Source organism: Meles meles, chromosome X (genome assembly GCF_922984935.1).
Source record: "Meles meles chromosome X, mMelMel3.1 paternal haplotype, whole genome shotgun sequence".
Taxonomy (NCBI): domain Eukaryota; kingdom Metazoa; phylum Chordata; class Mammalia; order Carnivora; family Mustelidae; genus Meles; species Meles meles.
Genome location: NC_060087.1, coordinates 46127968 through 46199386, shown reverse-complemented (window position 1 = coordinate 46199386; position 71419 = coordinate 46127968). Strand labels below are relative to the sequence as shown.

General features: G+C 49.6%; 1 protein-coding gene and 1 long non-coding RNA gene across 36 annotated transcripts; both read right to left on the bottom strand.

Annotated features, from left to right (window-relative positions):
* Positions 1 to 9742: 9742 nt before the first annotated feature.
* LOC123935265 lies at positions 9743 to 13438 on the bottom strand. The gene is made up of 3 exons (XR_006816887.1): positions 13146 to 13438; positions 12793 to 12917; positions 9743 to 10139 (listed from the first exon to the last, which is right to left on the bottom strand). It is a non-coding gene; the product is annotated as an uncharacterized LOC123935265 (long non-coding RNA).
* Positions 13439 to 24269: 10831 nt separating this feature from the next.
* Positions 24270 to 65528, bottom strand: FAM156B (family with sequence similarity 156 member B). Of its 35 annotated transcripts, none has more exons than XM_045995872.1 (9): positions 65364 to 65528; positions 58252 to 58505; positions 56900 to 57072; positions 56152 to 56331; positions 45105 to 45226; positions 44403 to 44588; positions 36469 to 36573; positions 32005 to 32109; positions 24270 to 25644 (listed from the first exon to the last, which is right to left on the bottom strand). In XM_045995872.1, exons 6-9 carry the CDS (start codon positions 44403 to 44405, stop codon positions 24961 to 24963), a joined length of 897 nt encoding a protein of 298 aa, XP_045851828.1. In that variant the 5' UTR covers positions 44406 to 44588; positions 45105 to 45226; positions 56152 to 56331; positions 56900 to 57072; positions 58252 to 58505; positions 65364 to 65528; the 3' UTR covers positions 24270 to 24960. The 35 variants fall into 35 exon arrangements, 34 of the variants coding, with proteins under 34 accessions (XP_045851828.1, XP_045851824.1, XP_045851836.1 ...); XM_045995877.1 differs by lacking the exons at positions 44403 to 44588; positions 45105 to 45226; positions 58252 to 58505 and adding exons at positions 31179 to 31552; positions 36044 to 36095; positions 51746 to 51850 and having other exon boundaries at positions 25602 to 25735; XM_045995868.1 differs by lacking the exon at positions 58252 to 58505.
* Between the last annotated feature and the right edge of the window lie 5891 nt (positions 65529 to 71419).

The following is a 71419-nucleotide window of genomic DNA, read 5'->3' as shown; positions in this document are numbered from 1 at the left end:
CTCACACCCACCGTTCTTCTTTCTGTCTCTATCAGCTTGAACACTCTAGGCATCTCATGGAAGTAGGACCATACTACATTTATCCTTTTGATGAGGGACCAGGAGGCTGGCTGAAGACAAAGCAAAAGCTGGCACCTTGCACCCCCTCTCCACCTGCTCCCCTCAGTAATATATGTGACATTCCTCAGGCACCTCTAACTGCCATAAAAGAAAAACAAACCGTTAACTTGCAGAGATAACAATCCTGCAAGGCAGGAGTCTCCCTTGGTTTACAAAAGTCCTTGAGATTTACAACAAAGAAGTTACCTTATCAATAGCCCAATTTCCAGAGGCACATAACTCAGTTCCTCAAGCCCTAACATCACCTTCCCCTCCATAAACAAAACTGAAGGAGGCTGAGGTAGAAGGATAAGTAAATAAAGTTAAATTTCTTCTAAACCTAAATCTCACTAACAAGGACGCTTGATAGCAGGAATGTGACATTCCACCAGGAGACTCCCAATTGTCTTTATGTTAGTGCCTCATTAGAGGGAAAACGGCCTTGGCTTGATAATAACCAGGGCTTCAATATCCTGACAGTCTTCTTGACCCAGATAGCCCTTCTGAACACCCTCTTTGTCCTCACCTACCCAACTCCTGTGTATATAACCAACCACTCCTCACATCCCCGGGGCAGCATCTCCGTCTGCCCACGGGTCCTGTCCCCGTGCTCTAATAAACCACCTTTTTTGCACCAAAGATGTCTTAAGAATTCTTTCTTAGCCGTTGGCTCCGAACCTCACCCCACAGAACCTCACCTAGGTTCGAGAACTTCATCAGTTTTGTGACTGGCTTATTTCACTAAGCATGACGTTTTCTTTTTTTCTTTCTTTTTTAAGATTTTATTTATTTGTCAGAGAGAGAGTGAGAGAGAGGGCGCCTGTGCATGCACAAGCAGGGGGAGGGGCAGAGGGAGAGGGAGAAGCAGGCTCTCTGAAGAGCAGGGAGCCTGATGCAGTTCTCAATCCCAGGACTCTGGGATCAGGACCTGAGCCGAAGGCAGATGCTTAACCGACTGAGCCACCAGGCGTGATGTTTTTAACATTCATCCATGTTGTAGCATGTGCCAGAATTTCCTTTCTTTCCATTGTCTGTATATACCACAATTTGTTTATCCATTCATCCATCCATGGACACTTGGTTTGTTTCCATGTTTATCTAGCTATTGTGAATCATGCTGCCATGAATATAGGGACACAATATCTGTTCAAGTCCATGCTTTCATTCTTCTGGATATGTATCCAGAAGTGGAACTGCTGGACCGTATGGTAATTTGATTTTTAGTAATTTTTTGAGGAACAACCATACACCCCCAATATCTTATCTTATCTTTTTTTTTTTTTTTTTTTTTAACAGAATCTCATGTTTGCAAGTGTGATTGTCTGAAGGTTTCATAGAAATGGTCTGGAGTAACCAGGCCATCTTTTATTTATGAACCTGGGAGAGAGCAAGCTCTTTCACATACTGGTCAGCCCAGGAATTTCCTTCTGTCTCATGGGTTTATTCCCCAGTACATGAGCTTCAGCTATGATCACAGCCAGTTCCTGGGGGGAGGAGCAAGCCTTCTGGCAAAGCTTGACCTTGCTCACCATGCTTAATGAGAGTACCAAAAGCACAGAGGGAACCCCATTGTTTTCATAGCATATGCTGAAATCATAAAGCACACCAAAGGTACATAGGTTGTCTATCCGTTTTGTATTTGTGGAGGACCTTTTGTTTCCTTCCAGTTGTTTAAGTTGTTTCCTATGTGTGTGTCTGTAGTTCTTTTTTAACCAGACTATTCACAAAATGCTGAGGTAATTGTTATAATGTATGGATGATGAGATTGGCCAGCCTATTTTCTGCTTCTGGCATCATTTTGTTTTCTGATTGAGCAGCTTGTTAGACTGCCCAGGTCCTGGCCAAAACAATGCAGTTCAGGCCCAGTGACTTCTTTCCCCCGGTATGTGCAAGTGTTTTTGTCTATCTGTGTTGTACTTGTGGAGGGCCTTTTGTTTCCCTCCAGTTGTTTAAGTTGTAAGATCATAAGTTTGTGTGTGTGTGGTTTTCTCTTTTTTAAAATCAGACTATGCACAAAATGCTGGGCTAATTGTTAAAACACACAGATGGCAAGGTTGGCCAGCCTATTTTCTGCTTCTGAACAACAACTGATATTTCAGGCCCAAGGCCATTAACAAAAAAGGGAGATCTCTAATGCCCAACCTCCAGCATTCCTGAAAGCAGTGTCTCATGAGTCTCTATAGTTGGAGATGGATTCATCCCACCCCTGTCAACAGGCTTGGACTGTTACTCAGGAAATGCCAAGGGATGGGAGGGAGCATCAAAGGATACCATTTAGAAGAAATGCTCATTTCTCTAGAGCTGTAACATGTGCTGCGGGGGGGGGGGGGGGTGTTAATCTGTCAGGGTTAGTTCAATTCTCCTTTATGGTTACCCATATGGCCTGTCAAAGTAGGCTCTGGCACCTCCTTGTTCTACTAAAAGTTGTGCTGCGAGGGGTCAGAGAGTCATTTCAGTCAGCCCTTTAGTAAGTGGGAAATCTCAGATTGTGCCAAGCAGCTGGGAGTAAATCCTAACTCTGTATTTACTGTCAAGTTTCATTTGAATTGCATCTTCAAGGAATTTTAGTGGGGAGTTTACCAGTCAGGGGACTGGAAGCACAAAGAGAGGCATGGGTAAAAGAGGGCAGGTGGTTCAAGAATGACCTTTTCTGGGGCGCCTGGGTGGCTCAGTGGATTAAGCCGCTGCCTTCGGCTCAGGTCATGATCCCAGGGTCCTGGGATCGAGCCCCACATCGGGCTCTCTGCTCAGCAGGGAGCCTGCTTCCCTTCCTCTCTCTGCCTGCCTCTCCACCTACTTGTGATCTCTGTCAAATAAATAAATAAAATCTTTAAAAAAAAAAAATGACCTTTTCTGCTTTGCACCAGTGGGTAAAGCTATGTGTGAAAGACTGATGGATTTAGCTACATAAAAATAAAATTATCCATGCATCTGAAAACCATGAATAATTAAAATGCAAAATCCAAGAAAAGTGCTTGTAATGTACGTGTCAAACTGTGGGCCAAGTTCTTCGCATATAACTCTTAAAATCAACAAGGTAATTTTATTTAAAACATGAATACTGGTGAGAGTACGAAAAACCAAGCGTTCTAACAGAATGTTGGTGGCAATACCAATGAGTATTGTATTTCTTTTTTTTTTTTTTAAGATCTTACTTATTTAATTGACAGACAGCTAGAGAGAATACAAGCAGGGGGAGTGGGAGAGGGATCATGACCTGAGCGGAAGGTAGACTCTTAAGGACTGAGCCACCCAGTCCCCCCTTTATTTCTTGCAATGTACACTGAGACTATTTAAAGTGTCCATGTTTCTTCATTTCAGTAAATCTACTCTTGGAAAACTATTTTAAAAATCAGAGATGGTGAAAATATGCACATACAAAAATATTCTTTTCGTTTTATGATGATATAATCTTTGAGGAATGTATCAACGTGTTTATCCTATGCATTTACTTGACTGAATGTCTTGAGAAATGCTAGTGTGAGTTTTCCACTGGAAAGCAGAAATGGGTAGTTGAAGAACAGATGTGTGCTATAAGTAAATTTTTTTTTTATTTTAAAGATTTTATTTATTTGACAGAGGGAGAGAGCACAAGCAGGGGGAGCAGCAGGCAGAAGCAGCCTCCCTGCTGAGCAGAGAGCCTGATGTGGGGCTCCATCCCAGGATCCGGGGATCATGACCTGAGCAGTAAGGCAGAGGCTTAACCACTGAGCTACTCAGGCCCCTCTGTATGTAAACTTAAAGTACATTTTATCACACCCAGTCTTGTGGCTTGAAGATCTGTACCCACTACACACATTACAGCGAATATTAGCAATAGCACCAACAATAATAATATGATCTCTACAAGTGCAGGTTCAAGCTAAGAACTTGTTGGGTTATTTATGCTGACCACCACCTCATACAGCAGATGCTGCCCTCATTTTATACCCATGGAAACTGTGGCACACAGAGGAGAAGTCAGTTTTTTTTTTTTTTTTAAAGATTTTATTTATTTATTTGACAGATAGAGATCACAAGTAGGGAGAGAGGCAGGCAGAGAGAGAGAGAGAGAGGAGGAAGCAGGCTCCCTGCCAAGCAGAGAGCCCGACGCGGGACTCGATCCCAGGACCCTGAGATCACGACCTGAGCCGAAGGCAGCAGCTTAAACCACTGAGCCACCCAGGCGCCCCGAAGTCAGTTTTCAAGGGTCTCAGGGCTCCTGAAAAAGGGCCCCAACATTCAGGTCTGAGGTCTGTCAGGCCTTAGATGGTACACTGGTTTGCAGGATGTTTTCCTGCCCCAATACAAGAACGAAATAAAAGACTCACTAGGGAAGAGGGTAAAACAGCCAGCAAAACTTTTTCAAACGGTAATAATATAGTTATTGTCCACAATAAAGTGCTAAATGGAAGAGGGGAAAAAAGCAATATAGGAAAAGGTTCATATCATACCATCTCAGTATTATGAAAAAATAAGTCATATTTACAAAAAAAGGATCCGAAAGAAATACCTGCTCAGTTATTCAACAAATATATATTGAGAATACACTGCTAAGTATCGTTTTGTTGGTGTGCTCAAAATACAGTGGTTAGCAAAACAAAGCAAAATGAGCATAACCCCTAACTTAGGAAGGTTCCATTATGATAATGGCCTTTGAGATGGAAACCACAAGTTATTTCTGCTTTCCATCTCAGATATTAACTTTTTTCACTCTTTTAAAAATTGTGTATTGTTTTAGGAAGACAAATGAGTAAGAAATTAGAGTGTCTTTTTCAAATGACTTTTACAATGGGGGTAACAGGGTAAAAAATTTGTTTAAAAAGTGAGATGTTTCTGGCGCCTGGGTGGCTCAGTGGGCTAGTCTCTGCCTTGGCTTAGGTCATGATCCCACAGTCTTGGGATCAACCGCGCATTGGGCTCTCTGCTCAGCCGGGAGCCTGCTTCCTCCTCTGTCTCGGCCTGCCTCTCTGCCTACTTGTGATCTCTGTCAAATAAATAAATAAAATCTTAAAAAAAAAAGTGAGATGTTCAAGTCATGATGCAATACAAATATGGTTAAATGCACTCTTATGAATGAAAAACCTCTAGGGAAATTTGTCACGTAATAGTATTAATGTTCATCGCTTGAGTGGTGGGACTGTGGATACTATGGTTTCATTACATTTTATCTGTCCTACAAATAATCTGTACTGACTCTGGGTGACTTCTTTGAGAGAATGTAGTCTATCATATATAAAACCCAAGTCCAAAACCTCAGACTACGGTGGGGTAGCACCACGAAAAGAAACCTAATACCCAAACTGCAAGTTGCCGAGAAACCTTACAGGTCCTTAAAAAAAAGTCAGCATTAGAGGCACCTAGGTGGCTCAGTGGGTTGGAGCATCTGCCTTAGGTGCTGCGCTCCAGCCTGGCCTCCAGCTATCTGCTGGCTGGGAGCCTGTCCCCACACGCCCCGTCCTCCCCGCCTCTGACTCTCTCTGCCTGCCTCTCTGCCTACTTGTGATCTCTGTCAAATAAATAAAATCTTTAAAAAAATAAATAAATAAAATCTTTAAAAAAAAGAAAAGTCACCATTAGTGGGGAAAATGTTTTTTTCTTCAGCCTTTTGTTTCGGGAAAGTTCTCTCAGAAGGAAGCAAATCCAGTTCCAACCAGCGTTTCCCGCCCTTGGGAAGTAAAAGGCCATCTTTTTACCTGCTAAAGATTACGATGGATTTTTTTGAAGCAAGAAGGGCGGGGAAAGTGTGTTAAAAAAAATACATGGAACACTACTGCCACCTAGAGGCCAGAAAAACGTAGCGCCATTCGTTGCTAATGAAAATCCATCTATTTCGCGACTACACTATGAAAAGCCCTAGAGATCGTGACCAACGGACGAAAGAAGAATGCCTCTCTGCGGTAAAGGATGCGGAAGAACGGCCGAAAAGACCCTGCAGAACACTCTTCCGAACAAAAGTCTTCAGCCGTCCCGTCCCGGAACTATACTAACAGTGGCAGAAAATACAGCAACGGAGGTCCCCGGAAAAGGAAGGGAGAAGTGTCGGAGCTGCACTGCGATTGGCGGATTTTGAGTCTGCGCACAGGGTTTAAGTGAGGTCGGTGCCAAATTCTTCGAACAGGGTATTTGCTGGTTTCGGATCATGTCAGTGTGTTGAGAACACAGATTTACTGGTCTGTTCTCCGAAGCTCCCGTATTCGCACGGCCATACGGGCGACAACTGTACACAAACCTGGTCCTGGTCCTCCTGTCCACCCCTGCCAGAGAACATGCCAGTCTTGAAGCACACTGGCTCTCCTCCTATCAGTTCTCACTCCTCTGATGCCTTCGGTCCCCCTCAAGGCTCACGAAGATTACCGGCCGCTCCGGGGCCTCCTGGTCCTCAGGGATGTTCCCCTCTCCCCAAGCTCAGCGTCGCCTGCCCACGGACTTCCCCTGAGCATTAGGAACCCCCGCGCCCCTCACCGGTGTCCTGTGTAGCTTTCACTCTTCACTCCCAACACTCGTGCCCCGGTTCTCCAGCTCCCTCCCCCTAATGCCTCTGCATCCACAGCATTCAGCTTCTTGGGGGTCTCCAGTCCAGGGATCCCAGGGACACATCAGGGTCCACCATGCCGCTCCTTACCCCAGCTTACCCAAGGCTACGAATTTTCTCTCAAACACAGGTCATTTGCTCCTTACTCCCACCCACCTACTCTCCAGGGACACCCCCAATAAAGAACAAAGGGCGTCTTCCACACGTGTATCTTCTCTCTCCTCTGCCTGCAGGAGCCTTGCAGTGCTCCACCCCATGCTGATCAAGATGTTCCATGCTAATGTGTCGAGAGAGAGAGAGAGAGAGAGAGAGAGAGAAACAAAACAAAACAGAAGAGAGAAGCTATCAGACAGACCTTCTCACCACTTGCCAGCAACGCTGGATCTGCACCCATATTCCCTGCTGCCTCTGTGGAAGAAGGGACCTGATCCCACTTGAGGCCAGACCCTTCACCTGGATCCCACACCCGTCTCCTTCGCGGGGAGAAGGCCTTTGCTGTGCTCCTGAATGGCCACCCGTCCATCTATTTCTCCGTCATTCTGTTACTCCGAACATGCCCGTACTTCTCTCCCCTCACGCGAGATGAAGGAAAACATAAAGCCATCCCTTATCCCCTCTGTTTCTGAGATACTGCCACATTTCCCTGATGCTCCCAACAGCCAGTCTCCCCTTGTTCTGTCGCCCTTTTCCTTGCTACCCACTTCAATCGTGCTTCTATCAGCCTGCCCCCACCCCCAAAAGAAGACCGATTTTGTCAAGGGCAGCAGAGGCCTTCACCTATCACCAGCCCCTGTGATGATGTCCTCTCCTCGACTCACTGTACCTCTCAGATGCCTTTGGTGCTTTTCCCAATTGCCTCTCCTCGACTCACTGTACCTCTCAGATGCCTTTGGTGCTTTTCCCAATTGCCTCGTTTTTGACACTGTCCCTCCCCCACCCTTTCTTTGAATTTTTATTCTGGGATTTTTTTTTTAAAAGATTTTTATTTATTTATTTGACAGACAGAAATCACAAGTAGGCAGGGAGACAGTCAGAGAGAGAGGAGGAAGCAGGCTCTCCGCGGAGCAGAGAGCCCGATGCGGGGCTGGATCCCAGGGATCACGACCTGAGCCGAAGGCAGAGGCTTTAACCCACTGAGCCACCCAGGCGCCCCTTTATTCTGGGATTTTTAACAACTAACTGACTCTCTGGGTGTTGTTCCTCCAGCCCCGGTGGCCACTCTGCTTCTTGTCAGTATGTAGTGCTTCCTCCTTCCTTTCCACGGGGTTTTAGTTTTAGTTTTTTTTTTTTTTTTTAAGATTTTATTTATTTATTTGACAGAGAGAGAGATCACAAGTAGGCAGAGAGGCAGGCAGAGAGAGAGGAAGGGAAGCAGTCTCCCTGCAGAGCAGAGAGCCCGATGCGGGGCTCGATCCCTGGACCCTGAGATCATGACCCGAGCCGAAGGCAGCGGCTTAATCCACTGAGTCACCCAGGCGCCCCGGGGTTTTAGTTTTTAAACAGGGCCCTTCTCATGCTACACTCTCTCTGTGGGTTGTTTCATCCTTTTGGCCAGCAGAAAATAGAGCATGTACACGATGGGACCTCCCACATGCCTACCTCACGCATCAACCTGTGCCCTGAGATCCAGATGTGTCTGTGTGTTTGTTGGATGACCGGGAGGAAGCATATACCTCGCGTGCCCCAAGCACGCCTCTTCATGTCTTGCATCTTGTTGGGTCTCCCCAGCAGTGCCGCAACAAGTCCTCTAGATCCGATCTGCAGACTATATCGCGTATCCATCCCCTTCCGTGCTTATCTACTGCCACTGTTTCAACAGCCACACAATCCCACCAGCTCTTGCCTCCACGACAGCCACTCTGGCGGACTTCCGTTCCTGGAACATGCCAAGATTATTCCCTCGTCGGGACATCGGTCATCACGGCGCTCTTTGCCTGGGTGAGTCCAGCCCCGGATCTTTACGCGGTTGGTTCCTTCTCAAACGGTAAGGTTTCTGCTCCATCACTGCCTTCTCAGACAAACTCTGCCTGACCGCTCTGTGTAAGTAGATTGGTCCTGACCTAGGACCTGAGCTATTTTCTTCCTAACACTTCCCACACTAACTTCTTCATGCACGGGTTGGCTGGTGGGTATTGTCTCGCTCCCTAGGTAAGTGCTAAATGAGCAGCTTTTATAAGAGTACAAAACACCTTTTGAGAGGCTCTCCTTCAGTGTTGTTGGATACTGAATAGAAGGCTACCTGCGACCTGTTATTTTTTTTTGTCGGGTATGGAAGGGGTGGTGGGGAGTGGAGGAAGGTGACTGGAGAATCTCCCTTTACATCCACAGGAACACCCGTGTACCGCCCAATAGGTCCTGCAAGTTTTGATGGGTCTGCGTTAAAGGCACAAGGAATACCCTGCCCTGCCTCGATTTCTCCTAAGGGATTAAATCAGTTCGCTGCTACTTAAAATGACCTGCCCACAGTGAGCGAGAGGGGGAAAGAGAAGATGTTAGCATGTGACCCTAAGGTCACCCAGGGTGGGCAGCAGCACTGTTAGGACTTCATGTCGTGAGCTCTCTGGCTGCATGGCGGCAGCAGGCAAGACCCTTGGTCTCCCTGGGCCCCGGTTTCTCCATCTGCACACGGGGCAGGCAGGCAGGACATGAGCCCATAGGGTGGCTGAGATGGTCCATTCTCAGAACAGGGCAGGCACCGGGAGGTCTCAAAATGAGTTTGAGAGATCCTGCTCTTCCCCTGAGTCCCTGCCCCCTGGAGAGGTCAGGAGCCTGAGAAAAGCTGCTGAGGGCCAGAGCGCCGCCACGTGTCTGGGTCTCCGTGGGACCCGCGCCCATAAACACCCAGGGAAAACATGCTTTGTTGGGGACTGAGTAAGGAACCTGTATTTAAACGTCAGGCAGAAGGCCACTGAAGACCCTTTTCTGAAAATGGGAAGTTGTCCAGCAAACGTTTTCATTTAAGGGATTTTTAGAACGAGGACAGTTGTGGTTTCATGGTATTCTCCGGTAATGTCGACAGGGCTCTCCTGGTAATCAGAGTATTCCTTTTTTTTTTTTTTTAAAGATTTTTATTTATTTATTTGACAGAGATTACACGTAGGCAGAGGGGCAGGCAGAGAGAGAGGGGAAGCAGGCTCCCCGCTGAGCAGAGAGCTAGATCCCAGGACCCTGAGATCATGACCTGAGCCTAAGGCAGAGGCTCAACCCACTGAGCCACCCAGGCGCCCCAAAGTATTTCTTTTTAAAGGTGAAACTAGTGAGCCGGCGTCAGATGCTGCTCTCCTGGCGGTAACCAGGAGACCGGAAAAAAGTTTGGCGACTCTCCAGGATATTTCTGGACTAGACAGAGAACAGGCTCCCCAGCTTGCCCCGTAACTCCTGGCGGACATCACAAGCTCTGGGTAAGTTCATCTCTGCTGCCCAGCTCTCCTGCACGGTTACCAGGCGCTGGTGGGAACAGAGGACAGAGGAGCAAGGCTCTCTGGGCACCGCCATGAAAACTGCTGACACAGCATCTCCTAGGACCCTGTTAAAACATGGTGTCTGTCTTTGAACTCTTGAATTTACTTTTATAGATCTTGTCGTGCTGGTGAGGGCACAGGCATTCATGTTTGCTAACCCCTTCTATTTTGTGTTTCTTTATCAGTTAGCCAATCCCTTTTCTCAGAAAAAAAAAAGGGGGGCCAGCAAATCCTAAAGTTTCCCTTTGGGATCTGGACGTACTCTGGGGAGGCTTGTGAACATGAAGGTCAAGCAAGCTCTAGCTCTATACCCTTTCATTAAACACTTCCCAGTACAAGTTCCCCTGGGCGTCTTTTAACAGCTGGGGCTTAGGGAGAGCCACTGAGCAGGCGACTGGGACAGGAAGAAAAAGAAGCTGCTGAGGCACCCAGGCAGCAAGCAAAGAGAGGCCAAGTGGTGCCACAGAACGGTTTTGTCAGGAGAGCCCTGAGGCGGGGAACTGGACAAATCCAGTTCCAGGCGGCCAGGCAATTCCCAACGTTCCTCTTTGGGGTCCTGGATATACTGTGGGGGAGCCCTGTGAGCATGAAGGTCAAGCAAAAGAAGAATGTTCTGTCTAGCCTCAGAGAAGTACAAGACATACGGAGGAAGTGACAGATGGAGGGAAGGCGCTCGAGGCTCCGTCTCCCCTCTGTGGGAGGGGACAAGAGAGCGACAGCAGAGAAGTGGGAGACAGGATTTTGCCCCCACTCACGTTTGGGACTCAAGGGAATTCACTTTGCAGGATGACCCTCCTTGGGCACAGGGATGGCCGACCTCGAGGGACTTAGCTTTCTGGAGCTGATCTTGGGTCCTGCTGTGCTACAGGCCAGACCCCAGAGGCTGTATTCCCTGAGGGGGAAATGTGGAAAGTGACAAAATCCACAGCCAGGGGCTGCGGAAGTAAACGTAAGTAGAGAAGGGACTAGGGGACCCTGCTGCTGAGATGTGGGGTGACAGCCCTGCCCAGAGTGGGGATGGAGGCTGAGACCGAGATTCAGAGGGGTCTAGAGATGTCAGCAACGGTGAGCCGAGGCTGGGTCAGCCAGGAAGCACCAGGTCCCGACCCAGAGGAGAGAGAGGAAAATGCAAGTTTCACCAGCCACATGCATGGCTGATGCAGGTGTCTCATCAGCTGGACCCGGGAGACAAGAGTCCTCCCCTCAGAGGCCAGGGAGTGTTCCGTGAGCACCATAAGAATGTCCTAGGTGCCGCCCTTTCCAGCAGATCAGTAAACCACTCACGCTCCTTCCTCAGCTCGGGAAGAAGTAGGGAGGTGGGGAGGAAATCTGAGAGACTGAACATTTCTTGAACTAGACCATTCGATTATGAGACTGACACGTTGCGTACCGCGCTAAGGAGGGACCTGAGCTAGACCATTCCCATGACTGCATCTCCCTCCACCCCCCTCCCTGGACCAGATGAGAAATGATTTCACTGGGTGTTTTCCTCCTTCTCTAGCCGGTTCAGACAGTGAACAATCCTGAAGATCTCACCAGCCAGAGAAGAAATTACACAATATGGCCTTGAGGTCTGAGGAGCCCTAGTGTTTGTGTGAGGTCACCTCAGCACCCCTGGCAGCTCCCCCATCTGTGCACCCTCCAATCAGTCCACCTTAGAGGAGACTGGGGCATCTCTGCCTTGTCCTCTCCTTGAACCAGGATCATGGTTCCCATCCCGTACGTGGACCCCAACACGGAGCACAGAAGGAAGAGCAGACCAGACACACAAGTGCCGTTGTCACTCAGGAGAGCTGTCACCCAGGCGACCACCTTCTTCAGGCTGTCATTGCCCCCACAAGCCATGCCAGGCTCCATCCTCCTTTAACAACACAGGCCCCGATTTCCAGGGTCTGGGCCACGGAGCTTGGCTTCAGAAGTCGGTGCAGCACCGAGGACTGCTGGAGAAAATCTCAGAACCACGTTTAGAGCCACTATGGGTTCACAGTCTCCATGCTCTCCTGGGGCCTCAGTGTTGTACAGAACGCTTTCTCTGGGACTCTGGTCCCTTCAGGAGACAGCCCAGGATTATCCCTCTCCCCTGCACCCTGGACCACACAGGGAACCCCTCCCTGCTAGCCAAAGCACTTTCCCATTCTTAGTGGAGAGCCCAGCAGGCAGGCAGAGGGAGGGAGAGGGGCCCCTGTGCTGGAAGGGAGTGTGGGAGACTGCTGTCATGGCAACATCCTTCTGTTCCCCCTCCCTGGGTCGCTCAGCTGAGGCATCAGCCCAGCTGAAGGTCCAGGACTGAGAAAGCCCTTGTCTCCACCTGGCTCTCTTCTGGGAATAGATGTTGAGATGGGGGGGGGGGGGGGCGGCGGGAATAACCCTGTTACTAAGCAACTAAAGCTTCAGCCATTGGACTCAAGAGGAAAGAACCCGCCAAGAAGACAAAAGGGTTTCAACTAAAAGACAGGATGAATGGTGTGGGTGTGCACCCACAGACATGGCACTGTGGCTGTCAACACATGTGCCTGTCACAAGGGTCCTGGGCATGCACACACAGGTGCACCCGTGTGTACCCAGGGGTGCTCCTTCCAGCGTGGGACAGTACAGCACCTGGGGCCTGAGCGACCCCGGGGGGTGGGGGGCTTGGTCTGGGGCCCAGAGGAGGGGATGGAGGCAGAAACCAGATCAAGGGGCAGAGGGACCACATACCTTTTTACATGGGTTACCTACCTGCTCTTTCTGACACGTTTTTCTTTTCGCCCCGTTTGTGCCACTACTTCTTTCCAACGACTTCTAGGTTATGTCACCTTCAACAGAGAGAGGTTTTTCTCTCACTCTTCGGGGTGCTAACGTGTCTACAACACAAAATTTACCTCTTTTTTTTTTTAAGATTTTATTTATTCACTTGACAGAGAGAGAGATCACAAGTAGGCAGGGAGGCAGGCAGAGAGAGAGGAGGAAGCAGGCTCTCCGCAGAGCACAGAGCCCGACGCGGGGCTCGATCCCAGGACCCTGGGATCATGACCTGAGCGGAAGGCAGAGGCTTTAACTCACTGAGCCACCCAGGCGCCCCCCAAATTTACCATTTTTTAAGCACGTTGAAGTGAACAGACAGGAGCATCGGCAAGTTGACACCGTTGTGCCACCATCCCTGGCATCCCCCTCTCCAGAACTTTCCCTGACCCCGAACTCTAGCTTTACACCCTTTCATTAAACACTTCCCAGTACGGGTTCCCCTCGGCGTCTGGTATCGTCTGGGGCTTAGGGAGAGCCACTGGGCAGGGGACTCGCACACGAAGAAAGAAAGGCAGCAGATACCCAAGGAGTAATCAAACAGACGCCGAACCGCGCGGCGGAACGGTTTTTTTTCCAGGGCCGCACGTCTTCACAAAGGCCCTAGGACCGGGAACCGGAGAGATCCAGTTTTGGGCGGCGTGCTCGCGCAAGCGCAGAGAGCACTAACCACATTTTTTTTTTTTTAAGAAAACAGGCGGCGGCCGCTTTTTTCAAGCACAGCGGGCGGGGGAAGAGGCAGTGTGAAAGCCGCACGGTGCAACAGTGCCACCAAGCGGCCAGAGAAACTGAAAACCGAACTGAGCAAGAGAAAAGTTGCCTTTTACTACCATTCCCTGGGAGCGAGGTGCAGAGCCGGTCTGTGGGAGCCCTGTGGATTGCAGCCGAGGGGCAGAGGAAGGCAGAGACCGACTCCAGTGGCTAGACGGCCGCGTCCGCCGCACAAAAAGCTTTCCAGCGTCCCGTCCCGGAAGCATTCCAACAGCAGCCGGAAGTGCGTAGCCGGAAGTCCCGGCACCAGGGAGGGAGACTCGTCGGCGTTGCGACCCGATTGGTGCGTTCTGGGGACGCGCGTCGGCGTGGAATGACGTTGACGCCAGGTTCGGCCCCCGGTTCCTTCGGGGAGGCCCGGGAAGGTGATATTCGCGTATCGGTCGCCAGAGTCCCTAGCGCTCCGGTGCCCTCGTGCGGCAGTTGTACGGGGCCCCTGTTTATTGTTCTCCTCCCAACCCCTGCCTGTGAACACGCCAGTCCCGTGACAAATTCACTGCCCCCCTCCCTCACTTCTCTGATGCCTCCAGGGCCCCCGAAGGCTCAGGTAGACGACGTGGCCGTCCCGGGCCTCTCCGCCCCAGGGATGTCCTCCCTCTCCCCTAGGGGAGTATCGCCCCGCGCACGGACGCGTCCTGGGGCTCAAGAAACGCCGCGCCCCTCCCTGGTGCTCCCTGCAGCTTTCCTCTCATCACTCTGAACCGAAAGCCTGGTTCTCCAGCTCCCTCCGTCGAATGCATTCAGCCTTAGGTGGGTGGGGTCGGCGGGGGTGGGGTACGCAGGGCCACCTCAAGGTTCACCCCCAGTAACAAACACTCCCTGTTTCTATGTGAGCAGCAGAGCATTGATGAAGCGATTTAAAACTCTTACTGAATTCCTTTATGTTAATTCCATGGCCAGGAGAGAACTGTCTTTCATTTCCACTCATCCGTCCCACTCTACTACCTCACTCATTCGCAGCTGTCTTCCAGTCTGTTGCAACTGCCTACGAATTCATGGAGGACGTCCCAAGCTTTCCCAAACCCTGTCCTGGCATTCTCTGCTGCCCCTTTAGCATGCATACATGCTCTGCACTGCACCCAGCCCCTCACCTCTGCTCAGGATCCCTTGCCTTACACCTTCTCGGGGAATTTGCTCTTGAGATGATGTCTCTCCTCTCCTCTCTCTACATTGGAGCATTCCACAATAAAAGGGGGGGGGACCCCCACTGCCTTCCCCAAAGTCATCCTGCAGCTACTGGCACTGGATCTGTACCTTTCGAAGCAGAACTGCTTCAACTTCTCCTGCACCGCCCCCCTTCAGTAGAGCTTTTGTCCCTATCTCTCCACTGCGACCATGCTCCTCAAGGCCTCCATTAATATCCATATTGCCTCACACCACTCACACTCTGTGCACACCCTAGGGAACCTCTGAGGCGCCTTTGGCGGTGTGACCATTCATTTCTCCACCCACTTTTTTTTTTTTTTAATATATAGATTTGAGTTGGGAGGTGTATAGAAACTCAGTTTCTAATGTATCTGATAACATGCCAATTTCACGTTATACTCCTTTTGACCTGGATCTATGGGAATTCAGGTCAATAGGAAAGAGGAACCAAAGAATGAGTATCCTTTTCAGTCACAGAGGAGGTAAAGGCCCCCAGACAAAGTGGGGGCAGAGGCAAAACAGCTTGGACAAGGGACGGGTGGTCAAGAAGGGAGGAGGAGCTCCAGGCACAGGAGGGTTTCACCTCATTCACCCGTGGGACTCACAGACTACACTCTGCACCTCACGACCGAAGCGCTCTGCTCTCTGGGAGTAGAGGGATAGCTGGAGCTGAGATATGTAGCTTTCTGGAGCTGCTCTTAGCTCCTGCTGTGCTGTAGATGAGACGGGGTGGGGGGGCTGGAATCCGCCATGGGGGATGTAGAATGTGGCTGGTCCATAAGCAGAGGTTCGTGAAGGACGCTTTCACCTGGTGGAGGTTTCGAGGACTCTGCACTTGCACCCGTGGAGCGGACTGTCCTGCCCAGGCGTGGCCTGGAGGATGAGACCCAGAGGCAGAGGTATTTGCAGATGCCAGCTGAGTGAGGTAAGGCTGAGGCAGCCAGGGAGCACCAGGTCCAGTCCACGAGGAGGGAGACAGAAGTACAAGTTACGCCCGCCTCCGTGACCGGCATCGGCAGCTGGACCTGGGGGACAAGAGTCATCCCTCCCTCAGCGACCACCGAAGGCACTGTGAGCCACACAGGTGAGTCACAGGACCCCCTTTCCACATCATCAAACAGACCTGTAAGCCACAAAGACCCCTTCCTCATACTGGGGAGGAGTGAGGGGTCAGGGGTGGTGGAAACGTGGGACTGAGCATTTGTAGATGTGGCCCCTCAGCGACTGCATAGGACCACATTTATTTACCATATTCGATGTAAATGGATGGCTTCCTTTCCCCCCTTGCCTTCCAGTCTGGGGGGTGGGGGCGGGGGACACTCAGTCACTCAGGTCAGGAGACTAATGGAACCAAAGCGACCGGGTGGTCTGAGGAGCACCAGTGAGTCTGGGATCTGAGCTCACCACCCCCACTGGCTTTCCTTCTGCCCACAGTCTGTCCAAGCAGTCATGTTAAAGGAGATTCGGGGGTCCCTGTCTCATCCTCTCCTTGAACTCAGGAAGCTTTTCCCTCCACAGATGGACCCCCAGAACAGATGACAGAGAGAAGGGAGGCCCACACAGACACACACACAGTGGAGTAGTTGACACGGGTTGTCAGAGAGGTGAGCTGGGCCTCCTTGTGGCCACCCTGCCTCCACAGGCCATTTCTCCTTGAACAACACAGACACTCACTTCAGGGCCCGAGTTCTGGAGCTGAGCTTCAGAAAATGTGTCCAGAGCCAGGGCAGGATGCCTGGAGGAGCGTGCCTAAAGCCAGTGGTTTTCATTAGAAGGAGGAGAGATTTTCCCTTCGTAATTCTTTTGAAGGTAAATCATGTGAGTGTCCTCCAGAGAGTTGAGAGGCCTAGGTGAGGATCTCAGTAGTTGGCTGGCAGAGCCAGAACTAACCCCGAAGATCTCCCTCCCACCCCCCGCCACCTCTGCTGGGTGCTCTGAATATCCTTTTTTTTTTTTTTTTTTTAAAGATTTATTTATTTGTCAGAGAACACAAGGACGGGGAATGGCAGAGGGACAGGGAGAAGCAGGTTCCCCGCTGCAGCAGGGAGCCCGATGTGGGGCTAGATCCCAGGACCCTGGGATCATGCCCTGAGCCGAAGGCAGTTGTTTAACCAACTGAGCCACTCAAGTGTCCCCGGAATATCCATTCTTTGAGGGAGATCCACCCCAGGTCGCCTCAATCCGGCATGGCCCGAAGCAGGGTTGCGGGCTTTTGTCTGCGGGGACCAGCAATCAGGCTCCCAGTCAAGGCCACATTTCAGGTCTTCAGCTGCTGTCATTGGTCCCTTAGTGTGTTCTCCGTGGTGAGAGCCCATCAGGTTCTGGCCGCAACACAGTCAGGCAGCAGGAACAGTGTTGGACAGGCTTTCTTTATAGGAAGCTAGAGGACTTAGAAGGGACTAGCTTATGAACTTTGCCCCCCCGTGGTTCCTGTAGCTCGAAGGTCATGCTTTCTAGCCCCCTCCATCTTTTTTTTTTTTTTTTTAAGATATTATTTGACACAGAGACAGACAGCAAGAGAGGAAACACAAGCAGGGGGAGTGGGAGAGGGAGAAGCAGGCCTCCCGCAGAACAGGGAGCCCAACGCAGCAGATGCCTAACAACTGAGCCATCCAGGTGCCCCTACCCGCGCCCCCCCCCATGTTAATGAGACAGTGGTGCCCTGAGGCCCTGGAGTCTCTCAGATGGAAACCAGGGTCTAGTCCTGAAGACGCCACCGTGCTCTCGTGTCACTCTGGGGAAGGAAGGGGTCAACCAGGAGCAAGGGTTTGGTGTCTTTTTAGAGTCGGGTTTTGTCGGGCCTCCCTTCCTCATCTGGCCTCCTCACAGAGTATGACCTATTCCTCACTCCCTCATCCAGCACGGAGAAGGAGCTTTAGAAAGATGGGGTTTCCTTCACAAAACCCTGAACTCCATGGCCACAAAGCAATGGCCCAAGTGGCTTTCAGTTTGGAGCTTGTCCTTCTCCTGAGAGCATTCGCCTGAGTTCCTGCACCGTGGCCTGGCCAGGCACCCTCATGTAAGATCTTGGAACACCCCGGACCTGGGCCACCCCCAGTACTTGCAACAACCCGTGGGAACCTGGGCCCTGCATCCCCTTCAAGGTGATCTGAGGGCTGCACTCTGGGCCCAGCTTTGCAGGGGACAATCACATGGCGCTTCCGTTCTGGGGCTTGACGGCCCCGCCTCTCTGTTCCTCACTGGGAGGACCCGAAAGCCCGGCCTCCTCACCACCAGACAGGACACGTTGAGGCCGATCTCGTGGTCAGGCCTTAGTTTTACAGAGCGTTCTAGTCTAGCCAGGCCCCGGCCGCCGCCGAGGTTGCCCCGAGCCGAGAAACATCTTTGGCGCAGACCCTCGGTCTGAATGTCCTGGCCCAATGCCCATGCCCTAGACCTGCCATCGCCCCAACCCCAAGCCCGGGCCGTCCAGTGCCCTCAATGGCAGCACTGCTCTGAGCGTCCCTCCTGTCCTCGGATGTCACCTGTGCCACAATTCCCCAGTCCGTCCCCCTCCGTTTCCCTCTCGTCTGACAGCTCAGTGTGGGACTCTCCCCAGACACCATCCATTGTGGTGTTTACCTGGACAATGATGAATCTTGAAGCTGCTTCTCCGTGGGTCACAGGGGCAGGAGTGGGGCGGGAGAGACGTGACAGAGGACGGCTCAACCCCACTGCTGTGCTGATCCCACAGCTCTGCCTGCAGCTTAAAGAAACACTCACGAGGCTCGTCCCAGCTCTCTGCTCCTGTCATCGAGTCAGGAGTCCCCACCATCCACAGGGGTTTCTGGAACGTGCATCCAGCTGTGTTTCTGACTTGCTTTGGGACAGAAACTAACAGCCTCTGAAAGCACACAGCCACCTGCTTCTACTACCCTGTGTCTCTGATTCCTGTCAAGCCAGGTTTCTTGACAGCGTAGACCAAAGAGTAGACTTACTTGGCTCCTTCTGGATTCCTCCACGATGTCCCCCACCCGTGGGTCATCCCTTTGCTAAATTCTCCAAAGAGCTCCATGTTGCCAAACCACAGTACCCAGCGCCGTCTTGGCCACGGTCACATTGCTTGTTTGCAAAAATGCTGTGGTTCCTCGGCTTCCAGGACAGCAGCCCACCCTGGCTTTCCTCCTGCCTCGCAGATCATTACTTCCAAGTCTCTGTTGGCCCATTCCACTTGATCCCCTCCAAAATCTCGTTTTGTTTTTTCTCCCAGGGTTCCGACCTCTGCCTTGTGCTCCTCTCATTCCTTACATGATCCGTGGGTGACGACACCGCCACCTGACTTGTTTCCATCTGGATCCCCTTGTATGCCTATGGCTTTTCCCATCAACAAGTCTACCTGAGAAATGTCTGCTGGCTCCCAGAATCCCTGTGGGTTGAACCTATAGGGCATCTCCACTCAGAGGTCCCACAAGCCTTACCAACCTGCAGACGACACCAGAACTCGAGTCCCGTCTCACGGGTGGGCACGGCCATCCACCCACTGCCTTAAGGGAAAATCCTGGGGAGGCTGCTAGGTGTGCTCTCCATTGCCTCACGACTCTCTGGGACCTGCTCGGGAAAAGGCTATACCATGATCCTCATGCTGCCACAGGGGTCCCCAAAAGTCCCCTGTGAGGGCTGCTTCTCCACAGATACACTCTGAGCATGTCCTCAGAATGCTCCTGGTTTGGGTGGGTTCCCCACAGGAATTCCCAAGGAGAAGACCCGGGCCCTGTAACACATCCGGGAGATAGAAATCCTCATCTTCTGTAAGAACCCACCGTGTCAACTCGATGATGGAGGCATAGCAGGAAGCCCGGGATTTGCAATGTGGAGTTGAGTATCCGGAAGCAATCTCTCAAAGACAATGTATGGGGAGACTCATGTCCTTGGGTGAGCAAGAAACAAGGGATTGCTCAAATTTACTTTTCATCCTAAACACCTCAACCTGTTAGGGCTCTTATCGGAGCATGGGAATGAGTTTGAGAACACAAAGTATAAAAGAAAGTTAAAAACGCGACCCAGGAAACTTGGCAACTAAGCCTGACAGCTGAGCCATCTCCATCAACAGAAACAAATCTCAGCCAACGCACTTTCAAAGAATTACTGAGATCTGTCTGATGAAGTTATCTATACAATGTCTCCTCCCATTTTAAAGTAGCTAAGCACAAGGGATCCTGACAGGAAATGAAAAGTCTTGTATGTTTCATGAGCAAATCCAGGGTTTTAACTTCAAACTTTGGTTTTCCGGAACTTGGAGAGCAGCAAATACAATGACAGTTTTAAAGCCCACATTTACTTTGACGTGTTTCGCCTCTCCTCAGAGAGCCTGTGAGATCTGCCAACCCCAGCGGGTGAAGATGATGCTCGTACACGCAGGCAAGGGGACCATGCCTTTGAGGTGGAGATGGGGTGGCACCAGTGAGTCCCTCAGGTGCCCCCAGGTCTGTGGTTAGGAGCACCCTCAGCAAGACGAAAGAAGACGAAAACCTGCTTGCCTTGTAAGGGGAGTCTCCAATTTCCGACTTGAGGTTTTCACCTTAAAGATGGTTCTGTTTCCACAGCTGCAAACTAGGTTTTCATGGGAGTTTCCAAATCATGCTCTCGCTGAGGCCACATTCCGGACTCCCTTACTTCAGACTCCCTGGGGATGGAGCACCAGTGTCTGTCCCTCTTTTTTTTTTTTAATTATCAGTAATTTTAAAAATTTTACTTCCAGCATCACTAACATAGTGCTATATTAGTTTCAGGCGCAGAGTACAATGATTCAGCAATCCCGTACGTCACCCGGTCCTCATCAGGACAAGTGCACTCCTTAATCCCCGTCAGCTAGTTCACTGGGCCCCTCACCCCTCTCCTCTCCAGTTACCATCAGTTTGTTCTCTATAGCTATGAGTTTGTCTCTCTCTTTTTTGCTTGTTTTTTGTTGTTGTTAAATTCCACGAGTGAAATCATATGGAACTTGTCTTTCTTCTGACATATTTGTCTTAGCATCATACCCTCTAGCTCTGTGTTTTTGTGAGTGGGGAGATGTCATCTGTTCTATGGCTGAATAATACTCCATTGTATATATGCACACATCTTCTTTATCCATTCCCCTATCCGTGGACGCCTGGGCTGCTTCCATGCTTCGGTCATCGTAAACAATGCTGCTATAAACATAGGGGTGCATGTACCCCTCGAATTTGTGTCTTTCTATTTTTGGTCAAATGCCTGTAGCTGGACTGGAGGGCAGTTCTATTTTTAACTTTGGGAGGAAACCCCATACTGTCCTCCAGATTTGGCTGCACCAGGGAAATAAAGGCTAAGATTTACATACCACAAAGTTTACCCAGTTAAAGGTTCCCGTGCAGGGACTCGTAGTAGATTTACCGAGTTGTGCAGCCTTCACCACGATTCAGTTGTACAACATCTCTGCCCCTCCAGAAGGACCCTGTGTCCCCGTCAGCACTCAGGTCCCACTCCTGCCTCCAGGCCGAGGCAACATCTAAGGTAATTTCTATCTCTTGCAGGTCTGCCCTTTCTGGGCACTTCTTGTAAACGGACTCAAGCTTCAAGAGTGGGCTTGTGTGTCCGTGTTCTTTCACTTGGCCGGACACTATGGAGGCGCATCCACATTGCTGCAGACATCGGGGTCATCCGTCCTCACAGAGCAGTGGCATCTACTGCCAGGGTAGGCCACAGTCTGATTATCCTTTTACCAGTTGACAGACTTTTAGACTGTCTCCCCTTGGTTGCCGGGAACGTCTGAGTACAAGCCTGTGCTTGGACATACGTTCCGTTTCCAGTTTCTCCACGTCCTCATTCTTTGTCTCGCATGACTGCGCCGGCCGGAAACTTCAGTCCGTGTGGGAAGGAAACGACAGGACCCAGCCTCCTCGTCCTAGTCCGGATCTCAGAAGGAATGCATTCATTCTTTCACTCCTCAATACGGTATGTGACATGAGACTCATTTTTCTTCTACATACCCTCTACCAGAGTGAGGACGCGCCTTTCTAGCCCTAGTCGGCTGAGCGTTTTTATCACGAATGGATCTTGAGTTTTGTCAAATGTCTCTTCTATGAAGGATGGCTATGATCTCTTCCTACAGTGGAACAGAATTCACCAATGAGGCTATTGACAAAGAGCTGGTCTAGGGCTTTCGTCTGTGGGAAGTTTTGTTTGTTTGTTTGTTTTTAAGATTTTATTTATTTATTTGACAGAGAGAGAGAGAGAGATCACAAGTAGGCAGCGATGCAGGCAGAGACAGAGGCGGAAGCAGGCTCCCCGCCGAGCAAAGACTCCGATGCGGGGTCCGATCCCAGGACCCTGAGACCATGACCCAAGCCGAAGGCAGAGGCTCGACCCACTGAGCCACCCAGGCGGCCTGGGAAGGCTTTTAATTCCCAAATTCCATTTCTTTACTTGCAGTAGGTCCATTCAGATTTTCTCTTTGAGCCTTCTGTTTCACCTCCATTCTCTCCCTGTATTTTCTTGCCTCCCCATGGCTCTGCCTCTCTCTCTGGTCTGGAAGCTGGCATGCTGAACATTTCTAGATGTCGCTGGATCCTGGCTCCCAGTCAGGATCTTGGGGACCATATGCCGTGTCAGATGGGACCCTCAGATGATGCTCGTACACGCAGGCAAGGGGACCATGCCTTTGAGGTGGAGATGGGGTGGCACCAGTGAGTTCCTCAGGTGCCCCAGGGTCTCTGTGGTTAGGAGGACCCTCAGCAAGCCCCAGGTCCACAGGGCCCCAGCCCGATCCTTCCCGCTCCTCTCGTCTTGCGGCAAGACAGCGGCACAGGGGATCCAGGACGGCTCTCGCCACATGTCTGGGTGTCACAGCTCTCCCTGATTAAAGGCTCAAGTTCCCGAGGGCCGGGACCGTCTCGCCATGACTCCTGACTCCCCCGCCCCAGCAGGCAGCCTAGCACAGAGTCGGGGAGGCAAGGGAGATCAGGAAACCTTCACGAGTGGCTCTGCACCTGATGGTGGCTGGCACGGCTGCTGGGGTGAGGCCACCTCGTTCCTGTCTCTGTGAACTCTGCGGGGTCGGGGAAGACCAGCCCTGCCCCCGAGCATCCTGGAGAGGACTCAGAGATGCACCTTGTAAGACTTGGTGCTTGCAGCTGGGAAACGTCCAGCCAAGTCACCGGTTCTCCACACGTCACCCGCAGCCTTTATGGAGGTTACAGGTGGTGAGCGGGTGGAGAGTGCCCGCTCTGAACGCAGTTCGCCTTGGTTTGTGTGCCACTCCCCCTTGCGGTGCCTGCAGGACACCGAGTGAGTCACCTCACCTGTCCGTGCTCTGCTTCCCCACCCACCCACCAAGATTGAGGTCTTGCTCCACGAAGGGTCTTTGGCAGCGGATTACGTGAGCTGAGATATGGAAATATGTAGCATATTGTCTGATAGCCAGGACACCATCAATAAAGGGAAATGCCATGTTACTCCTGCTCACCACACCCCAAATGACCAGTCTGCACTGAGGCCTCAGAGATTCAGGAAAGAAAAGTCCTGCTTGAGGGCACCTGGGTGGCTCAGTCGGTTAAGCGTCTGCCTTTGCCTCAGGTCACGATCTCAGGGTCCTGGGATCGAGCCCCGTGGCAGGTTCCCTGTTCAGCAGGGAGTGGACTTCTCTCTCTCCTCGGCCCCTACCCTCCCCACTCATGTTCTTTCTCTCTCAAATAAATAAATCAATAATAATCTAAAAAAAAGAAAAAGAAAAAGAAAAGGCTTGCTTTATTTACCTTCTCCCTGCAAGTGGGAGACAACCCTGGCGGGGTCAGATGAGCTCCTAAGCTCTGGGACAAGATCCCAAGTTCAGAACATAAGAAACGTACCTGTGCTCAAGTCACCTCCCTCTGCAGGAGACTCACAGATGTTGGCAACAACCCAGCTCCGGGGACTACCTAAACACAGAGCCTGAAAGAAAGCAATTTACCGTCCATTCAGAGGAACTGCACGGGCACTTCTTGGGTACATAGCCCTGGATCGCGCGCGCGTGTGTGTTGTGTGTTGTGTGTTGTGTGTGTTGGGGAAGGAAGGCAGATGGATTCTTTTATGCCTCCTGAACTGAAAAGGCACATTGTCTAAATCCTAAAATGACTCTTCAGTAACTGAACGATGCTCTGGTTGTCCCGCAGCAGGCCCGGAACTGGTATTCCCACGCACCAACCCAGCGACACCAGGCAACGGAGGAGGAGTGGCACCTGAAGATCCTAAGGCCAGGGGAACCGGCACCATCCCGCGGGACCTCCTACCGTGGGCAGCGGACGCTGCCTCCTGCTCTCTGTGGGCAGGAAGGCTCTCTTCCCCTTGCTCCTGGATGATGTGAAGGCTGGTCCCACTGCAGGGCCGCAAACGGTGACGGGATGCTGTCCCCGGGTGCCCTCCCCAGCCCCTGCTGCGAAGCCGCACAGTTCAGAGCTCCTCCTCAGAAAGTGTGATCTGCTGCTCTAGGATTTAAATGTTGTGATCTCAGATCTAACAAAGAAGAAAGCAACAGGGATCAAGAAACCAGAACCCCAGAGCTATTTTCCATTCACACGTGTATTTATTTGGTGTGCGTGATGAGGGAAACCGTCAGAAATTCCGCATAGGGGAATACTATCAATGTCACGAAGCAGGGAAACGTGGACCTACAGTTAGCTCAGCACATTCACGATGGCTTACACAGAGAACACAATGGTGAACCACCACGTTCCAGTTCTACGTCCCTTTCCGCGCCTGGCTTAGCGCCAGATTCTTGGAAGTGGAGCCCAGCTGAGCGCACGGGCATCCCAGCAGACCTAGTGCTGCTTCTGGGAGGCAGTCGGTGACACGGCACAAAAGCACATGGCCGTCATCAGGGCATTCATGCTACAGAGAAACCCTACATCTTACTGACAACGAGGCAGGGAGGAGAGTCAGAGATCTGGGGTGGGAAAGGGACAACATGCATCATGGGAGCCGTGATACAGAAGTTAAGGGCCCCTGGTACGCAGCATCCCCTAGAAAGCCCCACGGTGATACAGAAATTCCAGGCAGGAAAGAGCAGGACCTTCCCGGGATTGGATCCATGCTCACACGGACAGAGTGTCCAGTCCTCACGCTGCTCTTGTTCCTCCTCTGACTTCTCTGAGTGCTCACTCTTTGGTCCCCAAAAGGATTCCACGCTCAGGATCTGGCCACGCCAGCCTCCACCTCTGAATCCCTTGCGATCTCTGTCACGCGAGGACGAGAGCCTCAGTTTTCTTTCAACCACTGCTTTAGGAGCCTCTGGAACATTCTTTTGCTTTCCTGCTGCACCTCCCGTTGGAGTTTCTCCTCTCTCTCCTGCTGCTGGAGCACCCCATCGGGCAGAAGGCCGGGCCGGCTGGTCCCCAGGCTGAGGGTCAAGCCACTGAGGCCCTGCACCAGTGTGTCCCAGGAGGAAGGATGCGGGGCCCCTTTCCTCTCTGCAGGCATCCCAGAGGCACTGGGCCTGTGGCTCTGGCAGTATCGACATTCACATCTGAATCTGTTCTGATCTCGGTCCCCCAAGGAGGAGATCCTGGCCTTCCTCTCGACCTGGTAAGGCGCCACGTGATCGAGGTGTCGCCGTCTCATGTGCCCCAGAAGGGTTCTCTTCCTCTGAGGGGACGCTGACCTTTCCCACCGCCTCTCTTGGAGGGTTTTCTCATCCCTGTAGCGCTGCTGGAGCAGCCCCTCTGGCAGAGGGGCAGGGTGTTTTGTGCCCGCACTGGTTTTGAAGTCACCGAGGCCCATCATCAGCAGTTCTGAGAAGGAAGGAGGGGAGGCTGCTGTGACTTCCCGGGAAGTCTCTTCAGAGATCATTGGGGAAGATTCAGGAGTCAACGTGGAGTTGTATTTCTGGACTGGATCCATGGAGGTGTAGTCGGTGCTCACAGCGCCACCTGGTCCTTGGGTCTAGACAGGAAGGAAGGAAGGAAGGAAGAAGATGAAGGTTCTCACAGAGATGGAAGGTAGCGAGGGATGCGCACAGCCGGAAGAACCCAGACTGCAGCACGTGGTGATAAAAGGAGAGAGGGAAAAAAAAAAAAAAAAAAGAAGAGAGAAAGTCCGTTATAATTCCCCTGACTTAACCTTTGTGTGCCTCTGTCTCCTATCTGTGAAATGGGGACAGTAATGAGCCCCGGTTGCGAGGGCTGTTCTGCGCTCTCAGTGAGATAATGCGGTTCCAAGAGCTCAGAATACTGACGGCACAGAATCAGAGTCTCAGAAGCGAGATCCGCTATCGCGTCCACGTGACCTGTCATGGCCAATGATGCCCTGCAGTCAACCACGCTAATCCCCTGCTGACGTTTTATGAACGTTCTCAAACATCGTTTTAACAACAATCCATGGGTGACCGGCATGTGCTCTCCTTCTAGGTGTTCGTGTACCTTCGAAAAGCAGACTTTTGCTAAAATCAAAGCATTTCCACCACAGGGAAGGACACATTCTTTTCCATTTTCACTGGCTTTCACCTACTTAAAAAGGACACTCAAGCCTGTGGAAACCATTTCAAAATCCATCCCCTGTAAGAATAAATAAGAATTTACCAAAGCCTAAGAACAGAAATCAATGGCATTTCTAACAAGGCACATTAGAGGGACTCACATCAGAAGTTGCCTCTTTGAAATAATCAATAAAACTGATACACTTCTCACAGGACTGATGAAAGAAAAGAAGAAAAACAGAGAGGAGAACAAAGCAAGATACATTCCACTTCCTGCTTTCTAGCCATATGGCAAAGCCAGAGAAATCAGAACAGTGTGGTCCTGGCATAAAAAGCGACACCCAGACCAACAGAACAGAACTGAGAGCCCAGAAATGACCCCAGGCGTATATGGTCAACCAATATTTGACGCAGGTGTCCAGAATACTCAATGGAGAAAAGACAGTCTCTTCAATAAATGGTGCTGTGAGAATGGAATATTCACACGTCAAAGAAGAAAGCTGGATTCCTGACTTAGACACACAACAATTTACCTGAAGTAGATTAAAGACTTCAACGGAAGACCAGAAACTATAAAACTCCTAGGAGGATACAGAACAAAAAAGCTCCTCGACATGGGTCTTGGCCATGAATTCTCGGCCCTGACCCCCAAAGCACAGAAAATAAAATCAAAAAGAAAGCAGCGGGATTACATGTAACTAAAAAGCTGCACATCAAAGAAACCACCACCGGTGAAAAGACAGCTTATGGAACGGGAAAAGGTATTGCAAACCATGTATCTGTCCAGGGGGTCAGATGCAAAATATACAAAGAACGCATACAACTCCACGGCAAAAAGGCTAGTAATCCGATTTAAAAACGGATAAAGGATGTGAACGGACATTCTTCTAAAGCAGATGTACAGATGGCCAGTAGGGACATGAAGAGCTGCTCCAAACCACTAATCGTCAGGGAAATGCAATTCAAAACCACAATGAGCTATCACTTCACGCCTGTTAGAATGGCTAGCAGCAAAAAGACAGGAGATAAAAACGCTGGCTCGGACGTGGAGAATAAAGAAATCATGGGGCGCCTGGATGGTGCAGCCGGTTGAGCGTCTGACTCTTGGTTTCGGCTCAGGTTGCGATCTCGGGGTTGTGCAGTCAAGCCCCGCATCGGGCTCCACGCTCAGCAGGGAGTCTGCTTAAGTCTCCCTCCCCCTCTGTCCCCCCACCCCAGTGCACTCTCCTCAAATAAATAAATCTTAAAAATAAAAGAAATCTTTTGCATTGTTGGCAGGACTGCAAACTGGCGCAGTCAGTATGGAAAACGGTATGGAGATTCCTCTAAAAATTAAAAACAGAACTACCATATGATGCAGACATTCCATTCCTGAGAATGTATCTGAAAGAAATGAAACTACTATGTCAAAGACATATCGGCATCCCATGTTCACAGCAGCATTATTTACAATAAGCAAGACTCGGGACCCAATCTAGGTGTTCTTGATGGGTAAATGGATCAAGAAAACACACACACACACACACACACACACACACACACACACAGGATTCAGCCATAAAAGAGGAGGAAATCCTGTCATTTGTGACAACAGAGATGGACCTTGAAAGCATTATGCTAAGTGAAGTAAGTCAGAGAAAGACAAATACGGTATGACCTCACTCATACAGAGGACTGGAAAAAACCTCCCACATTTATAGGAACAGGTATCAGATTTGTGGTTATCACAGGTGGCGATCTGGGGAGGGAGGAATAATTGGAGGATGGTGGTCAAAAGGAACAAACTTCCAGTTACAAGATAAATAAGTACTGGGGACATAATGTACAACAAGATGACTCTAGTTAACACCGCCATGTGGTATAGATGAAAGTTGTTAGACAGTAAATTCCAAGAGTTCTCTTCACAAGGAAAACACCGTTTTCTTTTTCTTCTTTTTCCATCTATAGGAGATGGTGGATGTCAATTAGGCTTACTGAGGTAATCCTTTCATGATATGTGTAAGTCACAATATTATGTTGTATCCCTTCTGCGCTGCTCTGTGTCAATTCTATCTCAAGAAAACTGGAGAAAGAGAGAGAAAAGAGGGAGAGAAAAAATAGGTTACCAATAGCAGGAATGAAAGAGGACATTTAGCTAGAGACCCAGCAAATATGAAAGAAATAAGAAGGCAGTGTTACATTCAAATCTGCATATATAAATGCGACAACTAGCAAACTGATAAACTATTAAAACTTACCTGAGGCAAAATAACGTGCACAATTCCGTACCGTTTACAGAAATTGAATCGGTTGTTTAAAACCTCTGACGACAATCCCAGACGGTATTGCCAGTGAACTCTCCCAAGTATCGACAGGAAAAACAGACACACGCAGAAATTCTGCACAATTTCCTCCAGAAAACGAAGTGAAGGAAACACTTGCAAGTGATTTCTGTGGCTAGAGTTTCACTGATACCAAGAAAGGAAAAACTACCAACCAACATTCTTTCTGAGCACAAGCACAAAATTCCTCAACAAAATGCCAGCAGTGGTATCCAGCAATCTGTTCAGAGAAAATACACCATGATCAAGTGGGTTAGCTCAGGAAAGCAAGGGAGGTTCAGTAAGTGAAAACCAACTAAGGCAATCCTCAGATCTGGCATATAACTGATTAGTCAATGTCAATTGACTAATTAGTCAATTACAGTTTAAGATGAAAGATTAGAAAGAAAAATGACAGACTCCATGCTATGCCTATCAAAACCCCAGTGGCATTTCTCAGTAATAGAAAAACAATCCCAAACGGCATCTGGAACAACACAAGACCCAGGACGGCCAAGGCCACCCTGAGGAAGAACACAGCTGGAGGTACCAAAGTTCTTCACTTCCAAACATAGTCTGAAGGCTGGAGCAAGTAAAGCAGTACGGTACTGGCAGAAAGACAGACACAGACCAATGGAACAGAACAGAACCCAGAAATAAACCCAAGGCATAGACAGTCAACGGACCTTGACGAGGACGCCAATAACACGCAACGGGGAAAGGACACTCTGTCAAACGGCGCTGGGAAAACTGGAGGCCCACGTGCAAAAGGATGACACTGAACCCTCTGTTACGCCACACACGAAGATCAACCCAAAGGGGACTGAAGATTAAATACAAGACCCCACACTGGAAACTCCTGAAAGAAAACACAGAGGAAAAAGCTGCAGGACATGGGTCTTGGTGACGATCTCGTGGAATCAACACCCACGGCACAGGCAAGAAAAGCAAAAACAGACAAGTGGGGCTACATGCAACTTCAAAGCTTCAGCACAGCAAAGGAAACCACCAACAAGGCGAAAAGGCAGTCTGCAAAATGGGCACAACATTTGCAAACTACGGTATCTGACAAGGAGCTGATTTTCCCCATGTATAACGAACTTTTCTAACTCAATAGCAAGAAAACAAGCAAACCAATGTAAAAACGGGCGAAATATCTGCATAGACGTTTCCCCAAAGAAGACACACAAGTGGCCAAAAGGCATGTGGAACGTGGCTCCACATCCCCAATCATCAGCGAAAGGCATGTGAACACCACAGTGAGATGTCGGGCTGCACACGTGAGGATGGGTCTCGTCAAACCAACTACCAAACACAGCAGATCACAAGTGTCACTGGGCAAGCAAGAACACGGGAACCCTTGTGCCTTGTGCCCCGTCGGTGGGATGCAAACTGGCACAGCCACGACAGAAAGTGGTATGGAGGTTCCTCACAAAGTTAAAAGTGAAACTGTCACAGGTGCTTGTTCACAGCAGGGTGCCCGCCTCCAAAGCAGCAAGAACTACAAAACCAAAACCCCTACCATGTGATGCAGCAATCCCACCCCTGGGTATATGTCCAAAAGAACGGAGATCGGCATCTCCAAGAGACGTCCGCAATCCCCGGGTGCACTGCAGCTTTCTCCAACCAGGAGCCAGGAGACTGGAAAGCACCCACCGTCAGCCAGCAGAGGAGCGGATACAGGAGGGGTGGCACACATACACGATGGGACGTGAGCAGCCGCCCGAGAGAGGAGGAGATCAGACCATTTGCAGGCCAGCTGCTATGGATTACAGAAGCAGGACAGATGATGCTGCCGCTTACTCAGTGCCTTCCACGTGCCAGGTAATGTCAGCTACATGGTTCCTATCTATTGTCTCCTGCGGGTCTCCCAACAAACCTCGGGGAGGCAGAGGGACCCGGAGCAATTTGAGGCTGAAGGAGAGAGACTGATGTGGCAGGGTCTGCCCTGCAATCGGGTGAGACTGTCAACCGAATGCCGGGGTACAGGGAGGGGAGTTGGAGATCAAGGCAGGCATCAGGACACAGAGCACTGCCGATGCCACGCGGCACTCCCAGAGCGTCCCATGCTCTGTTACCTGCCCTGCCCTACCCTTCCCCTTACCCACCCCCCACGGCGCCAGAAGCAGCCCCTAGCTATCTGAGGACGGGACGGGAGTGACCTGAATTCATACACATGATGGAACATGATGTATATTTGTGTTCCGCCAAACGGGAGACCCACAGTGGGAAGGCCAGCCTTCTGGTGAGGGGTCATCCGTGCGTGACACCAAGGATGAGAAGACAGTGGCACAGAAAGAGAGTCTCTGGGGCTGAAGAGACACGTCCGATGCCATCTCCATGTTCTTGGCCGTGGCTCATTCAGTGTGAAGCATCACCTGCAACCTACCCCGTGGCGGCCTCTGTGGTTGTAATGACAGGGGACGTGCCAGGCCCAATTCTGTGAACCATCTCTACATGACCTCATTATGTACTCAGAAATGCAACCTTCTCTGTCTGGTGGTGTTATTACAAAGAATAACAAACCCATTTCACAGGTGAGCAGAGTAAGGCACAGAGGGCCAAGTAAATTCCTCCAGAGGACGTGACACTGGCAGAACTGGGTTGGAAGGAAGGGTGTCTAGGGTCAGAGCTTGTGTCCTTACTCATTATATGGTGTGGGTTCCACAAAACAACAGAGAACCAGACCCCATGATGCTCACCGTATCAGGAAGTCAGCTTCGTGCTGTGAGTAAGGAGACCCCTCTGCAAACAGGCCTGAGCACAAAGGCAAGTCACAGTCCCACAAACGAAATCAGAAGGGTGGGTGCAGGTGGGCACACTCTGGGGTCCAGTGATGCCATCAAGGACGTAGGTTCTTTCCAGCTCTGATGTGGCCGTTTCTGGAACAGATGTTCCAAGACCAACATCCAGATACAGCAAGGTCCAGTGCAGAAAAGAGACTTCCCAGCCCTGTATCTTTTGTATGAACAACAGAGTTTCCCAGCAAACAGTCTCTTCCTTTCCCACTGGCCAGCACCGGCTCACACCCTCATTCCTCTCATTCAGCCAGGAGGACTGGAGGGTGATGCCACACCTGTCCTGCACGAAACGTTTGGGAAGGTAACGGCAGTGAGGAAGCCCTTCGCCTCTTACCCCCGTCTGGGGATTCAGGCAGCATTTCTATCAGCGAGCCGCCTTCTCCCTCTTTCCTACATCCCGGGCAGCAGACCTTCCGCTGAACTTCCACAACACCCTGCGTTTCCCCTTTCCCAGCCCCAAACCCCACCCAGCCGTCAGAGGCGGACTGTTTGGCTCGCTCACTAGCCCAGGCCCTGGCAGAGTCCAGGGACTTTGTCTTGTTCACCCATCAGAGCCTCAACCTCAGGGGGCACTCACGAATATCTACCAAAAGGAATAAAGGAGAATGTGAGGCCCTTTCTCAACATCTCACTTGATGTATCAACCCCGCAGAATCCGTGTATCTTCCATGGTCCCAAAGGAGAAAAGGCCCGTGCGGGGAGGGTAAGTGACATCTCAAGAGCTCACCTGCAGCAAGAGACGGAACTGCAGCCCAGGTGCATCCTGACTCCGGATGTAAGCGCCCCTGGTGGCGCTGCCTCTCCGGGTGATCTGTAAGCTCCAAAGCCTAACCTAGAAAGTAACCCCAGGGGAGTGAGATCAGTCAGGCTTGTCGAGGAGGCGACCTTCCACCAACAGTGTGAACAGGGAGAGGAGTCCGAGAGGCAGGTATCTGGGTCAGGACTTTCCAGACAAGAGGGAACACTGAGGAAGAAGTGTCTGGAGCAGAGGCTGCCGGGCCACAGGGCAGGTACTGTCGGGGGGCTGGACAGGGAATGAGAGCCTCACAGAAAGCGGGACAGCAGATCCTGCCGGGTGAGGAAGCTTCAACTCAGTCGGCTGGACCACAAAGGATACCGACAGATCCCAGATGCTGAGTGACAGCCTGCATCAGGCTGGAAGGTAGGCAGAGGAGGGCCACCGAGAAGACCATTCAGAGAAGAGGCACGTGTGGCCAAGAGCTGGAAGGACAGTGAGGAAGAGCACCTCCCTGAGAGGCTGACAGCACCCCCCCACCCCCGGACCGACACACCCTTCACCTGGGAGCCCGTGACCCTGTCCCCAAGGGCATTTGCGCTCTAGCCATAGCATCACACCCTTAATTAGCAGCCTGAATTCACTCAACAGTCCACCTGTTGGACACATCACTGTGGGCACCTGCTGTGTGCACCGGTCCCTTGGAAGACATCCTCTGAGCTCACTGGTCCTCCGAGGATCATGATCCAAGTCCCACTGTGAGATCAGAACTGTGGCTGATGGGGCGACAGAGTGTCCCACACAATTAAAAGATCTTTATAGCCCCGCAGTTTTTCTTTTAAGCATCTGCCATTAGAGGTGGTACAAAAGATGCAACCTTCCTCCTCCTCCCAAAGAGAATCTGACTACAGAGATGTCCCGTTTCCTCCATTTGTAATCCAGAAACAGCTGGTGCGATAGCTACCCTTTATGGTGAAGTCACAAGGTCTCCTTGGGTCAGGGTCCCTCATTCGCTGACGAAACGTGCTCTAAGCACCACCTGAACACCATGCGTCAGCTTCCTGGACACAGTCTGGGGATGCAGGGACGAGGTAGGCTGAATCTGCCAGCAGATGACCACCACATGTTATGGGAGAACACTGATGGTGGAATTTAAGTCTCAGTACCTTAGGAACACAAGAGGAGGGCGTCTTCCCCCTCTCCAAGTGTATGCGTGTGTGTGGTCAGGACCCACTTCTCAGGGGTGGAGGCTGATGAGGCAGGCACTCGGATCACCCACATTTCCCAGACCTGCCAGCTGAAAAAACCCAGAGATCCCCACAGGCAGAGCCAGATTTCCGGCCTCGGTCTACCGAGCTCCAACCAGCACTGCCCTCTGTCCAGCTCCGCGGCGGTGACGCAGCTGCCAAAAGCAGTTCCTCTGGCTCTGCTTGCCTCTCCATTCCTGGTCTCTGGGGAACAGAGTGGGACTGGTGGAGACCGAGTTTGGGGAGGCGGGTGGATCGCAGAAGTCCCTCTAACGTGGCAAAGGGCCTCTCTACAGGGGAACGCTGGAAGCTGAAGCCCTGCTCGGCTGTGGGCTCTGAGGCAAGAAGCCTCCCACGCCAAGGAACTCCAGGGCTGTTGCTTCGGGGCCGCTCCTCAGAGGGCAGACACAGAGTCTTAGAACCTTTCGGGGTTGCTTTACCCTGCCGGGGACCTGCGTTTCAAGGTGGACACCGTGTTGGGACCACGATGACTGTGCAGTGGTGGAACAGAATCTGCATTTCAGCAACTGAAACACAATCCAGGTTTGTCGTCGTGAGCGCCAAGACTGACTTTCGAGTCAGGCAAAACGGAGGTGGGATTTCCAGATCCCCCGTCTCCTGCATCAGCCACTGACCCCTTTTGGCTTGCTTCCCCGTCTAAGGACGCTGGGCTTTCAGACCTACCCGAGTCCCTGGGTAATCACACAGTATCTACCACGCACACCTTAGCTCCTCAAGACCTAGGCTGCGGGGAAGAGGTAATCACACCGCGCCCTGTGTTAGAGACACGTCAGCAATGGAGGAAAGTGGGCCAGGCCCCTGGGAGTCTAGTCCCACCCTCTGGCCGGGCCTGGGAGTTGCGGCGGTAGTGGTGGGACTGGTGGTTCCACGTTTTGTCTCGTCCAGGGCACACACTTCTTTTCATGCTGCGGTGGGCTGTGCTTACAGGGGTTGTAGTGAATGCGGGTAATCCTCATAGCTGAGTTGAGTCTATGGCAGGGAGAAACCAGTGGTGGGTTCATACTCTCCACTGGATGCTCGAGGGACCAACAGAGTTTCCTCTAGGGCTTGCGGGCACCCGGTGGGGGCCCCTAGGAACTCGTACAAAAGCACTGTCAGACTCCCTTGGAGAGTTCCCACAGGAGCAGGCAGCTAATCCTTGCTTCCTCCACGGCCACAGGGACAAATTAATCAAAACCCTTGTAAAGGAAAGACCAGTTCGTATACTTTCTCTTGTCCCACCAGAAAACTCAGACTGCAACTTCCACTGAAAAACTAGCGCATCAAAACAAAGTCCACGGGAGGTGGCTGCAGGCCTGCTCAATGTCCTGGGTCACAGGTGCCCTAATGACATATTCTTTCCATGTTTCTGCTTATCCCTCCTCGCCGGAAGGAAGGACCCCTTCACACTGGAAAATGTGGGCCACATTCCAAACTCCGAGTCACGTGGATCCAAGGCTCCATGTAAAATGAGGTGAGATCTTTGCCGAGTGTAATCCTATTCTAAGCAAGGAAGCCTTTTCCAGAAAGGCCAAATTGCTGTCAGATTGCATTTCCAATTAGCTCACTGTGGTCCAGAGTAAAACCTCTGTTCATTTGGGGGCATTTACAACAGAATCTCCATCACTTCTTTTCAGTACAAAGTTCTGTGAACAGTGCCTTTTATCCAGGTACTCCTCGCGTTAAGTGGAAATTGCCCTCTACTGAGCCTGCGAGCTGAACACAGGTAGGAATCAGGCAAATGAAGTGAATCCTCGATCCACAGGGGATGGCATGCGTGGGGCTGGGGAAATGAGAGGCAGAGAGAAGAGAGAGCGTCTGGGTTCACTGGCCACCCGCTGAACAGAAAGAGGCAGAAGGGGGCTGAAAATGTGGTGTGGGGTGGACCAGGAGGCGGTGTGCTGAAGACGAGGCATTTGAGGGTAGGCAAGGCCTGCTGTGTCGAGTCCAAGAGGCAGATGTGATCTTAAAAACAGGAGGATGCCCCTGCAGAGTTTTGAGCAGGGCAGACAAGACCAGATTAGGATTTAAGAAAGGTCCCTCAGACAGTGGGATGAAAACACTTGGGGCCAAGGGTCAAGATTGGTGGTGATTATCAAGCACAGAGGAGGGTCATCTGGACTAGGGATCGAACCGTAGTGAAGGAAGAAGTATCAAGATCTTATTTAGAAGGATGGAGGAAGTTGGAATGACAGGCCTTAGTAACTGAGGGGTGGTGAGAGAGGCAGCAAGGAAGGAGGGCTTTTTTTTTTTTAAGATTTTATTATTCATTTGACAGAGACAGAGATCACAAGTGGGCAGAGAGAGAGAGAGAGAGGAGGAGGAAGCAGGCTCCCTGCGAGCAGAGAACCCGATGTGGGGCTCGATCCCAGGACCCTGAGATCATGACCTGAGCAGAAGGCAGAGGCTTTAACCCACTGAGCCACCCAGGCGCCCCGAAGGATGACTTGATTTTGAGAGAAACAGTGTGAGAGAGAGAACGTGAGCAGGGGGAAGGGTAGTGGGAGAAGCAGACACCCCGCTGAGCAAGGAGCCCCATGCGGGACTCCCAGGACCCGGAGATCATGACCTGAGCCAAGGGCAGTGCTTAACTGACTGATCTACCCAGCTGCCCAAGGAAGGAGGGGTTTAAGGATCAACGGCCTAAGCAGCTGGGTAGAAGGTTGCTTTTCACTGAATTTGGCAACACCGGAGGAGATGCAGATGTATAGGGAGTGCGGGTGGACGCAGTCAGTTCTGGACACGTGGTGTGTTCTCTGCCTCTGCACTCAACCACTCAGTACCTCAAATACTTGGGGGAGCTGACCCAGCTTCTCTGTGCCTGAGATGGTTCACCTGGAAGGGAAGGATACTAAAAATTAGGAAGAAGAGCTAATTTGTTTCATTTAGTCTAGGAAAATATTCTTCCTTTGCACAGCACAGAGCTGTTTGGCAGTCAGGTACTCCTTGGGTCAAACGGGATTCTCTCTACTTATCCATATATTGGTGGGTTTTACTTAACTGCCTTGTGCGTTTTCAACACGCAGCATGGATTGTCAGTGCTAAAAGAAAAAAAAATTCAAAGCAACGTCCTGAAAATACACGAGCCATAGGTTAGCCCATCAGTCCGTCTCAGAAACACAGGCCCCTTTCAGGCCCTTCAGTCTTCCTCTGGGAGGCTCACTCCCTACGAAGAAAAGACAAAACCACCCCGCCGACACACACTGACCTTTAGATGGGGTGCTCTCCAGATTGCAAGAGCTTGAATAGACAAGTTCTCTGCTAGTTTTGTTTTTGCCTTTGCCAGCGTGCATGCGCAGCCTACGCAAAACCCCTAGTAAGAAAACAAAAATTTGTAACACAGATCTCACGCGTGGCCCCTGCAAGGGACCTACCCAGGCTGTCATGGAGAAGCCCCTCCCTAGTCAGCCCACCCAGCTGAGAACCACATGCGTCGTCGCGCGACGTGACCTGCAGCGCCCGGAAAGGCTCCCGGGGACCACAGGAAGTACTCGTCCTGTGCAGTCACTCTGATGCGTACTCGTCCTGTGCAGTCACTCTGATGCGCCGCCATGGGGGCAGGCACAACCCCCCCCCCCCCCCCCCCCCCCGCCCCGGCACTCTCATCAGGGTTTCCATGCACCCAAGCTGAGGTCCACGGAGATGCGCCCACTGTGCCCCCGGACACTCCCGGCTCCCTCCCCGCCTCGCGCCGCCCCGTACAGCCCGAGAAAGGCTAAAAAGCACCTGGCTTCGGGGGCCCCTGGGTCCATTGCTATGACGTCACGCAGCCTCTCCTCTTTTGGGGAGTGTGTACGCCCGCGTGGCTGGTCTGTCTAGGAAGCCGGGAGGACTTTTCCTCTCGGTGGTCTTAGTCTTAAGCCTTCCATTTTTGGGAGGCGCCCTTCACAGCCTGGGCTGAGGAACCGAGGGGGTGCGCTGGCCAGCGGGGTGGTGGGAACCTGATCCCAGGAAAGAACGAGCAAAAGCGAGGGCCTGAGCGAGAGATGGAGAATCTCCCTAAACAGGCCGTGCGCACATTAGTGTCTCAGGACTAGCGTTCTCCCTGAGCCATGCGCGACCGGTGCTGTCTGAAAGAAGAGCTGTTTTTCTCACAAGCCCTTGATCAGCTGTATCAGGACTGCGATTTGAGAATCTGCGTATGGCGTAGTTCTCTTTTCTCTAATTAGGTTGCCATTTTTAGCGGAGATGAGACTGAGACGTCTAATGGGCATTGCTAGAGCCCGGGACATCACTGGGCTCCAGTCAGCGTTCCACGGGGTCAGAAAGAGTCTGTTTCCTTGGCAGTGCCTCCTGTATTTCCTGAGAAATTCCATCTAGGAGGAGAGGTGGGGGGGGGGGGGTGCGAGGGAGAGACACACACAGAGAGGGAGGCAGAGGTGTCATGACGTGACACAGGAAAAGACATGCTTTTAATAGGCTCTGTGATTCCTACATTGTTTACAATTACTTAGACCGCAGTAATCAGATTATAAGATGCAGCCTATAAGATCTGGAGAAAGAAGGCATCTTTGGCTGTCTGGTCGGCTGGAATACAGCCAATCCTGACAGACATCTAATGTGATCAGAAATTTAGTTTTATAATTAGTCACAGGATTCCATTTACATTTCTAATACAATTTCCTTTTATTTACTACTGGGTGTACTGAGTGGTGTGTGTGTGTGTTTTAGGGTTGTTTTGCTTGTTTGGTCAAAAACAAAACATAACAAAAAACAAAAAACATAACATAACAAAACATAACAAAACATAACAAAAAAACAAAAACATAAAATTGAATGCCTTTCTTGCCTGAGCCTCTCAAGGTACCAGCAAGAGAAAGGATTTTAAAAAAAGATCCCGTATTTGAAGGAAATTTCCCACAACTCTCTATCAAAAGGCCGCAGGGTCTCTTACCTGGAACCTCTTGGGATTCAGTAAAATGTCTTGTGAATAGTATCTTTAGGGAAGCACTGGTTCTGGTGTTTTTAGTTGGATACTGACTACCAGTTTAAATATTTTATTTTATCTATTTGACAGAGATCACAGGTAGGCAGAGAGGTGGGGGTAAGAAGGCTCCCTGCTGAGCAGAGAGCCCGACGCGGGGTCTATCCCAGAACCCTGGGATCATGACCTGAGCCGAAGGCAGAGGCTTAACCCACTGAGCCACCCAGGCGCCCCACTGACTACCATTTTAAACTGTACTTGAGATTTGCATGAAATAGGTAAGTTACAGCTCTGGATTGGGAGAACCCAACTCTAGGGAAGGGTCTGAGGGAAGCACACCACAGAGAGTCAATGGTCGAGAAGCCAGGTTACTGGGAGCTGGAATGGATCAGTCCTGGCGGTTCATTCAGATCGAGCTCCGTCTTTCTGGGCAGCTGTCAGACTGAAACATTGGGCAGAGGTCACAAACACCTCAGGTCTGAACTCGGTATGTGACAACGTCTCTCAGTCAGGATATAAACAGACACATGGTCAGAAGTTTCAATGCCTGCAACACAGCACCACAGACACAGGAGACCTCACCCTGGGACCGGGATATCCCCCCCCGCTGGGAAGCATCACAACCTGGACACAGACTCCCAAATACCTCATGGACCTCACACTACAGCTAGCAAAACCCAAACGATCCCAATAACACACCGAGGGAAGCCAACCACACAGACTCACTGGCCTAGACAAGGAAGTCAGGTTGTTGGGAGCTGGAGTGAATGAGCTCCAGACCCAGGAATGGGCAGCAAGGAGACTGCAATGCACTGGACATACAAGATTAAACAAGGCACAGAATTCAAACTCCTGGAAACTCAAGAAATGAGGAGAGAGACAAGAAACAGCTCAAAGACAAATCAATTCTAAAATACAGACCCACATACATTTTAGGAACCTAACAACCTGTGACATAGAAAGTTAATAGCTCACAGACCACACACCCTGCGTGTCACACAACCACAGAGCTCACGACCCTGCACGGAGACGCACAAACAGCACAGAGCACCTGTACTGTGAACACAGAGCTTACTCGGACACCCCCGTCCTGTGACAAATAACCTTTGTGATCTCACAACCTAGAGTATGGACCCCCAAGCGCTCAAATATGCCAACCTCGACACACACTGTCAGGAGAGCTCAAACCCTAATTCCTAAAGTACTTCACGGCCACAGCCCCAGACACCTTCCATGCTGCACCCTGCACCCATAACAGGTCCAATACCTCACACGCTGGGAGGAAGCCCTAAACAGCCCAGAGAACTCTCACTTGGGACACACGGCACTCCACAGCTCAGTGATCTCACACGCCGGCACACCCTCACACAGCTCAGACATCTCAAATCCTGGACAGATCCCAAACCAGCTCAGAGGAATGACATCCTGCTTCTCAATACGAAAAGTCACCCCATACAAGACAGATGTCAACGAGAGCCACAGTGAGGTCTCACCCAGCCCCAGAAGTGAGATACAGAGACCGAAGGGCAGAATTACAGAGAGCCTTTCAGGAACACGGCTGTCTCCAGGGTATTAGCCCCTATCCTAGTGGGCCCGTCCAGGCACCCGAGGAACCTCCTTTTCCAGAGGATGGATGACTCACAGGTTTTGCCATTGCTGGCTGTTTCTGGACAAAGACAAGGCTGCACTAGGCCCAGGCCACGCCCAGGAGGGCAGCCCCCGCCCCCAGGCTTGACACACAGTGGAGCCCTCCGCCCATCAAAATAGGGATATCGTCTAGGCTGGCAGTGTTCATACCATCCTCAGGAGACTCACACTGTCCTTAAGGTCCCAGAGCCCACCTGCTGAGGAGCGAAAGCTGTGGAAGGTGGAGCAGGACAGTCCCATGCTGCTCAGGGTAGGTCCAGTCCCCGCCACCCTGCCTTCAGGAAGGTCTGGCCGGCGGCTCATTCACCCTGAACACAGTGCTCCCTTCACCCTTCTCAGCTCCTAAACCCTGCAGGCACTGCAGCCACCTGGTTTTCCCAGTGTCCACCGGAGCCCCGAACAGAAGGGACACCTTCAGCCAGCAGATCCTCTGCAAGCCAGTGAACACGAGTCGGGGAAGGAGATGGTGAAGGGGTTCACGTTGCCCTGCCAGGTACACATGCCACAGACCACGTACCTGACCGCTGAGGGGTGCCCCTGCTCCACCCACCCCTCCACCTTATCATCTCCCCAAAGAGGAAACCCGTCCCCTCCTCTCAATCCCTAATTCTGCTTTAAAGGGAAAGGTGGCACGAGGGTCTCCAGTTCCTGCCAGGCTTTGTGCAAACTGTGAGGCGCATGCATTTCCCCCCTCTTCTCGCCCCACGAGGCCAACACCAGAGCAGGGCTCTTTGCTCACACGCATGTATCTACTGTGAGGCTGTGGAACCTGGGGACAGAGGCTAATATGGGCCCAACTGGTGCACCCTGTCCTCCTCAGGGGACACACACACACTGGCCCAGCTCTGAGGCCACTCCCCAGGGAACCGGGGAGCACAGGAACCCAGTCTTGCATCTGCAGCCTTTCAGACTCAGGTGTGAATACAGTCAGGACTGGTGAGAAGTTCACTGACTTGAGAAGCCCCCTATGTCTTACTTACCTACTCTCACCCAAACATCTCCTGTCTAACGCTTAAAGGCCCATCATCTAAGTGTTCACTTCTTTGGGCTGAGTGGGTCACTGTCGGATTCCCTGGAGAAACCTGGTCTGGAGAATGTCATGAGTATGTCTCCGAACGATCTCTGCCCATCCAGGACCCACATGTAGTCTGCTGGGCACATAACGGGCCACTGGAGAAAGATTTCGTGATTGCTTATTGGGCGCTGATACCCATATTGTGGGATCCAGTATCCACTGTTTAAAAACCTAACTGGAAGACAGACCGGAGGACAGAATAAAAGCCAGTGATCCCACCGACCTGGCCAGTATCTTCAGCCTTTTTTTGTGAATGAGCAGCCTGAGGTTCCACAGCAGGTTTCCAAACTCTCCACTTCCACCTCCACTCTTCAAAGCCCCACCTATGCACCGTTAACCTCTCTAGGACACCCCGACCTGCAGCCATTGGGAGTTCTCTCCCCTGGAAGATCCTGGTAGGCAATCCCATCTAGACCAATCAGATCCACTGGTGTCCTTCATCTCCGCCCTGCTCGCCCATCAGGGAAGCATTCACGTGCCCCACTGTCACCTTCTCTGGTCCCCACTCGATTAGAATCTGTAGAGCTGACAGGTTGGGGTCAGAAGGGGGATGACGGTGACCTCGGGGGAGGCACAGGTCCTTGCATGGTAGTGAGCTCCCCTGCACCCTGCACACAATGGTTTCTCTGGGAACACGAGGCTCCCTCACTCCCAGTTGTCCCTCCCAAAGTGGACTGCTTCTTCTGGGTCTCTCAGTGGTACATCCCAGTACAGGCAGGTACTACCCACTGCTCCTCTACCAACCTCTCACCCTCTCCTGTCCCCGCACACTCTGGTAATTTGCCCAGACAGGGTCACATCACCCCCAGCTCCCCCCCTACCTGGGAATACACTTAAAATGGGTAGTGGATTGTTCCATCTCGGTCTCGCTGTTTGTTTGTTTGTTTGTTTGTTTATTTATTTATAAATCTGACACAGAGAGAGAGAGAGCATAAGTAGGCAGAGTGGCAGGCACAAGGAGAGGGAGAAGCAGGCTCTCTGCCGAGCAGTGAGCCCGATGCAGGGCTTGATTCCAGGACCCTGGCATCATGACCTGAGTCAAAGGCAGATGCTTAACCGACTGAGCCGTCCACGTGCCCCAATCAGTCTCACTACTCTTTAAAATCCCCACGGGCGGGGGTGGGGGGGCGGCTGGGTGGCTCAGTGGGTTAAGCCTCTGCCTTCGGCTCAGGTCATGAGTCAGGGTCCTGGGATCGAGCCCCACATCGGGCTCTCTGCTCGGCAGGGAGCCTGCTTCTCCCTCTCTCTCTGCCTGCCTCTCTGCCTACTTGTGATCTCAGTCTGTCAAATAAATAAATAAATAAATAAATAAATAAATAATCTTAAAAAAAAAAAAATCCCCACAGGGATCATTCGAGCTGCAGACTCCACGATCTTGTAGACAGCCTGGGAGAAAGCGCTCAGCCTCCTGTCAACAGCCCCTGCTTCACGAATGGGGTGCTGAGGATGCCAGCAAAGGGGCATATGTTACCCCAGCCACCCCGAGGGAAGCATGAATTGGTAAAAGAACTTCGCAGGGTTCTGCGGCAGCATCAATCAAAATCTGATTCCACCCTGTCCCCACCCTCAGTACGATTTCAGTTCATGAAACGAGGCGCACGTGTGGGTCTTCTGGGATGTCTCCCCAGCATTTAGAACAGTATCAGGTCCACAAGTAAGTACTTTGGAGACATTTCTGTACTGAAGGAACCTCTGATGCAGCAATCTCCACTGCTACCAACAGGTTTTAAATACTTACACAGGCACAGAGCTATGTGTATGATGACAAGAGCAAATTTCTGGGGGAAAGAAACTCTAAATGGCCCTTAGTAGTCAACACCCTTTGGAAGGGGAAATCAGAGATGGAAGTGTTCACATCACACCGTGGAGCACCCACTGGCCTTGGAACGGAATGAGAGGAGCAAATCTGTACTGGCCAGAGAGCTTTATTTTGCTTTTATTTTACTTTTATATATGTTTTTAAATGGGGAGTAGCATGTAAGAAGTACTCCCACGTCAACCAGGGTCTGTACGTGTATATGTGTGCGCACGTGCAGTTTGCCAATACGGATAACAGGGACAAGAAGGAAACACCTCATCCGGCTACAGTGATCACCTCTGATGACCGAACTGATGAAGGCAAGATTTGAACAGCTTACTATGACTTTTGGGTGCAGCCAACCGCATTTCTAAAAATGGCCAAAAACCTATTCAAAGGTACATACCTGCTTTCATTTAATTTTTTTTTCATTTTATTGAGCTGCAAGTCATGTACCATCAAATTCACCCTTTTTAGTTGTACAGGCACAAGGTTGTCACCTTTGTGACAAACTGTCACCAATATCTAATTCCAGAACAAACCCTATACCATTAGCAGTCCCTCCCCAATCCCCTCTCCCAGGAACTCTGGATATTCACTACTCGGCTTCAGGTCTCCACAGATTTGTCCATTCTGGCTATTTCAACTAAATAGGATCACACATTACACAGCCTTTGAGCATGGCTTCTTTCACTTAGCTTAACGTGTTCAGGATTCATCCATGTTGTGGCAAGTATCATGGCTCCATTCTTTTTTGCCTGAACATTATTCTACGATATGGTATCACCACACGTGATAGATTCATGACATGGCTGGCATTTGGGCTGTTTGCACTCTTCGACTGTTGTGATTAAGGTGGCTAGGAACACTCGTATACAAGTTTTTGTGAGAGCTTATGTCCTCACTTGTCTTCAATATACACCTAGGAGTGGGATAACTGGGTCAGACAGCAATTCTGTTTAACTTTTTGAGGAGCTGCCAAACTGTTTTCCACAGCAGATGTTCCATTTTGCATTCCCACCAGCAATGTACGGGGATTTCCGTTTCCGCACATCCTCCCCAACACTTCTTATTTTCATTTTTGAAATTCTATCCACACTAGTGGGTGGTAAGTTGTAATTCATTGTGCTTTCAGGTTTTGTTTCCCTAACGACTAACATTTTGGAACATCTTTTCATGTCCTTCTTGGATATTTGTGTATCTTTTTCACAGAAATGTCTACTCAAATGCTTAGCCCATTTTTAACTGGGTTGTCCTTTTACTGTTCATTGGTAAGAATTCTTTCTACATTCGGAACACTGGACCCTTATCGATACACAAATATTTCCTCCCATTCTTTGTATTTGTTTTTCCACATTCTTGTGGTGTCCTTTAAAGGAAAAATTTTTTCCTAATTTTGATGAAGTTCACTTTTATCCATTTGGCATTTATTATCTGTGCTTTGGCGTCATAGCTAAGAATCCGTCACCCAACCCAACGTCACAAAGATATACTCCTATGCTCTCTTACAGAAGCCTGATAATTTTAGCTCTTACATTTTTGGCTCCCTTTTGACTTAATTTTTGCCTAAGACTATGACGTTTGGATTCAAACTCATTTCTGTAAATGTGAGCACCTAGTTGTCCCAGCACCACTGGCTAACAAGGCTGTTCTTTCCCCATGTAACTGTCTCGGCACTGCTGCCAACAAGTAACTCACCATAGCTGTATGGGTTATTTCCGGACTCTCAATTCTATTCCGTTGATCTCTATGTCCATCCTTACATTAGTACGATATCATGTTGATTACTGGAGCTTTGAAATAATGTTTGAAATCGGAATGCGTGAGTCCTCCACTTTTGGTTGTCTTCTGCGAGATGGTTTAAGCTATTCTGGGTCCCTGCAACTTCCACATGAATCTCAGGATCAGCCTCTCAATTTCTAAAACACCGCAGTTAGACTATCAATAGGGATTACACTGAATGCTTCTTGGATCAATTTGGGGAATGTCGCAAACTTAACAACATCAAGTGCCCAATCCATGAACACAGGAGGTCTTTCCATTTATTTCAGTACGCTTTCCTCTCTTTCAACTGCGTTTTGTGATTTTCAGTGTGTGCCTCTCACACCTGTTTGGTTAAATTAGCTCCTAAATATGTCATTCTTTTGACTCGACTGTAAGTGAGATTGTTTTCTTACTTATTTGGATTATTCACTGCTAATGTATAGAAATAGAATTGATTTTTGTGTATCAATCTAGTATATGGTAGGGTTAAACCAACTACAGCAACAACAGAACTGAAGTCCAACTTGACTAGCAAAAAGACTGACTCAGACACCAACACTGACACCCTCTGATGGGAAAAGCAAAGAAGAGAGACACATTACATACACGGGAACAAACAGGATGGCGGCTACTTACTCATCAGCATCGCTGTGACCCAGAATTTTCAGATTCATGCAAATGCTTTTGAGAAATGAAGGTGAAACAAAAATTTCAAAACAAACAAAATGCTGAGGAGAGGCACAGCCAGCAGATCTGCCCTACAAAACATATGAAAGGAAGTTCTTCAGGAGAAGGTAAATGATAACCAAAGAAAATCAGGATCTATACAGACAACTGAACAGTGCTGGGCATGGTAAAGTCGTGGGTGAATACCAATTTTTTTCCTAGTAAATCATCCCTTTAGAAGAGAACTATCGAACGTAACAATAGGAACAATGTATTGAGGGGTTTAAGACACTGAAGGCAACCACAGCACCAAGGATGGGAGAAAGAAGGAGAGGTATACAGTCATATGATTCTTACAGTGTACATGAAGTGGCAGAATATCATTTGAAGGCATGGTGCGAGAAGCACCAATATACACTGTAAACCCTAGAGCAACCATCTAAAAAGACTGTTTAAAGGTGTTTAACTAGTAAGCCAACAGTGGAGATAAAATAGAATAACAGCAAATGTTCAACTGATTCAAAATTATGGCGGGAATAGGAAAAATCTAAATAAAAAATACATATGATAGAAATATACAGCCAGCCAGATGGCAGATGTTAACACACTCCATGTACACTGCCTGCACGTCAATTAAAAGACCTGATTTGTCACTTCAGATAAAAAAAGCAAGACCCAACTAGATACTGTCAAAAGAATTGCGCTTAAGCATAAATACATATATAAGTTAAAAGTAAGTGAATGGAAAATGTTACCTCCTCCAAAATGTTTGTCTCCTCCAAAATTCTTACATTAAATCCTCATCCCCCAAAGATGATACCGTTAGGAGGCTGGCCTCTGGGAGGGGTAGGTCCTAGGGCAGAGCCCGCATGAAGGGGCCCCGGAGAGATCCACTCACATTGTCTTTCCACTATGTGAGGGCACGACCACACATCTGTGACCTGGAAGAGGGCCTTCACTAGAACCCAACCATGTGGGCCCCTGATCCCGGACGTCCAACCTCCATAACAGTGAGAAATAAGTTTGTGTATAAGACACCCAGTCTGTGGTATTTTGTGCCTGCACCCCGAACACACGGAGACACATATACCCAGCAAACGTGAATCAAATGAGTAGCTAGAGGGGCTAAGTTACTATTACACCAAGTAAACTTCAGAATGAGGATCATCACAAGGAAAAAGACAGAGTGACGTCATGAAATGGAGGTCTCATCATCGAGAAGATGAAAAAATCATGAACGTGCTTGCGTTTTTTTTTTTTTTAAAGATTTATTTATTTATTTATTTGACAGACAGAGATCACAAGTAGGCAGAGAGGCAGACAGAGAGAGAAAGGAGGAAGCAGGCTCCCTGCTGAGAAGAGAGCCCGATGTGGGGCTCAATCCCAGGACCCTAGGATCATGACCTGAGCCGAAGGCAGAGGCTTTAACCCACTGAGCCACCCAGGTGCCCCCGTGCTTGCGTTTTTAAAGCACAAGAGGTAAAAACTGATAAAACCAAGAACAAAGACAAACTGGTTATAACGAGAGCCCTCAGCATTTTCCTGCCCACAAAAAAAAGTAAAATGAAAAGTAAAAATGAAAGTACCAGTGGACAATACAATCAGACACTCTACGCAACACCTGAGCAGGACTCCCCACAGACATGACCTAACTGATACTTACAGAAAGACAGTGGAATAGACATTCTTCTGAAGTCACAGGCAGTGCTCACCAAGACAGGCCATACGCTGTGCCATAAAGTAAATCTCAGCGTCTAAAGGACTGAAACACACACTAGGTTCTCTGACCACAAAGAATTAAAATAGAAATGGGATGCACCGAGCTATCCAGGAAACCACAAAATGTTTTGAAATTAAATGACATTTCTAAATCACGTGGGGATCAAGGAAGAAACCACAAGAAGCTGAAAAGGAAAACACGGTGTATCAAAATTTGTGAGGTGAATCTAAAACAATGCACCGAGGGAAACTTCTATCATTAAACAGTTATATTAGAAAAGAAGAATCGTCTCCAATCAATGATCTAAGCCGTCACCTTAAGAAATTACAAAAGCAAAATCAATTTAAACCTAAGGCAAGGAGAAAAAGAATTAATGGAGGTCTGAAAAGAAATCAACTCAGTAGAAATCATAGAATCGCTACAAAGGAATCAATGAAACTAAGAATTGGTTCTTTGACAAGATCAGTAAATCTCATGGGTTTAGCCAGACTGGTAAAAATGAATGGGTGGCTCAGCAGGTTAAGTATCTGCCTTCGGCTCAGGTCATGATCCCAGGGTCTGGATGGAGCCCTGGGTCGGGCTCTCAGCTCAGCGGGGAGTCTGCTTCTCCCTCTCCCCCTGCTTGTGGCTCGTGCTCTCTCTCAAAGGAATAAAATCTTAAAAAGAAAAAAAAGTCGTTAACCCAAATGGCCCTGCATCTGTCAAAGAGAATGAATTCAATAAATCAAACACAAAATAAAAACCATTCCCTCACAAAAAAAAATTAAGGCTTATGTGGCTTCATTGTTTACATTCTAGCTTCCAGGTAACTGAAGAAGAGGTTAAACTTCCTAAAGCACGTTACAGAGCCTGCCACATCCTGACATCAAAGCAAGACACAATCTCTTAAGAATACAAATTACAGAGTGTGAAAAAAAAAAATAAAGGGAAATATCAGTATAAAGTAGAGTCCAGAGCCTAGAAGGGAGAGCCATACTGCTCAACATCAATTACAGGAAGGGCTGTCCATTATAGAGCCAAGAGAAGAAAAACCAACATGAAAGAACCTCAATTATAGGCCCCAACAGGAAAACATGTACATGGCATCACCTACAAGATATGGACTACTCGTGCAACTCAGCCAACCAGCAACTGTCATCACTCTGAACTCTGGCTGTTTCTCCAATGGACTTTTGTTCCAAACAACCCCTCCCGACTTCCTCCTTCTCCATGAAATGACGTTCCTCTCCTTTGTTTGTTGGACTTGCCTAGGATTTTGCCTTAGGTTGCTTGCTCCAATTTTCTAATTCCCTGCTATTCCTGAATAAACCCATTTCTGCTGGTAACGTAACTGGCTGTTTTACTTTTCAGGCTAACAAGAGCAATGTAACTCATGAACACAGATGCAGTAATCCAAAATAAAATGTTAGCTGTTTGAAACCAGCAATACGTACAGAAGATAAAATACCATGGTGAAATGGCATTTGCTCTACGGCTTCAAGATGGGTTGAGCGCTTGATAATCAATCCCTCTAACTGACCATAAAAACAGACTAAAAATATATGAGCACCTCAACAGATGCATAAAAAGCACTTGATAAAATGTACTTGATAAAAACGCCTAGTAAATCAGCTACAGAGAGGGATTTCTACCTTCGTCTCTTAGGGTGGATGTAACAAAACTACCACAGACTGGATGACTTACAAAAGCAAGAGAAATGTATTTCTTAGACTTACGGATGCCGGGAAGCCCAAGATCAAGGTGCCAGCAGATTCAGGATCAGGTGAGGCCCTGCTTCCTGCCACACAGACTGCTGACTTCTTGTCCTCACATGGCAGGAGGGCTGAGGGAGCGCTCAGGGGTCCCTTTTATAAGGTTGCAATTACCACACATGTGGGCTCCACACGCATGACCTGATCACCTCCCAAAGGCCCCACCTCCAATTACCATCATACTGGAGAAAGGCTTCACCATGAATGTTGGGGAGATGGCAACATCCTTAAACGGATAATTGGCAGCTACAGAAAGAGCTAAAGTGAATATAACCACGAATCGTGAAGGTGTGAATGCTTCCCTTCTAAGACAGGGAACACGGCAAGTGTGTGTGCTTTTGCCACTTCTAGTCAATAGTTTACTGCCTGTTCTAGCCGATAACAAAGTCCAGAGGAAAGAAAGATGTCACACTCATTACTCACAGGCAAACCTGAATCCCTAAAATGAATCCACAGAAAAGTTACCTGAAATAAGAGGCCAGTTTAGCAAAGTAACAAAATACAACATCAGTACAGTATCAGTACAATAGAGTCAATTGTTTCTCTATGCCAGCCATAAACCATCAAAAACAGACACTGTAAAAAGCAACACTACAAAGTACCACACTAAAAAACAGGAAGGAGAAGCGTGCCACCATGCCACCATCGTCCCCACTTCCCCACTACAGAGTTGTGGCTCAGAGGTTTGGAAGCAGGGAGCTCCTCCCGGAGGAATGAATTTCATTTTCAATGCAGTGTTTTGAAGGTTAGGCCCAGGGGCACTTTCAAAACAGTGGAGCCCGTGGAAATGGCAACCCATAGCATACTGGTGCAATTCTTGAACGTAGAGGATCAACTGTAGGCTGGCTGGATTACCTGAGACAATCAGGGAGAAGAGACAGCTGGAAGGAGCCTGCCTAGGGTCAGAAAAATAAAATCTCTAACACTAACGTGGACAGCTAGCCCTTCAAAGGAGCAGGGATTTCACAGGTTTCTATTATGAAGCAACATAGCCAGGGTATTGCTGAAAACAGCAGAAGCGGCCCCCAGTTAGTAGACCTGAACAGCTGGGTTTGGTCAGAGAAAGAGACAATCCAGGAGAGCCCTGCCCAAACCAGTCACCCCCGGGTGACAGTGGGCATCCCCGAGTCGTCTCTCCCTGAGGAGTAAAATCTGAAGCATAACACAGCTAGGATGGGGGCGAGGCTAGCGGGAGAGTAAGGAGTGAAAACAGACTCTAAATGAACCAGCCAGACACTAAACAACTAAACAAGCAAACGTCAGTAACAAACCCGGGAAGGGGTGGGATGGATGGTCCAGTACCCAGAACTGCTACAGTATTTTAGACAGTGTAGCAACCGGACTAGTTTAGACTGTCAGGTTTCCAGACAAGAAAAAAAAAAAAAAAAAAACCTGGGATACATGCAAAGAAACAGGAAAGTATGAAGAAGTGAGCCAAAGAAACTGCCTATGGTTGTGACCAGATGACAGATTTGACAAGGAATTCAAAGTTGCTGTTATACATAGGTCCGAAGAACAAAAGGAGACCACAATCAAAGTAGTGGAAGGTATGATGAAAATGTCACATCAAACAGAGAATAACAATAAAGAGAGAACAATTACCGAAAAGATCCGAATCGAAGTTCTGGAGTTGACAAGCGCAATAACTGAAGTAAAAAATTCACTCAAGGAGATCGACGGTAGTTGAGCTGCCAAAGATTTAGCCATCTTGAAGAAAGACAGATAGAGGCTGCAGAATCCGAAGAAAGAGAGGAAAACAAGTGTGGAAAATAAACGGAGCTGCAGAGAAATATGGGACGCTGTTAAGAACAACCACAGAGATGGGGCGCCTGGGTGGCTCAGTGGGTTAAAGCCTCTGCCTTCAGCTCAGGTCATGATCGCAGGGTCCTGGGATCAAGCCCCGCATCGGGCTCTCTGCTCAGCGGGGAGCCTGTTTCCCCCTCTCTCTCTGCCTGCCTCTCTGCCTACTTGTGATCTCTGTCAAATAAACAAATAAAATATTAAAAAAAAAAAAAAGAACACCCACAGAGATGCAGAAGAGTGGCAGAATGGAGACGGAAAGGAGCAGAAAAAACATTCAAAAGGATACTGTCTGAAAGCAGCTCAAGGAACCCCAGGCAGGACAAACGAGAAGCGATTCAGACACATCACAGCAAAAAATGCTGAAAGCCAAAGGCAAGGAGAAACTCTTGAAAACAAGAGAAAAGGACCCCTCACTTATGGGGGAAAGCCAATCAGATAAACAGATTTCTCAGCAGAAAAAAACAGAGGACAGAAGGAGGGGGATAATCATTCAAAATGCTCAGCAACCAACAATCTCACATCCAGTAAACTCTTTTTAAAAGTGAAAGCAACATTACCGAATCTGCTCATTAGTTCTAACCCTTGGTCTGGTGTGGTCTTTGTCAGAGTCTTCAGGGTTTTCTATGGATAAGAGCATGCCGTGCAAGCCTGGGATGCATGATGGCTAAGTACAATAATGCAGACACAGAAAGACAAACACTGCATTGTCTCACCTGTATATGCAATCTAAAACAGACTCTTAGAAGCAGAGCACAGAACAATGGTTGCCAGGGATTGGGGCAGGGGTGAACCGTGAGGTGATGGTCCAAGGTCCAAATGTATAATTATGCAAGAGAAATACGTTCTGGGGTTCTACTGCACACACCATGCCTCTCACTGATGATAACCGTGTTGTATACTTAAAATCACTAAGAGATGATCTTACGTTAAGTGTTCTTACCACTAATGAAAAGAATATAACCACCACACCCACAAGACAAAGGGGACGGGAGGAAACCCTGGAAGGTGATGGTTCCATCTATGTCCTAGATGGCATATAAGTTGTACACATGAAATACATACAGCTCTACCTATCAGTCATACCTCCATAAAGTGCACCTCTTTGTACCACTAATCATGGGTGTAATTTTTATGTTTCTTTGTATGATGGTTAGATTAACTACTCTCTGATGATTTGGCATAAACTGCACAAAAACAGGGAAGTGTCTTTATTAACGACATCTCCCAGGCACCCAACACAGTGTCCAGATAGTGGCTGGGAGCTCGGTGAATCAGTTAAATGAGTAGTCTCTCTCCCTATGCCTGTTACGCACTTACGCACAAACACACACGGTCACCTTTACACTCCTGCAGATCAGTGAGCAGTGCCTGGGCGGACACCCCGAGCTGGATTAGGACGTGGAGAAGCACCGGCAGTTTTGCTAGATGGTGGCTCTGAGCTTCTGTAAGGTGAAGCAACATGACTCTCAGCAGGGCTAAAAAGCTTTGAGTCTACGGTAAAGGCAGAGGCCTCTGCGTCTTCACACACTCAGTGTCCCCTTGTTACCACTGATGGTGGGTCCTCAGAATGTTCATCACCACTTGCAGTGATTCCTTCCCAGACCTTGGGCCGGGGTGCCCCCTCCCCACAGTAATGGAGCACACGATTTTCTTAGCAGAAAAGGCCAGAAAATAGGATGGTTGCGGTCTGTCCCCTCGTGAGGTGTTCTCTCACCTTTTATTCACTTCCATGTTTCTTCTTCGAGTCTCCCAACCCAACCTGCTAAGTCCCAACCAATGACTACAACACCTGTGCCTGCGGCTCACTTGCAATGTAGGGATCTGTTGGAGGAGAGCTGGATCTAACTGCTGTGCTGTGTATTTTCTGTTTTCTTTTCTGAATCCGTCAGCTTCCAGACATCAAGGAAAGGACTCCAACTGGCCCACAAAAGGAGAATGCTTCAGGTGAGGCTGCTGCTCTCACCCGCTCTGCGCCCAGCGCAGCGCAGCGCTGCCTCCTAAGAACCACACGTCGCCCTGCTGCACCACAGGGGCCAACGGAAAATAAAAGTCTAAGAAATCTTAGCACAGATACTCATCTCAATGGCACAACTGTCTCTTCCTTGGGATGCAAGCTGCTATCTGGCTTGATTCGGTTTTGGCCTGCATCCTCTGGGGTGATTTCACAGCACCTGCAGACTTAGCTAACCTTCCGCCCAAAGCTCTCTGCTTCCCCCACTGCTCCTCTCTACTGAACCATACATCTCCTCTCTCCATTAAATGCCCTGACTGGTGTTTCTCCTGGCAAGGATATCAAAGCTGGAGTCTTCATCAAAATGACTTAAAACAGGTAACAGAAACACTGGCTGTGCAATAATAGAGAAGATACAGCACATCGAACAGCGAACAAAACGTTATCTGCCAATTATCTAAGAGTTTCACGCTTAGGGAAAATGACTTAATGTGGTGTACTGTCCTCCAGGCTTCATTCTATGCATTTTTTAAAATTACGAGATTGGAGCGGGGAGGTCAACTACACTCTTTTCTCTGTTGTTTTACTTCCCAACATTATACCATAAACTACTGTCCATCATGATAGTAATGGTGACGTCCACATGTACAGGCCTTGATATGAACCAGGTACCCACTTACTGATGTGCCTAGAGTGACTCGACACCCCACAGTGTTTCATGCACTGAAGAGGCATCAAGATCAATCCATACCCAGATGCAGTGTAATCAGATTAAGCTGCTGCACACGTTCACCTGCCTTTTGAGCCAGAGGACACTGGACACTGAGGTGCGCTGCAGTTTAGGGGCAAATCCCAAGTCTCTTTATGTTTCTCTGACCTGGGTACAACCCCGACTCTGCCCTTGCTGGCTAGGTGGCTTCAGGGAAGTTATTTCCCCTCTTAACCTCTACGTGTCTCAGTCTCCTGGTTTGTAAAAAGGGGATGTTAACATTAAAAATATTTACCTCCCAGTGTTGAAGAGACTTTTAAATGACTTTTACAATTCTGTCTGTAGAGAAAGAGCTAAAAACAATGCCAAGCCTATAGTAAGCCTCCTGACGTGTGAGCTTCTACTCCTATGTCTCTTTACTTCTGCTTTCTGCTTGTGCCCCTCATCCTTCTCCTCCTGTTTGCCGTGACGTCTCTCCTCCCGCCCACGCCCCCCCCACACCTTCACCTCATCCTCCGCCTTTCCCTCCCCACTGCCCTTCTCCTCAGACTCTCCAAAAACACTCTTTACCATCTTCTCATGACGGAGCTCAGAAAATATCAATACATCAGCCTTTGTTAAATCAATAATGAATATTAGCGGAGGAGAAAAATCCATACAATAAAACTGGACAGGTGAAAACTCCATGAGAAATGAAGTCTTGCCGATGACAATTTGACTAGTAACAGTTTCCTATCTTTCCCAGGTTCAGGTTCACCTGTGACCATCTGATGCAGGAGAAGTGGATTCAACAGAACTAACAGCAAGAAAAGAAGTCACGTGATGAGGGTCTCTGGCCTTGAAATTTCTCTCTTTGACATGATTATGCAAATTCATAGACTCGTGTTCTGTCCTTACCCAGTGACCACTTACTTTTCCAACCTTCGTACAAGACATATGAACAGGTCATTTGTTCTAACTTCCTAGAGAAGTTTCCACTCAGGCTTCATAATAACGCTTAAGGTTGGCCGAACACTCACTACGGTAAGGAAAAACACGCCCTCCCCTGGGCACCCACCCCCCACCCCTGACTTGACTCTGGAGTCCCTGAGGAGCTGACGTGATAGTGCCAAGTCCCTCCGGTGAGCCAGAGGTAGTCTTGACACCATGTGTCTGGAACACGCTTCAGGGAAATGTGAGAACAACAGGAACAGCAGCTAGAACTCACTGACAGCTCTCCACATGCCAGGCACTGTCCTGACAACTTTCCTTGTCTTAACACAGTCAGTGCTCTAAACTGCCCCAAGAAGCAGCTCCGCTTAGCATTAACTAGTATTTCCATGTTGCTACATGAAACGAGGCTCCCGGATGTTAAGCAGCTTGCTCAGTGTCGCCCAGCTGTGAGGGCTGGAGGCACGGGTCTGAAGGCATTGTGGAAAACTCACCCCGCTGTGTATTTGTTCAGTCAGTGGTAAGCTCCAATGGCCAGTGCAAAGTATGTAGAACAACGGCTAGCACAGACCACTAACCGGTTGCAGAGCACGGAAGCACACAGTAAACAGAAATGTGAGTGCAACAGCAATCACGTAGACGGAAGCTCGACTGGACTGGATTCTGGAGACTTTCTGCAAACAGTACTCTCAGAGCCTCCTTAGTACAGCAGACAGCATGCCCGTCTCCTAGCTGACGGTGTTGGGTCTGTGCATCAGAGAAGGCACCAAAAACCGGTGTCACTTCTGTGCACCCTCACAGAGGAGAGAGAAGCCTGGCGGCAAGAAAAATAGCACCATTCCCCTGCTCCAGTAGTTCCCAGACAAGCTGTCCACATGAGTCAGAACCCAGGAACTCTTAAAAAAATGCACATGCTATGATCCACACCCAGTGAATCTCACTTAGTGTGGCCACAACGGTGCCCTAGAATCTGTGATTTTTTTTAACTCTGCCTAGGAAACACTCAAGAACTTAATTAAGCCCCTTTGGGAGCAAGCCTGTCTCCAACGTACTGACTTTCTGGACAGATACACACACGAGAAGACCAGCCTGAAAGCAGGCAAGATGACAGGACATAAAGAACACAGTGTGAGAGTCAAAACAGGGGTAGGGCGGTGGATTTCCTGAGAAGACACCATGACCCCACTGGCCTTTCTCCCTGAAGGGTTCTGTCTATCTCAAAACCATTCTCTTTGAGGCCAGTGGGTGGCGGTGGTGACAGGAGATGACATTTAGCTCCTATGACAGCACGGGCTTTTCTCAGGGACCACGTAATCCATATGATGTGAGGTTATGCGATCTATTATCCCCACCTCCCCTCAGCCTTCGGTGCATTCTTGCACCCACACTCCATTCCACGTCAGCCTGGAGCAACCAGAACTTGGGGCCAATGTCTTCCCTTCACCTGCCAGAAACCTGCCCCTGACCTTAGAAGATCGTCTCCCTCTTCTCCTTGCGGCTGTCTGTCTGTGATCTCATCTGCTGTCCCAAACAGGACAGTAGTTTTCAAGCCCTAGCCCAGCCCCTCACCCTGCTGTCCGCACCTGGAAAGGCTTCTCATCAATGAGGAGAACCCCAGGTCCAGAGCTAAGGGCCATGACTACCACAAAACCATCCTGGGCACTGACATCCCATGGCACTGGTGACCACTGAAACACAGCTTTACCTCACACCCCCGCTGTCCCTGAGACGTTTTCTCATCACCGGAAGCACACAGAAGAGGAAGGTGCCCAGAATCCTTCCTGGAAGGTACTGTGCCCTACTCCATGCTGCCACGCTATTTCCTCTGACCAAATGCAGACAAGGACCACAACCTTCCTATCCTTCGTCTGTGAATACCAGGCTTTGGGTGGGACGGGGGTACCTGCATAAGACCATCTTCTTGTGGTTTAAAACCATATCATACGTAGTATTTAAACCAAAATTAAAATACCGGCACATTTTGAAAAGTTCAGAGGGCAATTTTGATTGCTGAAATGATGAAAGGGTGGTACTGGCATGCAGGAAGGCAAAGTTGCAGGGATGCAAATCTTTTTTGCAGAGACTTCAATACACTGGATTTTCCATAAATGTAACTTCCCTGTAAACTGAGGGAAACTGGCACGAGGTTTTACCTGGAAAGGTACCAATAACCCTTGACCGTTTTGGAAAACACATCAGCGAAAGCCATTCCCTTCTTGGGTTGGAGTCTGCGACCACATGCCAGTATCACTCGATAGCTGCAGCGGGACATGGAGGAAACAGGATGACGGGAACCCAAGTGTACGGACCAGATGGATCTTCCGCAGGATATGCTGGGAAAGGACGGGAAGAATTCAGTGGGAGATGTTCATCCTGTGATCTGTCAGGAGTGGCTGAACAAAACCGGCTTAACCGCTGCCACTTTGTTTCCATGTCTGTCTCCCTCACCAGAGTCTTACCTCCTTCTCGGAAGGCTAGAAACAACACCCCGCTCATCTGGGTGCCCTCGGGCCAGAGGCCCTGACACTCAACAGAAGGCCAGTCCACACCTGTGGAACTGAGGGACTGGGAATGGCTGGACCCCGCGTCATAATGACGAACCCGCGAGAGAACCATGTCCGGACTGAAGCACGTCAGGCTGTGGAGGGTGGGATGCAAGTGCCACAGGTCTCCGTCTTAAGACCCCTGCAGCAGGGTCACAGGAGCCTGCGGTACTCACCTCCATTACATCCCTCAGGGGTCCCCGATTTGACCGGCTAAAACAATTCTCACCAACCATAAAAGTCTTACATAGAAAAAGAGATAACTTACTGCCGAAGTGTTTTATGAACCTTGTTCTTAGCCGGCTAAAACAATTCTCACCAACCATAAAAGTCTTACATAGAAAAAGAGATAACTTACTGCCGAAGTGTTTTATGAACCTTGTTCTTAGCCGGCCTGAGGCACAAATTCGGGCACAGCACACTCTGGTCGGCAAGCAGAAGCTGACCCGAAAGTCTTCCAGGCGAGGCAGTGTCAGGCTAGTCAGAGAGCACACACAGGATGTGTAATCGCAGAGGGCACACGGGACACTCCTGAAACAGAGTTTACAACTGTTAGGGAGCCCAGAGCTAGACACACATGAATCAGGCGATGCAGCTCACCAGGGCCTCGACGTGGCCTCCCACCATGGGACCTTCCCCTCCAAGACTCCCCGTCCACTTGCTATATTCATCTGAGCCCTTGGTTTCAGAGGGCTGCCTGGAGGTAGTCGGTTCCAAAAGTACGGACTGTCCACAACACCAGTTCACCCTCTTTCCGAGGGAGGAGGTCACAGGGAAGCGCTGTGCGTGCAAAGCCCGAGAGCTGGGGGGAATGCCTGCTGTCCCACACTCAGAGCTATGGCGGGTGTGGTGGGGGGATGTGGGGGGATGAGCAGCCAGTTTGAATCAAAGTGCTCGCAGCCACTTGGAAAGATGGCACCGCGAGTATTTTCTTTCTTTCTTTCTTTCCTTTCCTTTTTTTTTTTTTTTTAAAGATTTTATTTATTTGACAGACAGAGATCAGTAGGCAGAGAGGCAGGGAGAGAGAGATGGGGGAAGCAGGATCTCTGCTGAGCAGACAGCCCCATGCCAGGCTTGATCCCAGGCCCGTGGGATCAGGACCTGAGGGAAAGGCAGAGGCTTTAACCCACTGAGCCACCGAGGTGCCCCACAGCCAGTATTTCTTTTAAAAGGTTTCCAGGAACAGTCTGGGCAAACAGAGGTCATTAATGTCTTTGCTTCCTCCCTCGGCCTCTCCCCAGGTGCTTAGGTTTGGGCTTTCTCCAAACCAGTGTACGATTCTGAAATCGAACCTTTCCGTTTCTTTACTTATCCCCTACTCTCCTCCAAACCCTTTGTATGGAGGGGCTGCTCTCAAAAGGGACAAAAGCATTTTCATAGAAAAACCTATTGCGTAACCACAAAGACTTGTGATCATTAGGAACCGTCAGGATGAGATCCTGAATTTTCAACATTTTCAGAATGGGTTTACATCACCTCCTGTCCCTTTTGTCTCTCTCATTCACACAGCGACCAGACCAGGCTAGACTAGGTCGTCCTTCCCTTGCTGGGCGTGCCGCTGCATTGAACAGCGGCCCCGCCTCACATCTTGAATCAATTTTCTCAATACATCCAGACGCTACAACGATCGATCGAAGCCATTTTGAAATCCTCCTTTTTCCCCTCTCATTGAAAGCTTATGCAAAGGGCTAGCAGTAAACTGACACTTACCGGGTGACCACACAGGGGCCAGGGGCCTTTCTGGTGGGAATGCTGGGAGAGGCAGCCACAGCAGCAGGAAGCAAGGTGAAGAAAAGGCTGGAGTGCCTTCCCGCGTCTCTGCCTCTAGTTTATGGAAAGCTTTTTCTGGCTCAGGGAGCTAATTAGTTTCCTCCCACATGGGAGGAGAGAGCAAGTTAAACCTGCAACATTTTTGGCTGACCCAAAGCTCACCTTTGGGAAGGTTTGTATCCTTTCCCCTGGCCCTGAGAAAATAAAGCGCTAAGTCACAAGGTGGCTATAGGAGTTCTGCCACGGTTCCATACCATGGGTACATCCACAGTCACTGGGGCACAAAAGGTTCATCATCTCTACCACATCACCCTTCCCTTACTCAAAGAAGTCTTTCACCATATTTTAGTTGAGTCAGGGTCTTCTCGCTAGTGAGTCCCACGGCCACCACCGCTGTTTCCGATGTCCCAAGAACCCCCTTCCTTTTGGGGAATCCCCAGGAAGGCCCAAAGGACTCAGCACACACAGTCATTCATCCTCAGGGCTAAGATTTATTACAGCAGAAGGATACAAAGCAAAATCACCCAAGTAACAACTGGAGGAAACCAGTGCAAGCTTCCAAGAGTCCTTTCCCAGTACAGTCGTAGTTTGTGCCTCCAGCAACAGATCATGACGTCACACACGAAATGTTGTCGACAGGGAACTCACGACTAACACCGTGTGGGGAGGTTTGTTTTGGGGGCTGGTCACGTAGGTACTCTCCGTGTAGGACGTACCAAGATTTCAGATTTCCAGAGGGAAAGCAAGTGTTCAGCATGAAACATATCGCTTGGACAGTTTAGGAAGAGTAAAGCATCCTGCTTGGGTAGGGAATGGTGGGAAGCCTTCCGACATTCAAGTTCCCGGATGCAAGGTAAGGGCCAACATGCCGATCTCTGCAAGGATAGTGGTCTCAGGCCTGCTCTGTTAACTCTTCTCTGCACAACACCCAACAGCAAAAGCTTCAAGATACTTAACCAGGTCAGAGAGAACAGGAGGATAAATGAACAAATCTACAAAATGATAGCTGTAGAGTTCAACACTCACTCAGTAATATCAGAAGGAACAGAAGAAAATCAGCACTACGTAGATGAACCGAACAACACTGTGAACTACCTGGATGTAAGTGACAAGTACGGAACCCTTCCCATAGCAGCGGCAGAATACACATTTTTTTTTCAAGGGCACAGGGAGTTTCACCAAGGTACTCTGCATCCTGGGTCATAAAAGAAATAATTACAAATGATAAAACAGTTGAAATTATACAGAGAATGTGGTCTGAGCGGAAGAAACTTCCAATATGTAGCAAAAGTGAAGAGGAACATCTCCCAATACAAGGAAATTACACCACATGCTTTGCAATAATCCATGGTCCAAAGGGCAAGTCTCAAGGGAAATTAGGAAATGTTCTGGATACTAACCCTTCATTAGATGAACTGAATGGAAATGAAAACACAACACATTCAAATCTGCAGGATGCAGCTACCCCAGCGCTTAGTAGTAAATGTACAGCATCAAATGTTTGTATTAGAAAGAATCAAGGATCCAAATCAATAATGAAAGCTTCCCCCTTAAGAACTAGAGAAAGAAAATAAAAATAAACTCAAAGCAAGTAAATAAGGGAAACAGACATTACAGCAGATACCAGGAAAAGAACAGTGGACGAAACCAAAAGCTGGGTCTTTGAAAAGGTCAATAAAATTCCTAAGTTTCTATCCACACTGAGGCAGAAAGAAAGATAAGGAAAGATACAACTTAAGACTATGAGGAAAGAAATAGGTTACAGATGCCACAGAAATTGAAAGGATTCTAAGAAATAACTCTGTGCACCTACATTTGGTAACTTAGATCAAACAAACAATTGCTTGAAAGGCACAAAGTATTAAAACTCAACCAAAAACAAGCAAACAAACAAACAAAAATCAACAACAACAAAAAAGCCCAACCCACCCAGATAATCTGAGAAACAAACATTAATTTAAAATTTTTATCTTTTAAAAACTTTCAGGAAAGAAATCTCCAAGCCCTGCTGGTTTCTCTGGAAAATCCCACCACACATTTAAGAAGAAATAACAGTAATTCTATACAACCCCTTCGAGGAAATAGAGGAGAGGGAACATTTCTTGAATCATTGGATCGGATCAGCATTACCCCGAGGCCAAAATCGGACAAAGACAGTACTAGCGCAACAAATTCAATAATATACAAAAACAGTAATACAACACGATCCAGTTGGGTTTATCCTGGAAATGCAAAGGCAGTGCAGTATTCAAAAACTCAATGAATAGGGGCGCCTGGGTGGTTCAGTTGGTTAAGCGTCCCAAGGCTTTAACTCCTGGTTTTGGCTCAGGTCAGCATCTCAGGGTACTGAGATGGATGGAGCCTTGCCTTGGCTCTATGCTCAGCGGGGAGTCTGCTTGTCCCTATCCCTCTGCTCCTCCCCCCACTCCTTCTCACTCTCTCTCTTTATAAATAAGTAAATAAATCTTCTAAATAGTCAAATAATAAATTACATTAGTGTATCAAAAAAAAAAAAAAAGAAAAGAAAGAAAAAGAACCACACGACCATTATCAATTCATTCAGAGAAAGCATTTGACAAAACTCAACAGCCATTCATGATAAAAACATTCAGCAAACCAGGAATAGAAGTGAGTTTTCTTAACCTGGATATAAAGTATCTTAGAAAAATACCTACACCGTCCATTCTACCTAATGGAGAAAATCTACATACTTTCTCCCAAAGGCAGGAATGAGGCTAGGATATCCACCCTCCCCTCTGTTACTGAGTATTTGCTGGAAGTCCTAGCCATTCCACAAGGGAAAGAAAAAAGAAAGATCCGGAAGGAGGACATAAAATTATTTCAATTCACAGATGACATGGTTATGTACATAGATAATCCCATGAAATAAAACAACCACCACCACCACCACCACCTCCTAGAACTAATAAGTGCAGTCAACGGTTGCTGCAGCATACAAGCTCAACACAAAAAGTCAAGCAAATTTCTACATGCTAGCAACGAACAATTACCTAACAAAACAAAAGCAGAAATCACTCGCACATACCACTTTCGACAGCTTCCCTCCTCAAACCTTGCGAAACGTACACAGAATCCGTGTGCCCTAAACCACAAAAAGCTGAGGAAAGAAGTATAGGAAGACCTGAATAAATGGAGACACATACTGCGTTCAGGGGCTGATAAAGTCAGTATAATTTAGATGTCAATAGGTCCCAAAGAGATCCCTCATTTACTTATTTTTAAGATTATTTATTTATTTATTTGACAGAGAGAGAAAGAGAGAGAGATCACAAGTAGGCAGAGAGGCAGGCAGAGAGGGAGGGGGAAGCAGGCTCCCCGCCGAGCAGAGAGCCTGATGTAGGGCTCCATCCCAGAACCCTGAGACCATGAGCTGAGGCGAAGGCAGAGGCTTAGCCCCGCTGAGCCATCCAGATGCCCGGGGATCCCTCATTTAAATACAGTTCCAACTAAAACTCCCAGTGGGACTTTTAGGAAATATACACTGATTATGCAGTTTAGGTGGAAAGGCAAAGGAGCTAGAACAGTCAAATAATTTTGAAGAAGAAAAAGAAAACTGGAGGAGTAACACCAATTTTATGATTTTCTATGCAGCAACAGCCAAGATATGGAAACAACATCTGTGTCCATGGAGGGATCCACGGATCCTGAAAATGTGCTATAGATACACAACAGAACATTTGGATATACAAAAGAAGAAAATCCTGCCTTTTGCAACTACAGGGATCGACCCTGAAGACTTTATACTGAGGTAAGTCAGAGAGAGAAAGACAAACACTGTATGTTCTCACATATATGGACATTTAAAAAGCAAACTCATACAAAGAGAGATGAGAATGGTGTGTGCCAGAGGGTGGGGGGAAACGGTGGTTCTGGGTACCAAATTCCAGCCATAAGAGGAATAAGTTATGGGGATCTAATGTAATATAGATAGCATGGTGACCATCATTCCCAATACCGAATTAGATATGGCAAGTTAAGAGACTAGATCTTACATGTTACCACCACACAAAAATGGTCATTACGTGAAAGAACAAGAGTGTTAACTAACTTTACATAGTAAATATTTTACAGCATATACATGTATCACATCATCACCTTGTATACCTTCAGTTTACTTACGTTATATATCAACAGCACCTCAATAAAGCTGAAAAAACAAAATTATCCCCAATATGTTCCAGTGGGAGCCCCTTCAAGAGATTTTCTGTGTCCTTCTGACATCAGCCAATCCTTCCTTGACTTGCCCCTTATTACTGGTACCACAAGTTGAGCCAGGCTCATTTCTCCTTTCCCTCTGCCATCCCAACACACACGCGTATCTATCAATCACACATCTGTATCTATCAATCTATGAGCATACGCACACGTACATTCTGAAAAGCACGAGTTCACATGCTTAAGAACTCCAATCCCAATGTAACACCTCAGAAATTGTTTTCTTCAGTGAGAGTCATGTCTCCCAATATCCTTCCTCATTAACTGAGCTGACGAATCCCACTGGATATAAGCCATACCACGTGCACAGCAGAGGCGCCCCCTCACATGCTCTGCCAAACCACTCCCCGACCTTGACCACTGTACACCACTCCAGCTGGAATCCTTGAGCCAGTAAGCCTTCTCCCCATCCAACTCCCAGGGACATCGTCCTCACCACCGTAGGCTCTGTCCCCCATACAGCCTGCTCCTATGTATGGATGCCCTTCTCCCTGTGCCTGGGCTCTGACTCCTCAAGCGTCGGATGCCCCTACACACATACACTTGCCATGCTCTGTAGCCACAAATGGCTTTAGGGCTGAACTGCTCAGGTACCGAAGAGAAGAGAAGGGAAAGAGGTGAATACATCTCAATACAATCAGTTAATTAAGGTGAACTGGGCCAAATCTGGGCAGTACCACGAAGCCAGTGCTTTTTGCTTCTTTTTTTTTTTTCTCACTGCTCTCCACCTTTCTTTCTTTTTTTTTTTAATATTTTATTTATTTGACAGAGAAATCACAACTAGGCGGAGAGGCAGGCAGAGAGAGAGGAGGAAGCAGGCTCCCTGCGGAGCAGAGAGCCAGACATGGGGCTCGATCCCAGGACCCTGGGATCATGACCTGAGCCGAAGGCAGAGGCTTTAACCCACTGAGCCACCCAGGTGCCCCAGCTCTCCACCTTTCTCTTTCTGCCTCTCTTCTCTACCCCTGTGCTTTCTCAGTCCTGTCCTCCATCAAGTGTAGAAAGGTAATGAGGGTCGTGATTCCCGTATGATCATTTCTATGAGCTGGCTGGCTGACATCCACTGTGAATTGCGTCCACCCTGCAGCCCCGACACTCAAGCCCTCTGTCTCTCGTGACCGAGCACAAGGTTCCCCCCTCTTTTAGCAATTTCAGGTGTAGCAGGAGAGCAGATTCTGTGTACTTCTTGGAGCCTTGCGTCCTTTGTGAAAAGGGGATGAAGACCACCTCTCTCTCACAGGTTGTGGGAGAAACAGACACCACCACCAGACACCTTTCGATGAGCTCTGTGTGTCAAACCCTGTGACGAAGACTTTGAGCAGCATCACAGGAATCTTTGATGTCCAGGAACACACCCAGTGGATGTCCCCTCAGCACTATTGCACCCGCTGTACCTTCTTCCTGTGATGTTCTAACAAGGCAGGTGGTTCCATGGCCTGCTCCTTCATTTCCTCAGTCCTCTGCTCAGTCATTATGGTGTGAGGGAGTCCTTCCCTCATCACCCTGAATAAATAACAACATGCTCCCCACAAACTCTTTCCTCTAACTGGCCTTACCTTTCTATGTAGCACTTGCCACCCTCTGGTAGTCAATATATTTTTACTGGCTAACTCTTAAATGTGGGACTTTGTCAGTTTTGTCCTGTATTCTATGTGCTCCTAGAAAAGTACTCAGGCTCACAGCACGGTGATCAGAAAATTCTTGGGGAAGGATGGCTGGAAGTCAGGACATCTACACTTCTAAGTTGCACAGGTACCCTCCAGGGCAGGCACTGGCCCCACTTTTTTTGGACTGCGGTCCATATTTAGGCTTCAGGAGACAGGTGACTTGCCCAACGACACAAACAGGACCTGGGGCTCTGGACTTTGGCATCACATCTGCCAGGTTCCAAGACCCTCAGTTCCTGGACAGAGACCTCAAAACTACAAAGGTAAAAGATTTCACTTCTAAGACACAGACCCCCAAACAGCTCAGATAGAAACAACAAAAACAGATCACTGAACACAACCTAAAAAGCATTCCAAAAATCTCTGCACAAAGAGCTCACAGCTGGAGTCACAGACTCCCCAAAGCAACAGAGATCACACACACTGAGACAACTCCCACACCTCAACAGGCCAACGCCTCCACTCTAGGACACAAATTAAATCTGCTCAGATATGTCACATCTTAGAGAGACTCCCAAATCATGCAGACACCTCCCAGGCTAATACAAAGACCTCCACAAAGAGAGAAAGACAGAAGTTCAAGTAACTCGGAAACATCACAGAACCTTCCGATAAAGCCCCCAGACAAATCAGAGAACCTACACCTTGGACACAGACGCCCATACAGCTCAGATCCTGAAGACAGTGCCCCCCCCCCCCCACCCCAGGCAGCTCATGGACGTCACAACTTAAAACCCAGCCAGAATCACAAACAGCTTAGACACCTCACACCGCAGGGTGCAAATGCCAACGTAGAGATCTCAAAGCCAAGGCCACCAATGCACAAGGCGCTCAGAAAACGCACCCCCCGATATACAGGCGCACAGAGCCTACGACACTTTATCCAATGACGTACACAATCCACTCCGATATCCAAAAGGCTCAGAAAGATCAAATGTACCCAAACTGCATCTGTACTGACCTACCTAGAGCGATGCACATCCCCAAACTGCCTGAGACACTTCACTTCCTAGGTAGGGACGCCAACCAAGCGCACACACCTCGCCCTGACCATTAATTGATCGCATCTGTACGACTGAGGCGCCCTGCCAGACGGGCCCGAGTAGGCTTGTGACCGTGTTAGGTCTGAACAAGACTGAAAGAGCTCACGTGAAGACGGTACAGTCACCGCTCGTGTCCAGCGCCAGACACTGGCTACAAGCCAGCTGTTGCGCCGAACTTCGCCACCGACTAAGGCAGCATCTTCATTCCCTCGCAGCAGCAGGTCTCCGAAGCGTTCAACTCGCAGAAAAATTCTACACTCCGGAAGGCACGGACGCACGCACGCACGCACGCACGGACGCACGCACGCCAAAACACCTCCCCCTGTGCTCCAGCTCAGCCGTCGTACTACCCGTCCCAGCCCGATGACCAATGGGAACTGGGTACTCGATGACAGAGGCGGGGACTAAGGGTTCGTCCGGAGGCACTGTGCGCCCGGAAGGGTTTACTCTGATTAACTCTCCGGAACCAGTCACCACCTAGAAAGTCGCCGTCCCGCCCCCTACAATGGAGAGCCAATCACTCGCCCTGTTGTTGCCCAGCTGGACGTGACCATGTAGAGAGGGCGAAGTGAAATGACGGCTGCGGCCTCGGACCGACTGTCCACCCTGGCTCAAATGCGCCGGGAGAATGGAGTGGAGCGGGTGGGGAAGGGCTCGGAGGCGTATTAGCGCCTCCGCTGGGGACCGTGGCTAATGTAGACCTTCGGTGTAGTCTCCTACTCAGTGGGTTATCGCAAAACCGGACCCCGCGTCTCTAGTGGTACCTCCCTGCTCAGATGGTCCTACCTCGGTGCCCCTGGGAGGTACTTCCGGAGCGTCTTCCTGCTCCACCTGGAGCGCCCCTTAGTGGTGCGAACCTGGCATGGCTGGTCGATGCGGAGGTCCATGGGCTCTTCCAGGCTGGCCCCAAAGGGAGGGAGGGCAAAGCCAGGATGCAAACCCCACAGCTCACTGCAGTCTTGGACTCGGGGGAAAGTCTTGCTAAGCTGAAGTTTACGCCCCCCTCCCTCCCCCCAGTGGCCACCATTGTACCAGGGAGCGTTATAAGCGTTTTTAATGTGCTGGGAGTTACGCTGGCTTGTGTCTCCCTGGGCAATGCAGAATGGGTCCAGTGGGGGTGTTAGAGGCCTGGTGTGCGGCAGGCCTCTGTGGTTGACTATCAGGAATAGATCAGAGAGATAGCAGGATCTTTGGTTTTGTTAGGGAAGGAGCCATCTCCCAGGAGCCCCGAGGACACCGAGAAAGTGAGGTAAAGACCGCAGACCGCCGACTCCGTCACCATCCTGTCACCCCTGAACATGTTCCCTAGGAGAAGCCGTTACCCTGTGTGGCTTTGGGTCTCATCGCCCGCCGTGCATTTATTTATTCATTCTCTCATTCATTCATTAATTCCCTTCAAATTAGGTGTCAGGCCATATAATGGATGTTAGGAATACAATTGGATGGATATAGGAAAAAGAAAGAAAACCTTGCTTTCATGGAGCTTACATTCTATTGGGATCATACAGCACAAAAATGTTAGGAAGTTGTCAGGTTTTGGCAATTGCGATGAAAATGAAATCAGCAAAATGAAATAGAGGGGTGAATTTCTAGAAACACGTCAAGGAACTTCTTTCAAAGCATGTGATCCTCGAACAGACCCCTAAAGGAGACGAATATCTGCAAGAAAAGTATCCCAGACAGAGGTAGGAGCCAGTGGAAAAGGGCAGGAGTGGAAATTGGCCCAGGGTGTATATGGCACTGTGAGGTCTGTGGCTGGCTCAGCTTGGCTGAGGGAGAGAGGTAGGAGATGAGGTCCGAGGGGCCAGATCTCGTAGTGCCTTCAGGGCCAAGGTGAGGACTTTGATTTACTCTGTGAGCCCTGGAGGTTTGGTTTCAGTGTTTTTTTTTTTTGTTGGCTGGTTTGTTGTTGTTGTTGTTGTGTTTTGTTTGTAGTAGAAAAGCCACTAGGGTTCTTTCAGAAGCCAGAAGCCCAGGGCACCCAGTTCATGGGAAATTGCTCCTTGCTTGCCCCAAAGGAGAACCTTCTCTCTACCCTCCCTGCAGCTGAACATGCCTTCCTCGGACAGTTCCACAGACTCATGAGCATCCCCTCCGTCCCCACGGTTCCCCCTGAACAGCCATGTGAGAGGATGATAGCCTCAGGAGAGGCCAAGCAAGGGCCTCTGGCATGACTGAGGTCCCACACAGGTGGGTGGGCAACAGAGACAAAGTTACAGGCACAGAGAAGCCAGAGAAAGAAGAGCATTAGGGAGACCAGGACAGACACTCTGGCCGCACACTCTCCCCACTGAATTAGTACCCACCTAGGGGCCCCCAGCTCTGCTACTAGAGGATGTGCCTGTCTCTTCAGAGAAAAAGATGCCCCTGACGTAATAATTCAGCTGTCTGTGATCTGGGCCTCAGTCACACTGCCTTGACCCACATTGGGACGCTCTGCTCCTCAGGACAAGGACACACTTCAGTTACGGGGAGTCTTATGCTGTACACATGGCTCCTCATACTCCCTCATGCCCTTGATGACCCTCCTGCTGATTGCAGTGCCCCAAAATGCTGCAAGGAGCGAAGCGAAGGCAGGCATCTCTAGGTTTGCTTGAGGCTTTGTGCAACGTGATGCAGCGAGGTACTTCCCTCACCTCTGTACCTTCCACCCCCACATCATACATCAAGCACTGAGCCAGGGAACAGGGTGTGTGCGGGAGTGATGGAGAGACAGACATCCTGAAAGTGAGTCGGTTACATGGTCCTCGTGGCCTTGGACAACCCTCACCCTTCCCCCTTCCTGGTCACCCCCTACCAGGTGTTGCCGTGAGGAGCTGTGCCTGCCTCCTTCAAATAGCTTAAGTCACATCCAGTTTCTCCCTCCTCAGGAGCTGAGATTGCCTTTCCTCCCTCGTCTTCAGCCCCCTCATGTGCAAATGATGACCTTCTCCTTGGGTGTTGGGCAAATTAACTGAGTTGGTACGTGTACATCGGTTTGTGACAGGGGTTGGCCCCTGGCAGGGACGGGGATAATGTTGGCTGATATGCGTCTTATCTGTATTGTTACCACGGGTTCCTAGGAGCGGCACATGACTGAGGAAAGGCCCTCCCTGAGGATGGGGAGCCGAAGCTTTCATCCCTGTGGTAGCAGGCCAGGCATGGGGGACAGCGCAGCAAATGTGAAGGCCCAGGTCTAGCGCTAAGCCCTGTGTGACTGAGGTCCATCCTGCCTTCCTCTCAGCCACATTCTCAGATGCAGATACTTGAACAGCTCAGAGACCCAACTCTCTGGACAAAGACCACCCCCCTCCCCATCCTAAATAGTTCGGAGACCTCATACCCTCGGATAGAGACTCACAAATCGTTCGGAGATCTCTCATCCTGGACACCAACCAAAAACAGCTTGAGGCTTGTTACACCTGACAACATAATGCCAACTCGCTGAGAGGTTTCCTAGTCCTAGGAACAGCTGCCCTTCTGCTCAGAGGCCTCCCGCACCCACTCCCAGAGCCTACACGCTGCACCCAGTGACACAGAGCCGCAAATCTGCAGCTCAGGGCTACTGTGTGGGCAGTGACAGTGACTCTGTTCCGTCCACCCTGTGGGGGACAGGCCTGGTGTCTTGCCGTGCGTGCTATCTGCAGTCACCACGGTGTCACCCAGAAGTCTGGTTCATGTTAGGGCCAATTTAATGTTAAAGCCTGTTTAACTATTAGGGCCTGCTTAGCCAGAGCAACTCCATATTGCCTAGGTAGCTATACTGTTGTTTACATCCACGGACTTCATTCTGGGAATAAACGCCCCAGTAGTTCCTGGTATGGTTTCGGGTATCGATTCCGAGAGTAAATGCCTTAACAAGAGAAGTCACGTACATTGGGTCTGCGGTTATGCCCTATAAAACCAGCCTGTGAGATCGGGAGGGGGTCGCTCTCTTCGGAGGCAGCCTTGGCCGGTCAGTCTGACTTCTAATGCTTGGCATAGAATAAAGCTTCACATAACTTTAACTTTGTCTCAGTCTCATTCTCCTGGCCAGTCAATCTAACTTCTAATGCTTGGCATAGAATAAGGCTTTGCATAACTTTCACTTTGTCTCAGTCTCGTTCCCTTGATAACGGACCACAACAGTTCACCCCAGGGCTGGGGAGTTCTCTGGGACTGAAGGGTTCTGAGAGTGACCTCTCAGGTCTGGATCCTGGGGATGACCATGATGTGACCCACTCTTGTCACCTCTGGTCACATTGGCTTCTGCGTCCTGCCCCTCGGGGTGTTAGGGTGAGTCCTGGGTGCAAAAGGAGACCCATGGATCCTGTCATCTCTGCCATCTCTCAGCACCCACTGTAGGATACTGTATCGTGGAGAGTGGAGAGGCCTTTCCTTCTCACGGCCTCTGCCCTCTCCCCTTAAATCCCCTGAACAGTCCTTTCCTTTCTCCAAACCTCCTCTTCTGGTGGCAGCTGCTACACCCCTTCTCTCTGCAGTCAGCTCTCTTTTCCCCTTGCCAGCCACCAGGCATCCCCTTCCACCCAGGAGCCTCTTTAACTCCATTCCCGAACCCTAGTCAAGGGGCCTCGGGTACACCCCACGTCTGCCATTTTCATCCTGTCAACCAGCACCCCAGCTCTGCCTGAGAGCACCCACTCAGGACCTCTCCTGTTCCCTGCAAGTGCACAGCATTGTCCAGGACAGAGCTCTTTGCTTCGTCATGCAGGGCTCTGTCATAACGTCCCTGTTCGAGAGGAACTGAAATTCTCCAGGATTCAGGTGAAATTCCAGCCCCACACTGGGAGTCCCGGGCAATGAATTCCCCAGGGCTGAGGGTAAAGGGAAGGTTTTCTGAGAGGAGGCGCTGCAGTATCCCATCAGGAGGCAGGATGACACTGTGCAGGGCTGGGGCTGTGAGCACAGAGAAGTTCATCTGGGAGGGACTGGGGCCTCATGATCACATTAGTGTTCCTTTTTAGCCTCTGGCCAGCTGTGCCCCAGGGCAGCTGGACAACCCAAGTCTGTTACCTGCTTTGTCTGGGCCCGAGTGGCCTCATTGGTGACTGGGTTTTCTTGTAAGGGGGCCTAGTGAGGATTAAGTGAGCTGGGAGCTAGGAAGTTCTTAGGACCCTGCAAAACAGATCAGTGATCACCTAATACTCAGTGCCAGGTGCACAGGGTGCTATCTGACTCCTAGAGTGATCTCACTTAACCCTGCCCTGATGGGCAAGTGTCTTCAGCCCTATTGATTGGACAGAGGACCACTCCTGGAGTTGGGCTTAGATGGGTCCTTCAGAGGTGCACTTCGAATGCCCACGCTTGGACCACAACTCCTGACCACGTGAGCACAGGCACCGGGCTTGGGGCTCCTTCCCTCTGCCCTGCAAGAGCCAGAAGTGACGGTCTTCAGGGGGACCACCCAGAGCCACCCTGGATTCCTGCCTGCCTCATCCCACCACCCGTCACCTTCCTCTTGGTCTCCTCCCGTGTCATTCAAATGAGTAAGAGGTTGCGTGGCCAAAGTGGGACTGGAGTGGCCCCGTGGGGATATCCTAGAATTGGTGTATGCCTTGTGCTGGGCTGGCGTCTGGGGTGCAAGACAGCATCATCGTCACTTCTGTCAGAGGCTGGGACTGATCACCGTAGGGTGGGATGGACTTTATGGCCCTGCCACACACAGTATTTGCAGTGGTTGTGGTCCCTCCCTGCATCTACAGAGTCTCACAGGGGATAGTTTCATCCTCACACCTCATCCGCAGTATACCACCAAGAGGGGAGACCTCAGAGGGGCTGTTTCTCACTTAAGTCCCGTGGATCATTCTGGTGGTTGTACTGCTAAGGCGAAACTTTAAGAGCACGTGTTGGTCTTGTTCAACCATGAGTGCCAGGCCCTACCCCCAGAATTTCTGATTCAGTATGTCACGGGTGGGTCCAGGAATTTCCATTTCTAACCAGGCTGAGTTTCCCTCTCACACCACTGAGTGAAGTCTGATTCCCATCTCCTTCCACCTCATCAGTAGTGGACCAGTCCTTTCCTGTTTTTCTCCCTCTTCACCCCATAACACACCCAGATGACGAGTCTTATCCCTAGACTCTGATGATCTTGAAGAGGTTAAATTTGTAAGTGTCTCGTACCCTGCGTCAGAGCTCGTGCCCCATGAATGATGTGATGGTGCAAACGAATATGCTTTCCCCCAC

Coding starts and splice junctions, on each gene's coding strand:
- FAM156B (XM_045995872.1), bottom strand. Junction 32,110..36,468: donor GGAGAGCACCCCATCTAAAG/GTCAGTGTGTGT, acceptor GTTACTTTCTAG/GTTAGGCTTTGGAGCTTACA. Junction 25,645..32,004: donor AGTTCCGTCTCTTGCTGCAG/GTGAGCTCTTGA, acceptor CTTCCTGTCTAG/ACCCAAGGACCAGGTGGCGC.